The sequence below is a fragment of the Nelumbo nucifera genome, chromosome 8 (genome assembly GCF_055504915.1).
Source record: "Nelumbo nucifera cultivar China Antique chromosome 8, China Antique-T2T, whole genome shotgun sequence".
Taxonomy (NCBI): Eukaryota; Viridiplantae; Streptophyta; class Magnoliopsida; order Proteales; family Nelumbonaceae; genus Nelumbo; species Nelumbo nucifera.
The window spans coordinates 30,141,610-30,210,416 of NC_142656.1; the positions used below are offsets into that span (position 1 = coordinate 30,141,610).

Genomic DNA, 68,807 nt, shown 5'->3' on the forward strand with positions numbered 1-68,807 from the left:
TGAACAATACCCTTGAAGGATCTAGTATAGTCTGATGTGCTTGTGCATGAAACATTGATATACCAAAACTAGATTTTTATGGCTCAGGTTTGGGCTCTACTAGATGACCTAAGGCTCTGTAATGAATTGGCCCTAACCGGAATTTATATTGAGACGGATTCTGAGATGTTCATGAAGGTTTTGAAGGGTGTGCGGTAGTCTATGCCTTGGACCTTATTGTTAGATTGGGATGAACTTGGTTTTCTTTACAGAAGATGAATTACTCACACGTATAATCCCATATAGTTGGGATAAGGCATGGATGGTGATAATGATGATGATGATGGAGAATGTAATCAAAGCCATGGATACTCTTGCAAATCATGTATGTGACATGAGAATTAACAATTTCTTTGAGTGATACCTTACCTCTATTGTTTTGGTATATATATATATATATATATATATATATATATATATGTTTTCTAGAAGGGTTTAGAGTGGTTCATGGAAAGCCGGTTAATTGGGCAAGGCAAGTTATGTCCTTTCTTGTAAAATGTAATTTAATTTTTGAAAATGGTTAATAAAATTTTAAGATACCCGCCCCTCCGATTCGAGTAAAGTTTGGGTTTAAATAAAATATCTAGATTTTATGAACTTCTTATGAATTTGCTTTCTTAATGAGAAATATATACTTGCAACTTTATCTAATATAGCTACTGATCGAATAATAAATTTTCATTTAATTGCCATTATTTGTTATTAGAGGGTCAATGGTGTCGCCATCATCTATGATTCATCTTCTCTAATACAATTATTACATCTATGTTTAAAGTGGGAGAGCATCGACAATAACTCTGTCAAAGTGAAAAAGGAATAATCCATTTGGAACACAATTGATGTTTCCTCAGAATTTTAATTATGTTGGAGGTTGTGCACCGCTCATGGTAAATTTTATTTAATGAGATGTGAAGCTTAAGGAATTTGAGATAAGTATGTTCTAGAATTTCTTCAATTTTAGTTACATAGGTTGCGTAGGATTATAGATTTTGGTCTACTTTTTCTTGTGATTTGACTTTGTCTAAGAGAAAAAATAAAGTGACTTCCACTTTAAATGAAAGAGAATGGTGGTTGGAGGAGGGTTATCTATTTAGGAATAAGGTAGGATGCAAGATGATGTGGTCTCCATTTTATATGAGAAAGAATTGAGATAAGAGGATGGCCATAGAAATTTTGCATAAGTTGCTGGTATGTGAACAGTGAGTTCAAAAGAAGTAAACAGTACAAATTTTGTATTATATAGGAATGCAAATTCATGTAGGCACTCTCGGCAGGTCTCTGGCGTGTTGACACATGGCCAAGGGTGGGGCCAATTAGTGCGTCTGGCAGGGTGGAGGTTGATGCCTAGCACGGGATCAATGGCACGACCCCACACGGCGAGCTCGGATGACCGCCCTGTCAGGGCCGAATCGCATCCTGACTGTCCGCATGTTTTTGCCTACAGGTGACCTCAAGTATAAATAGGGCGTGCCACCCCTAAGGTAAGGGCTCTCTCTGGCCACCAGACTTTCACCTCTCCACGTTCTCTTGCTCTCTAGCTTTCTGGCGACCTCGTCCAAGCTATTCGGACCTTGTTTGCCCTTTTTGCTACGCCCTCACTAACTTGACTGTCGGAGTCCCTGCCTCGGGTTATCACCTGGGGCCTTTGATGTTCCCTTCCTCACAGGTACTCTGTTAGACAGTATATGCCCTTAGCTCCAATCAGATTGATGTACATTAGACATTTATTATAAATGAATAATAGTACATAATTGGTTCATGCTATAGTTGGTGTGTTTCTGTGTAATTACCCTTAAATTAGACACTTATGAGACTCATGTTAGTTTAGAATGTTTACAGCCATTGGATAGACCTGGGGAGGTTTATCCTGCCAAGGTTGACACTAATGTGCTGCTAAGTCGGTTGGGGTAGCTTGTCTCAGCTGCCAGGGTTAGACCCGAAGCACATGTAGTGTGTGTTTGCTTGAAACACTGAACCCGAACCACTTTCCAATTATGCCGTGGACCTTGGAGACTAGTGGGTAAAACTAGAAAGTTACACCTAACCCCTATACTCGATTATGGTACTGCACTAGGTGTTGAATTGGGCTGTCTTTGATATGCCAATCAGTGAGATCCTTAGCGGGGTCAAAACCTGGGTATGTTGGGGTAGTCTGAGAATTCACTCGAGTGGGTGATCATAGTGACAGGATCAACCCCTTTGTCGAACAAAGTGAATGATCGAGGACTGCACTCTCTCTGATGGAAACCAAAAATTGCCAGCAATCGATTTCTACCGCATTTGATATTTGTTTTGCAAAATATATTTATATGAATATATATATATATATATATGTTTTATGAAAATGTTTGCAAAAATGTTTTAATTCATAGGATCCATCCGAGCAGAAAGTGCAACACTGTACCTTGCAGCCGAGGGAGATGTCTTCTCTTGTCAGATAGTGTTTGATCATTATGGGCAGAGAGGTTAAGTGTAAGATCATTTAGGGCTTTTATACCTGATGGGCTAATCTCACTTAAGACCATAGTCCTTGTGCCTTCATAAGGTGGATGGCAATGACCATTTAGTGTAAATGATGGACTCAGGGGTTCACTGTGTTTAGTAGTGAATTCGGCGAGGCTATGTCACAGAAGATAGGCTGAACCCATTTGGCTTTTGTGAAGATCAATGTTAGGGTCCCATGCCATACAAAGAGAGCCAAGTTAGCCAGCAATCAAAAGGGGACATGAGCCTGCTTGCTTTATGGGCCTAAGGCCCATAAAAAACTGGATTGATTGGATTAATCTATATGGGCGAATTTGGATAGGGATATCGATATGGATCAGCAGATAAGGATAAGAAGATAAGTCTTATCCACTTAAAGAGTCCAGATCCAAATAAAGATTTGGATCAGGAAGCTCCTAATTGGATTAGGAGTGCAGCTCTTTAAGCTACATAAATAGAAGATGATGAACTACTCCAGGTTCACACATTGCTCTCAGTTCTCCCTCCCTCCTTCTACTCTTACCGCCCTAACCATAATTCGATCTCCATTCTTGAACTGATAGAGATCCGTTCTGATTCTGATTTTTGCAAGAAAAATCAGATCTGATTTAGTGTTCACCTGCCTTGCTTGATCCAAGCCGTTAGATTGCAGTTCTTGCTGAAGGATTGCATTGCTGAACTTGCTTCATCTCAAACTGCGCTATCTTCAATGGAAGCGGGTTTTAGTACCCTCTTTGGGCATGGACACCTACTTTGGGAGCTACACATGTTGATTCTGTATCAGGTATTGCTCTCAATTTCTTTGGTTTCAGATCTGGTCCGGTTTGGATCAAGAATGATCCTTGAAAAATGTAGTTTTTCTAAAACTGGGAATGCGATTCTTGGAAGGGAGAAAAGAAATTTTTGAAATTTCGCCCAGCCACCCTGCATGGTTCGACCATCCATATGATGGATCTCCCTTCCCTTCATACTCGACCTCAGTTGACCTCGGCCGACCTCGGGCACACTTCACCAGCCCTCGACTGTAACCCACTTCGGGTCCCATGGCGCTCGGCCACTGCACACCCCGAGCTCCTCTGGCCCTCGGCCTCGGCACCCCTTGGATCCTTCCACTAGCCATCTCGTATAGGAAGCAGAGCAAATTTATTGTGCTGTCCTCGTCTGATCTTAGCATCAACAATTGGCGTCGTCTGTGGGAACGACTGCTATGACTTCCCCCCAACGCTACAACTTAGCTTCTAACGGAATGGCTAGAAAGAAGAGAACTACCCAGAACTTGGTCACTAGGGACCAACTCCGGACGGTCCTCGATCGACTTGACCACTTCACGTAGAGGCTGGATGAAGTGGGGTGACCGACAGGAGGCCACCCGCAGGATGGCCGTCTTGTTGGAGACCTAGGGCATTGCCACGGATGCCCTTTGCGGACTCCGCCGGTTAAGCACCCTGTCGGACCTTACCGAGCCGACCCCTTAACGTCTGACAGAAGCAGCCAAAGTGTGAGTCAGCCACTAAGAACCCTTGAACCTCCTAGCCGAGGGGAGAACAAATCTGTATGGTCTTGTGACAACCACCGAAGTCAAGGACACTTTCGCCGACAAGAAGCACCACCTCCACCTTGCGCCTCAGACCTCCGAAACTACTTCAAAGACTGGTAGGCCAAAAGGAATTGAGAAGCATTCGTATCCTCTAACTCGGGAGGCGAGGCCGACCTGTCTTACTTTCGAGGAGACCTAGATGAGGCCGAGGTGCCCGTCAGCCAGAAGATCACCAATCTACAGGAGCATCGTCTCACTCATGGTTGTCCGACAGCGATACGGTGAGAGCTTATGGTCCTACCTCGACCGCTTCAAGAAATAAGAATTCGAGATCCGTGACCTCAACCCCATGGTCTCCATGCATGTAGCAATCCAAGGTCTCCTCCCCGGGTCGGCCCTTAAGTACTCTTTCGCCAAGACACCACCTAGAACCAAGGCGGAATTTTTGAAAAGGGCACAGAAGTACATTGACACCAAGGAAGACTCGGCCAACGAGAACCGAGGTGGAGGGGCCGACCATGACCATGATGACCACCGACACGAAGACATATATGACGAAGACAACAATAGGAAGCTGCCGGCCTCATCCTACGACCAGTACATGCCGCTCAACTCCACCCGAAAACACATCCTCATGCAAGTAGGAGGGGAGGAGTATATGATGCGGCCTAGGAAGAGAAAGAGGAACCCCAAGAGGGGTGATCCAACAAAACACTGCATGTTTTACCGGGCCGCCAGCCACAACACTAAGGACTGTTATGACCTCTAGGATGAGGTCGAGTCCCTCATTTGCCACGGATATCGGAAACAGTAAGATGACACCGACTTCATCACCTCACCCTAGTAGCAACAGTTGTAGTCAGTCATCAACACCTCGGCCTCGGGCTTGCCCGCGGGCCAGTCCATGTAATCATAAGAGCTTGGCCTTGGTCGACCATGTAAACACTTTTTGTATAAAAGTAAGCCCCTCTCACCTTGCCTCAAGCCCTCAGCGTATACGTTATCGTCTCGATAGAGTGACCTTCCGTAGCATACAACCTTCACCAAGGTTACGCACGCAGACTGTACCTCAGTCCAAGGCACATGACCCTTTGAGGTCATACACCTAGTCGCCAAGTCCCCCACCTCGATTGATCGTTTGGCCGTGGCACACAACTTTCTCCAAGGTTAAACGCTTGGACTGGATGTCAATCTAAGGCATATGACCCTCTTGCGGCCACACACCCTTGAATTTTTTAAAATTTTTTTAAAGGCAAACAAATCAACCACACGACCTAGGGGCTGACCTAGGGTATCCTAAACTAGTGGTTCAACCCATGTGAATCCTTTTAGGTCCACTTGGAATTACACCACTTCCTTTGGTTAGCCTAGTAAAAGGAGGGGATGTGGGTGGCTCCCCTTGCTCTCGCAAGGACCTAATTAAGTATTCACAAGACCCGCTTAGGCATAGCCATTTAACCTCTTTCCTTAGACACCAACCGCTAGTTATGGAAAGTAATTTCAAGCTTTCCTAAAATTCAACACACCTTTGAACCAAATGTGAGGCTTCCCTAAAGGATCTTGCTATCCAAATTTTAAATTAGGGTTAGGATGAACCGCACGTGAATGGTGGTGATTTTTGGGCCTAGGAAGGGTGATGAAATCCCCACCTTAACTTATTTAGGTTGTGTGCCCTTAAATGGATTAACGAAACAAAACAATCAAACAAAATGAATGCAACTAATTACAATGCATGAAAAATTATTTCTAAAATGAAATTCAGCAATATAAAATAAAAGAATAAAATAAACTAAGCAAGAGAAGCAATTAAAATAATAAGAAACCTAGCACAATCACAACTAGCAAAATAATTTCAGCAATTAAATAAACATATATGATGCATGCTATAAAATATGAAACCCTAAATGTTGGAATGCAAAAATTAAATTAATTTTTTTGATATTTATTTATTTACTTTTTTCAATATTTTTTATTTTTTTTTTGAAATTCAAAGTCTTAAATTTAAATTTCGAAATTTGAAATTGAAATTCAGATTTGAAATTTAAACTCAAATTCGAAAGTTTCAACCATTTCCTATTTAGCAATTAATTATTCAATTAAACAACTAAAAGAAAAGAAATTAAATACAACAACAAATAATAATTGCAAACAAAAAATAAAACAACAATTAATTGTGCTAAACAGAATTAACAACTACCAAAAATAAATGCTAACAAACTAATTGCTAATCTAAAAATTAAACTGAAAATAAAATGATCAAAAAGAAAATTATGCAAGAAATAGATAAAATAAAAGAAAAAAATACGAATCCAAAAAAAATAAAACCGAAAATAAAATAAACTAAAGAAAAAAAGCTGATTTTTTTATTTATATTTTCGTTTTTTTAATAAAAGAAAAAAAAACAAACCTAAAAATTAATACGAAAATAAAATTAACGAAAGAAAAATACACTACAAAAATAAGTAAAATAAATTAAACGAATCTAAAATTTAAACCAAAAAGAAAATAAAATAAAATAAATGAAAAGAATTTTTTTTTGTTTTTTTAATCTGAAATAAAAGAAAAAAAAACCTAATAAAGCAAAAAAATAGAACAAGAAATTAAAATAAATAAAAAAATATATCTAGAAACAAAATGGAAGAAAGATAATACTAAAAAAAATAAATCAGATCTAAAAAAATTAATAAAAAATTTTTGAAAATCACTATTCTACCAAAAAAAGGAGTTCAAAAATAAAAGTAAGAAAATGAAAAATAAAATGAAATGACTACACCTGAAACGCAATCCAATTTCTCTTCTTTTCTCTTCCATCTCGTAGTCTCGCAATGCTCCTATACCCCACCTTTCGCTATTCTGTCCTATAGAAGCAAGGAGAAACAAGAATTAATCTGAGATAATGGATTAAGTAATAAAATGAAAAAGATTAAAAAATAATGAAACAGGTCCAGAAAAAGTAAATAAAAATTTTTCTCCGTGCGTCCCTGGCAACGGTGCCAAAAACTTGGTGTGTCCGGAAGCGCATCGTTAAACACTTTGGAACACCAGTTTAAACATTTATAATTGTATTCTGATTCTCAAACAACTTCTAACGCGATAAAGTGATGAGAACGGGTCGTATCCATAGGGAAGCAAAGGAAAAATATTTACGTACTTAGATCCGGGAGAGAGAACACAAAGGGGAGTTTTAGAAATATAAAATTAATTAATTAAAAAAATATAATTCATTTAAAACAAATTCAAATAGTACTGAGAATAACAAGTACAAAAAATGAAATAAAAAAACAAATAAATAAAAGGAAGAAAATAAAAATATCTGAGAATCCGATCAGAGGTAGCTGTCTTCGGATCTCTCCTTCGACCCTCAAACTTCTCGAGCTAGGCCTTCCATTTTACCTGGTCGAATTTCAGATCTGTAGTAAAACACAAATTAACTCTAATAAAAATAAATTTGCAAGAAGGAAAATTAAACTAGAAATTAGAACAGAAAGTAATTCTAAAACTGAAGAAAAAATGGTTGGGATTCAAATCCAGAGGTGGCAGTAGTGGTGTCGGCGAACTGCAAGTAGGAACCCCTCCTCTTCTTCTACCCTTGAACTTTTCAAGATCAGCCTTCCTTCTTACCTGGGTGAATTGACCAACCCCTTCTACAGGGCCCCTGGGACCCTTTTTATAGAGAAGGGTGGACACAACTGGAAATAGAGAGAAAGATGGGGGGCGGCAGCTGAGATTTAGCAAAGTTAGGGATGCCCTAGGGTTTCTAATGGATGGCTAAGATGGTTTCAGGGTGATCCTATTGTTGAAAATGGAAAGAGAGGGCACCCAATATTATGTAGGGCTGAGGTTTGGGTGCCAAAAAATGGAGGGTGTAGATTAGAACATCTAGGGTTGAAGGGTTAAAATTAAAAGAATATGTGGTGCCCTAGATTGAATGTTTGGGATATAGGATGGAGGGAGTTAAAGGGATTTAATGGTGAGGATTAGCAGAATAGGTGGCACCCTAGGGTTTAGAAGCTACAAAGGAGAGCCCTAAAATGGATGGTGGAGATTAGGAGTGGATGATGGAGATTTCACATATGGGGTGGCTATGGTTAGCTAAGGAGGAAAAGATTATGTTAAAAAGGCTCCCTAGGATTTGCTAATGAGAGGGGAGCATGGTAATATAGTAGGATGGGCGCCAACTGGGTTTAGCAGATAGGAGGTGCCCTCCTGTTCTCAATTCTTTACAAAAACACCCCCTCTCTCAGCTGGACTTCACACCAACTTCCCAAAAATTGCATTTCAGCCATGAATACTTCCCAATTTTTTACATAATTTTCATAGAGACCCTCAGAGGTCACATAATTGATTTTAACTGGGAAAATGGTGCACTTTAACTATTCTAAGGCCAAAAATACCCCTGAATTGATGGCCTTAAGGCATTAAAATGCAGGGTTATCACACTCCAAACTTAAAAATTGCTAGTCCCTTAGCAATGCAGCCTTAAAATTACACTGGATATATAGATCTTTCCCATTACAAAGTCATCCCCAACAGAATTACTCAAGCATCCTGATTCCAACATTCTCAAACTCTATATAGATTGGTATTGGGCTTTAGGGGTAAAACTATTTTATTTTGAATATTACCGAAACATGGCTTAAAAATCTTATTTACCCTTCCATTTGCAAACTGTCTTGATAAGATGAGATTGATTTTAAAATCAAACAGGTATTCTTATTATTACTGATAGCGATTTTCTACCATTGAACTTATTTTTATTGTTACATTTCACCGTTTTACGCGAATCTCGACACTTGACTTATGTGAAGAGACCCGGTTACTAAGTGTTAGGTAAGTGCCTTTAGAATTCCCTTTTCCGTTTGACGCAAATCTCGACACTTGACTTAGGTGAAGAAACCCGGTTACTAAGTCTAGGGTGTCCATTGACCTTTTATTCTCTCTTTTTTTTTTTTGCAACACTGTTCAAGGTAGTCCACTATCTCTTAACAATTTGAAGAATTTTTTCTAATTCTTAATCTTTCCCTTCCTATCTTGACAGGGGCAAACTTGGGAGTATTTTCTAATTTCTAAACGGTTTCGACAATATTCAAACAAGACCAATCTTTCTCTTCCTATCTCAATTTCTACCAATGATGCAAAGAAGATTTGGGCCACAGGGATCAATGAGTAGGGTTTTCCTGAGGGGTTCAAGGAATGCCACCTGGTCTCCAATCAAGAAAATAAAAACTCTAATCCTAAAAGTAAAAAAAAAAAAATTACGTTGAGTTGCCTCTCAACCAGCACTAAGTTTAATGTCTTCAGCCAGATGCAACTATTCACTTCCCTCTGGATCACTTGAACCCATCTTCTCAACCTTTCCGCTCTCAGGGATTCCTTCTACATATGGTTTAAGACTTTGACCATTGACTTTGAATATGCTTCCATTCTTTGGATCAACGATTTTAACTGCACCATACGGAAACACTTTCTCTATAATAAATGGCCCGTCCCACCTAGACCTTAATTTACCAGGGAACAAACACAACTAGAATTAAGGAGCCAAACCTTTCAATTAGGTTCAAGAGCTTTTCTTGAGATGTTTTTATCATGGAAAGCTTTTGTTTTGGCTTTATAAATGTGCGAGATTTCTTAAGCATCATTGCGTAATTCCTCTAGTTCACTTAATTGCCAGGCTCGATGGGATCTAGCTTGACCTAAATCTAAATTGAACTTCTTGATGGCTCAATAATCCCGATGTTCTAATTCGACGGGAAGGTGACATGCTTTACTAAAAACCAGCCTATAAGGAGACATTCCAATGGGAGTTTTGTATGCAATCCGATAAGCCCAAAGTGCGTTATCCAGTCTGTTGGACCAATCTTTTCGGTCGGGACTAATGGACTTTTGCAGAATACTTTTTAATTTTCCTATTGGATACTTCTACTTGACCTTTTGTTTGGGGATGGTAGGGGGTGGCTATCTTGTGGGTGATTCCGTACATGCGGAGCAAAGCACGGAATTGTGCGTTAGTAAAGTGCGACCCCCCATCACTAATGATTGCTTGTGAACACCCCAACCTAGAGAAAATGTTATTTTGAACAAATTTCATTACAACTTTGTGATCATTGGTCCAAGTTGCTACCACCTCAATCCATTTTGACACATAATCAATGGCCACAAGGATGTATTCGTGACCGGATGATGGCGGAAAGGTCCCATGAAATCAATACCCCAGACATAAAAAATTTCTATAGCTAAAATAGGGTTAAGTGGCATCATGTCTCTTCGGGACATATTACTGACAGATTGACATCTCAGGAAATTTTGGCTAAAGACATGGGCATCCTTGAATAAACTCGGCCAGTAAAACTCACTCTGTAGAACTTTGGCCACAGTTTTCTTTCCCGAAAAGTGCCCCCCACTAGTTAGAGTGTGACAAAAGTTAAGAATGCTTTGGTGTTCAAACTCGGGGACACATCTTCGGATCACTTGATCCGAACAGATATGAAATAGCTTGGGATCTTCTCAGAAGTAGTATTTGAGTTGGGAAAAGAATCTGCCTTTCTCATTCTTAGACCACCCCTCGGGAATTTTAGCTACTGCTAAGTAATTGACAATATGAGCATACCATGGGGGAGCACAATGAGAGATAGCTAAAAGTGCTCATTTGGGAAGGAATAGTCATGGATGGGCTTGCTCTTTTCAATTTGAATTCGGGACAGATGATCAAGTACTACATTTTCAGAGCCCTTTTTATCCCGAATCTCAAGGTCAAATTTTTGCAACAGAAGAATCCATCTGATGAGCCTAGGTTTGGCCTCTTTCTTAGACAACAAATGTCTTAGGGCCGAGTGATTAGAGTAGACAACCACTTTGGTGCCTAATAAGTATGGGTGAAATTTTTCCAGAGCAAACACTACAACTAACAATTCTTTCTCTGTGGTGGTATAATTGAGTTAGGCTTCCGAGGGAGTACGACTTGCATAATAGATCACCATAGGATGTTTATCCACCCTTTGTCCCAAAACAGCTCCAATGGCGTGGTCGGAGGCATCACACATGATTTCAAAGGGCAAAGACCAGTAAGGAGGTTGCAGAATTGGAGCCTTGGCTAGTGCCCCTTTCAAGTACTCGAAGGCCTTAAGACATGCGTTATCAAAGCTAAATGGGACATCTTTTGCTAGGAGGTTGCACAATGGTCTGGAAATTTGTAGAAGTCCTTATAAATCGTTGGTAGAAGCCGACATGTCCAAGAAAAGAATGGATTTGTTTGAGAGAGAATTTTAAAAAATCAGTAGGTAGTTAGATTGTTTTTGCTTGAGTTTTGTCTTGCCCGAGGACGGGCAAGGTTTAAGTGTGGGGGGATTTGATGTGAATAAAAAATTATCATATTTTTATCCCCAGTTACTCATTCTTTTACAGTAAATTAGCACTTAATTGGACTCATTACTCTTGTATTTCGATTCAGGGCAAACAAGAAGGCAACTGGAGGAAAACAAGGCTAATCGGATGATTTTGCACAGTTTCGGCACCATTCAGTAATCGGGGCATAACTCTCAACTCCGGATTCTGATTCAGATGATTCAAGATGCACTGGAAAGAGAAGGGAGAACTCCACAACTCTCATGTTTTGGGTTTGGACAGATTCGGTCTACATCGAGGTCACAATCGGGTCTGAAGTTGGAGTAAATTCGCAATAAAACCCAGTTCGCAACTGAAGCCCAATTCCCAGGAAAGCCTTGTAGCGGCCCAAGTTATTAAAAAAGCTCAACTTGAATTCAAGAATGAAGAGTCCTATCAGATTTAAATTCCAATTGTAATCCTACGAAGATAAGAGATTAAGATTACAAGATAGGATAGGATAGGATAGGATTTGATCTAATTAGGACTTTCTAATTTTGAGGATAATCTCCTAATGGGAGTTGGAAAACAACCCTCCTCCTAAAGCTATAAAAAGGGAGGGGGGGGGGGACTAGCTTCCAGCACTCAATTCAATTTAGAAGAAATCAAGCAATCAATTCAGAAGATCCGTCCATCCATCTGGGAAGCAAAGCAAGAAGATCCGTCCATCCATCTGATTCAATTGTGTCATCGTGAGGTTATGTGTTTAATTTTAGTTCTTGCTTTTAATTCAAGTATTCATTGATTCTTGCGCATATTGTTTTTATGGAAGTTAATATTGATTAGTCTGACAAATTAATTAGTATTACTCTTTCTACTGCTATCCATGATTCGATGATCCGTAATTGTCACAAAAAGTGGTACAAGTAGCACTTAGGTTATTATCCTACATGGGTCAATTGTTCATGACAGCCTTTGACCATTGTATGGGTATCTTTTAACCTAAGGGGAATCAATGGAACAAGATTCAATAATTCCAACTATCTCAATTATTGTTATTTTGGTTTAACTGTTTTCACAAAGGTTATTGCTATCATTAATTGATATGGAATGCTATCGTACCCAGTCGGTTAATGATAAGTGTTGATCGAATGCTGGGTTTGGTCAACTAAATTAGGAAAACACGGGGTTTATTATGGCAATCCTAATGAATCCTAAGGTTAAATACTTGAATTGCAAGACTGCTGAAGTTTACCTATGATCAATGACCAATTGACTCAATCCGAACCCTTGGATAAGAATTCGGTAAGATTGAATTTTCCTTGTTAGTTGCTATTTGCTCTTTTGTTATTTTAGAATTTTAATTATTCAAATTTCCCACTCTTTAAATTGCGCATTCGGCTGAGAAATTAATTACTGGCTCCTTGTGGGATTCGACCTGGTACCACTGTTACTATAATTTTATAGTAAGGTGGGACTAGCATTAATTTTGAGGGCTTCGACAACCCGTCACCTGTCACTATGATCACCCACTCATATGAATTCTCGGACTGTCCCAACATACCCATGTTTTGACCCCCACTAAGGATCTCACTGATTGGCTTATCAAAGACAGCCCAATCCGACACGTAGTGCAGTATCATAATCGAGTCTAGGGGTCAGGTGCAACTTTCTAGTTTTGCCCACTAATCACCAAGGTCCATGGCAATACTGGAATTCTAGTCCGGTTCAGGGTTTCAAGTAAACCTACACTGCATGTACCTCGGGTTTCACCCTGGCAGCTAAGACAGGCCACCCCAACACTTAGCGGCACATTAGTGTCAGCCTTAGCAGGATAAATCTGCCCAGACTTATCCAACGGCTGTGAACATTCTAAAAGCACGAGTCTCATTAAGTGTCCAGTTTAAGGGTATTACACAGAAACATACCATAATAACATGAATCAAATATGTACTTTATTCATTTACAATAAATGTCATAAGTACATCATTCTGATTGGAGCTAAGGGCATACAACTGTCTAACAAATCCCACTTGCACTTAGGTCAAATTTGGTATAAACCAAAGTCCCATACTTTCCAAATGTTTCTCAAACACTTTCTGTGTCAGTGGCTTAGTCAATGGGTCTACTACATTCTCCGCTAATGCTACCCTTTGAATCAGGACGTCCCCTCTACCAACAATCTCCCGCAGTACATGGCACTCCTCTTGATGTGCTTCGACTTCGAGTGGGCTCGTGGCTCCTTAGCCTGAGCAATTGCCCCATTGTTGTCACACAACAACGGGATGGGTGATGTACTGGATGGAACTACTCCCAATTCATGAACGAACTTTTTCATCCACACGGCTTCCTTGGCAGCTTCACTTGCGACAATGTATTCGGCTTCGGTTGTGGAGTATGCTGTGGACCCCTGTTTGCTGCTTTTCCAGCAAACAGCAATACGATCCTATCGTGAAAACATACCCAGATGTAGACTTTCTATCATCTGGATCTGACTGGAAATCGGCATCAGTATACCCCTAGATCTATAGTGAGCTACCATCGAATACCAGACAAAACTCTTTTGTCCTTCGAAGGTACTTAAGTATATCTTTCACAGCGGTCCAGTGCTCCTCCCCTAGGTTGGCTGAAATCTGCTTACCACACTTACTGCCTGAGCAATGTCAGGACGAGTGCACAACGTGGCATACATGATGCTCCCTACGGATGAGGCATAGGGAATGTCCTTCATGCCCTCAATCTCCTCAGAAGTCTTGGGAGACATCTTCTTGGAGAGAGTGACTCCGTGCCTGAAAGGAACATTTCCCTTCTTAGAGTTCTCTATGCTGTATCTCTTGACAATTTTGTTAATGTAAGCAGATTGGGATAATCCTATTATCCACTTCGATCCATCTCTATAGAGTCGAAGACCTAGTATATAGGAGGCTTCTCCAAGATCTTTCATGGAGAATTGCTATGAAAGTCATACTTTCACCGTAGTCAACATTCCTACGTCATTCCCAATGAGTAGAATGTCGTCTACATACAGAACTAGGAACGTAACCTTATACCCACTGGACTTTCTGTAAACACAGGGCTCATCCGGATTCTGCTCAAAGTCAAACCTTTTGACGGTAGAGTCAAACCGGATGTTCCAACTCATAGAAGCTTGCTTAAGTCCATATATGGATCTATTTAACTTACATACCATGTGTTCCTGACCCGTAGCTATGAAACCTTGCGGTTGCTGCATATAGATATTTTCAGTAAGATCTCTATTCAGGAACGTAGTTTTGACATCCATTTGTCAAATCTCGTATTCATGGTATGCTGCTACAGCTAGCAGGATCCTAATGGATTTAAGCATGGCTACGGGCAAAAATGTTTCCTTATAATCGATGCCCTCTTTCTGAGTATACCCTTTCGCCACAAGATGAGCTTTGTAGATCTCAACCCTACCATCGTGGCCCTTCTTCCTCTTATAGATCCATTTGCAACCAATTGCTTTTAACCCAGGGGCGGATCTACTAGAGTCCAGACTTCATTGATCTCCATTGAGTCCATCTCAATTCTCATGGCATCTACCCACTTCAGGGAATCTATGTCTAACATAGCTTCCGCATAAGTCACGGGATCTTCCTCACTAGTCAAGGTTTCCACCAGGTAACTATACTGATCATAGCCAAAACGGACTGGTGGCCTGGATACCCGGGTAGATCTTCTTGGTTGGTCAATACCTGGAACTTGTGGGACCCCTCCCATTGGTTCTGAGCTCTCCTCATCAAAAACTATTTCCTGACGATGGAAGTCCAAGATATAATCATTCTCCAAGAATTGTGCATTTCAGCAGCAGAACACCTTTTGCTCACTTGGATCATAGAATAGGTAACCCACATAGCCTTTTGGGTAGCCTATGAATAGGCAACGACTGGATTTGGATTCTAACTTGTCCACACTTGTTCTTTTAACGTGCGCAGGATAACCCCAAATCTTCAAGTGTTTGACACTTGGTTCCTTTTCGGTCCAAAGTTTGTATGGAGTATTCGGAACCGATTTGGTCGGAACCGATTTGGTTGGAACCTGATTCAGCACGTATATCACAGTCTCTAATGCGTAACACCAAAAGGATGTGGGTAACTCTGAGTGTATGAGAAGTGACCGGACCATATCCAATAAGGTCCTATTCCTCCTCTCTGAAACACCGTTAAGTTGTGGTGTAGCAGGAGGAGCCAACTGTGATACTATCCCGTTGACCTTCAAGTAGTCCCTGAATTCATCAGCGAGATATTTGCCTCCTCGATCTAATCGAAGGGCCTTAATTTTTCTCTCTAATTGTTTCTCGACCTCTTGTCTGAACTTTTTGAACTTTTCAAAGGATTCAGACTTATGTCTCATTAGGTACACGTAAACATACCGAGAATAATCATCGGTGAATGTAATGAAATACACGTGCTAGTTACAAGTCCTAACGCTCAGGGGACCATAAACATCACTATGTATAAGGTCAAGCGTGCCCGTACATCTTTCGGGCTTACCGTTAAATGGCCGTTTCGTCATCTTACCCTAAAGGCAAGGCTCACAAGTGGGAAGATCTTCTACAGTTAGAAAATCCAAAAGACCATCTTTTACCAGCCTTGTGATACAGTCAACATCGATATGGCCAAGTCGGTAATGCCACAGGCATATGGGATTAACTGTATCACGGATTCTTTTCTTGGGGATATCAGCCGATGTAGTTTCGGCTATGTTAGTTTCTAGAGAAGGATGTAGTACATAGAGACCGTTCTCCAGTTCCCCGTATGCGATGAATCTGTTGTTTTTTCTAATAGTAATCGTATTATTAAAGAAGGCAGAATAACCATCCGCACACAGTTTTGAGACAGAAATCAAATTTCTTAAATTCTGTACATAAAGATAATTTTTAAGTACAATTATTCCTTCTCTAAAAATTAACTCTACGGTTCCTATGGCCGCAACTGCAACACTTACAGAAGTCCCCAAGTATAGTGTTACTTCTCCTTCACTCAGCCTTCTGCTTACCTTGAACCCCTGTAGTGAGTTACACGCATGAGTTGAAGCTCTGGAGTCAATACACCAGGATGCAGAAGCTACCAACAAATTGGTTTTTATGACACAAGATTCGAGATTACCTTTCTTGGATTCCAGGTATTGAGGACAATTCCTCTTCCAGTGGCCGGCTTGATGACAGAAATGGCAGGCATCCGATGCCTTGTCTTTCCTCTGTTTCTTGGGTTTGGTGGCCTTATTCTGGGGCTTTCTCTTTGCCCTCATCTTCTTGCCCTTCTTGCCAGCTTCAATAAGCATGGCAATGGGCTCATCCTTCTTAATCAATTCTTCGGCCCTTTGCAACATATTGTTGAGTTCCTGCAAGTTGACATTCAACTTGTTCATGTTGTAGTTCCTGATGAATGGATTGAAGGACGGAACCAAAGAGTTGAGAATGGCATCTATCTGGGTTACCGGATCCAGCTCGGATCCAAGAGCCTCCAGTTTGTTAATGTAGCCCATCATTTGAAGACAATGGTTGTGAACCTATTGGCCCTTGGACATTTGCGCGGTCATGAACTACTTCAAGACCTTCTGCCGAGTAGAACGGTTTTGCTCTTCGTACATTGTCTTGTGACTGTCTAATATGTCTTTGGAAAGTTCGATCTGATCGAACTGCCTCTGTATTGGATTATCCAATGAGGCAATGATATAGTAGTGGGCTAGGGAGTTTTTCTCCTCCCATTCTTGGTATTCCCTTCTCCGGGCCTCAGAAGCCCTATCTCCCAGACGATCCACGGTAGGATTCTTGGCCACCTTATCCAATTTTTCAGAGGTTAAGACCAGCATAAGGTTATGTTATCAGTCGGCATAATTTGGGCCCTTAAGCTTGTTGTCGTCAAGAAGCTTTGCAAATTGTCCGTTTGCCATTTTTTGATAAAAGAGCAAACATCAGTCCACAACCTAATTTGATTCATGTTATCTACATAGATATGGCTTTTAATCAATGTTCCATTCCCATTTGTTCATCTCTGAGATTTCCCTCCTATCTCAGTGACGGAGATAGCAACTTGTCTCGGGAAATGTGGGAAACCACATAGGGTGCATGGAGCCAACAGTTTCAGTTGCAAAACCCCACCACCTTTCTGTGAAGGATCATATCCACTCATCATATGAGCTTTCCCTTTGGCCTCTATCAAACAAGGTTCATAACCATTTTAGGTTAAACCTTTCTGTCCAATGAGTGCTCACCCATCATATTCGTGAACGCCAAGGTACTGTGAGAGATTTCCCATTTTCTAGTGAAGCCCCTCCCACATCGGTCTATGACGCCCCTATCATCTTATGAAATATTCTGACAGATCCGACAGCAAATGGATAGCCCAATTTTATGGTGTGTTTCCTCATTACTGAAGGACCCATCTTCATGCTAATGATGGAAGGCCTTTAGAGAGTTCATCATATGAATCTCCCTATCACATGCACTCATATTTCATGAGAGAACAAAAGTTACGCCCTAGTTTGATTTAGGTCACACCAAAGTGGCTCCCACTGACTTTCATAAAGCTAGATTTCGGTGGGCCCTAATCGGCTAGGGTTCCGCACGTATCCTCTTCAGGAGGTGTGGGGCCCACCAATGAGGGAGATCATCCAATGATCTTTAGGGTCACCATGGCAATGATGTGCATTCAGCCATGGTGTGCGCAAGAGCCACTGTCGAATCTGCATGAACCAAGTATTTATGGCCCATGTACGTAGCACATCACACATCCATACATCACATGCAGGGATAAATTGATCCAATCAATTAAATATCTATAAAATCCACAACTAATGCCCATTTTAATCCATAACATTAACAATCAACATTATCTAGGTATATGGGCCGAATAGGGTTAGGCAGTTTGGCCCATACAGCTTTCCTACAAATATGGGCTTTTAGCAGTTTTAACAATTTAAAATTGGGCTTTACAGGTTGGGATGAATTAAACTCTTAATTAATTATCAATCCTTAGGCCCATCAGTGGGAAATTAGGGCTGACAATCAGCCTCCATCAAACCCTAGATTCGGTCCAACCAGTTTGGACCAATCTGGTTCAAATGGGTCTAGGGTTTGATCTTTAGTTAAAGATTTAATCCAAGAAACTGATCTGAAATTTAATACTGATTAAAGAAAAAACAAGAATCAGTCAAAGAGGGCTATTCGCACATTCCATCCTGCAAAATAGAGGTTAGATCACAGTATGCAATTTCACAAACTGCAAATCGCAGATAGCGAATTTCCCAACTGCGAAATCTCCTTCCTGCGCCGCCATCTTCGATCCAAAAATAATAAAATAGAAACCCTTATTTTTCTATTAATATTACATCAGATCGGATCCTATACATTTAGTCTAAAAATAAAAAAATATTTTACAAACCAAATGTAATAAATAAATAGGAACTACAAAATCGCAGTTTTCTACGCCAATCAAGAATTCGATCTCCACTTGTACGAACAGCCCATAAATCAAGAAAAATATAAAGAACAATTCTAAATAAAATTCAGATTTATAAAATTTAATTTAAGATCAATCGCCCTTTAACTGGGAACCGTTTCCTAGAAAAACCCTAATCTGCGCAAATTGGGTAGAACGCCTTCTACCCTTTTTCGTAAGTTCAGATCTGGTTTAATTTGGTTCAAGACTTGAACCTGGCTCTGATACCACTGAAGGAATGAGAGATCCATCATATAGATGGCCGAACCCTGTAGGTAGGTTGGGCGAAATTTCAAAAATTTCCTCTCCCCTCACTTGGGAATCACATTCCTTGTTTTAGAAAACCTGCATTTTCAAGGATCAATCTTGAACCATAAACCGAACTAGATATGAAACCAGAAGCAGGAGAGGGATATACCTGATACGGAGAAACAATATCTCCCGATGGAGGTGTTCATGCCCATGGAAGGAACCAAAGATTGCTTCCACTGAAGATGGCGCAATGTAGGATGGAGCAGAATCAACAGTGTTCTTCCAAAGAACCAGATCCTTCGCAAGTAGACCTGTTCAAGGGCCGGGCTGGGCTTTCACTTGTCACTAATGAATACTAGGCCCGAGCTCGAGCCCGGCCTGACCAACGGGCCTATAACATGGGCCCGAGCCCGGCCTTGGTAAAAAGCCCGAAACCAAGCCCGAGCCCGAAGCTCGACCTAATTGAAAAAAAAAAAAAACTATTTTCCCTATTCAAATTAGAATTAAAAATTCAGATAGTATTTTTTTTTTCTATTTAAATGAACAATGGGCCTACAAGATGGTATTTTTCCATTTCTTTTATATTTTAAAACACAATTTTACACTCTTAAATAAAAAAAAATTATTCAAATGGACATAATCACATAACTAATTTTAAGTTTAATATTAGGTCGGGCCGGGTTGGGCTCGGGCCGGGCTATTTTGACAAAACCCGAGCCCAACTCGAATTTATTGCGGGCCGGGCTTTTTGGCCCGACTTTAAACCCGTGGGCCTATAAGCATGTTCAAGCCCGTCCGGGGGTCGGGCCACCCGGTCCATGAACATGACTATTCGCAAGAATCAGCCGGATGGCACGTGAGCACGACTTCCAATCAGCCCTTTCACAAAGGACTGCTATCAAGAACCGTTCTTGATCACTCCTATCGTGGAGATGCACTGGCAATGGCGGCGACGGTAGGAAGGAGGCGGCAGGGAGAAATCAACGCAGTCTTACTGGAAGCTGTTTTCTCTCTTCTATGATCTTTTCTCTGTAGGTGAGAATGTGATCTTCTAAAGGCTGCCGCCCCCTCCTCCTTTTATAACCTTAAAAGGATCAGCTCCTAATCCCATTAGGAGTTACTGATCCAAATCATATTTGGATTTGAATTCCCTTTAAGTGATAATGATAGACCCTTATCTTATCTGCAGATTAGATCAGCCCTCTCCTAATCTTATCAGAAGGTTTCCAGATCTGAATCTGTATTCAGATTTGGACTCTCTGAGTGGATAGGGTAAGACCCTATCCTATCTACTAATCTAATCTCAGATCCACCCCTTTATTTAACTGATCAAATTAGTCTAGTTCGAAATGAGCTTTAGGCCCAATAAGTATATGTGCTCACTTAGCCTTCCAAATTGCTGCCTAGTTAGGCTTCCTTGTATGGCGTGGGACCCAAGCATTGATCTACACATCAACCACAAGGGTTCGGTCCAGCCTTTGTTGCAAGGCCTAGCGGAATTCACTAGAAAGCCCAGTGAACCCCTTGAGCCCATCACATGGACTCTATGGGCTCAACACTTACACTAAGTGGTCCCTGGGCCAAGCCACCTTGTAACACCCAAGGACTGTGGGCAGATGCAAGATTAGCCCATCAGGTATTACCCTCAATGTTCTTACACTTAACCTCTCAGCCCATAATGATCAAACACTGCCCGACAAGAGAGGACCTTTCTCTCAAGGAACAGTGTTGCACTCTCTACTCAAATGGATCTCGGGAATTAAAACATTTTGCAAACATTTTGAAATCATAATATATATATTTATATCCGTATATAAAATATATTTGGCAAAACAAATTTCAACGATTGAAATCGGCTGCCAACAGTCTTGGTTTCCATCAGAGAGAGTGCATCCCCGATCATTACCTTTGTCCGACAAAGGGGCTGATCCTGTCTGTCACTATGATCACCCACTCATATGAATTCTCGGACTGTCCAAACATACCCACATTTTGATCCCCACTAAGGATCTCACTGATTGGCATATCAAAGATAGCCCAATCCGACACGTAGTGCAGTATCATAATCGAGTCTAGGGGTCAGGTGTAACTTTCTAGTTTTGCCCACTAATCACCAAGGTCCAGAGCAATACTGGAATTCTGGTCCGGTTGGGGGTTTCAAATAAACCTACACTGCATGTACCTCGGGTCTCACCCTGGCAGTTAAGACAGACTACCCCAACACTTGGTGGCACATTAATGTCAGCCTTATCAGGATAAATCTCCCTAGACTTATCCAGCTGTGAACATTCTAAAATCATGAGTCTCATTAAATGTCCAGTTTAAAGGTATTACACAGAAACATACCACAATAACATGAATAAAAAATATACTTTATTCATTTATAATAAATGTCATAAATACATCATTCTAATTGGAGCTAAGGGCATAAAATTATTTTAAAACCCAATATTATCCTCTCCGTCATCCTCAATTCATTTTCAGAGAACTAGAAAACACTGTTCATTGTCTCTTCCGATTCTCAGCACAGTGGCAGCAAACCGGCATTGACCATCTCCACCTCCGAATAGGTCCCTTCCCTGATTTCTCTCTCTCTCCTCTTCCCTCTCTCTTTCCCCCTCTTCATCTTCGTGAAAATTCTACTATTTTCACGAATTGTTTGTTTCTATCTTTAGTTAATCTGAATCTGAAATTTTCCCACGAATTTGCGAGAACAATCGAACCACATCCTTTTCCCGTTTCACAAGCAAAGGCCTTCTCTGCTCTCACTCTCACCTTCACTTACAACTAAAAAAGCACCCATGCCGCGAAAGAAAAGAAACCGAAACTACTCTCAAGCTATAACCAATACGCATTTAGAGGATTTCGTCTATGGCATCGACATTTCCAGGTGTTCAGATTCGTCTTCCGTCACTGTTGAAGAGTTACAGCAGAAGAACTCTTTTTGCTCAGCCTCAATTCTCACTGAGCTTAAATGTCAACCCTAGAGCTCTAAAAGCTTTGAAATCTTCGAGAGGTTTGAAGATGATGAATGTATTCATCTCTTCCGATTCTCGGTACAGCGGCAGCGAATCGGCGTTGACCCTCTCCACCTCTGACCAGATCCCTTCCCCGAACTGTCTCTTCTCTTCCCTCTTTCTTTCCCCCTCTTATTATTCTCTTTCTCCTTCTTCCTATTCTTCTCTTTCCTCCATCTTCATCTTTGTTCATCGTCTCACGGTAAACAGAGAACTACCACCGACGAAATCCTGTCGGTAGACCAGAGCTGTAGAATTCTTTCCCCTTTTTCCTATTTTAATTGATTGAAAATAGGTAGTGCGTAGAGTACAAAAATTAAGATGTCAGTGTTTTCTCCAATGAATTAAATGCTACCTATTTTAATATTTTAATGCTAGCTGTCTCTGATTCTTCCACCTTATTGACCAAAGCTTGGAGTGTCAGATGTTGCGTGCCTGAGAACAACACTACTCTCTGTCTCTTAGTCAATTAACGGGCAAAGTGTTAGGTAGTGTTAGTAATTTTTCAAACAGTAAGGGTACATTTAGTCAATTAATTAAGCATAAAGGTACTTTAAAAAATTTATCTAAAGTATAAGGGTAATTTAGTAATGTTTGACAAGTTTAGGGGTATTTTGGTAGTTTTGAGCATTTGGGGGTAGTTTGGTCAATTAGTCTAAGGGGGTTAAACCAAAATTCCTGATGGATGGCTGGGATTTTTGGTCAGAAATAAGAGCTGAGATGGGTATGGGTTTAAGTGCATGGGCTAGTAAGATTGGACAAAATGGAATTATTTTAGATGGGAAGGAAAACAAGGGTGTTTTTAGCTGAAATTTGATAAGGTAGAGTTTTTGGGCATCTTGGACCTTTTGGTAGAGCTAGATTGGCCCAACTGGGCCCAGATTGGATAGATTTAAAGGAGGCTTGGTTCGACTAATTTGGAGCTTTGAAACAGAATCTTCATATAATGAAGGGGCAATCAAGGGTATTTTGGGCTGAAATTTTTTGGGTAGGGCTTTTAGAATGTCTAAGACTCAATAGTATTGTTTGATTGTCTCAAGGGGTCAAGATCATAGGAATTTGGATTGACAAGAAGGTCCAGAGTGGAATCTCGCATTGATGAAGGGATAAATGAAGGAATTTTGGGTTAAAATTCTATGGACAGGTACTTTGATAAGTCTATTGTTCAATTGTATGGTCTGATTGGTTAAGAGGTGTTAGGATCAAAGGGATTTGGGTTGTGGGTGTTTAGGCCAATGGAAGGGCTTGAAATGAAAACTTGGTTTGATGAAGGGATAAACAAAGGAATCTTGAGTTGAAATTTCATGGGTAAGTGTTCTAGGGTGTCTTGGGTTTGGTGGTAGTGCTTGATCTAATGATCAAGGTGTAGATGGGGGATTATTGGGGCCATCGGATTGGTATCTAGTAGATTTAATGGTGGATTTAGGGTCTTTTGTGTTAAGATTTGTGTTTTTAGGGTTTTTAGTGTTTAAGGGGAATAAAAAAGGTCTAATCGGATGTTTGGGGTAAATTGGGGGTTTAGGCGTCAGAGCAAGTCAAAATTGGGTGCTAACAACACCTTATTTAGTGAGATCTTTCTCTTGTTTGTTGATTGAAATACTTCTTGGTTGATGACTCTTTTTGTTTATCCAAGACAGGTTCTTGTTTCTTTAAGTAGTTATCCTCTAGTTGGAATCATGGTTCAAAGTATCGATGCGTATTGGTCCGTATCAGCTGATACGTATTGTGCCATTGGCTTCTTGATACGCCCCTTCAGGGTTTGTATTGGATCAGGCCATGGTTCAGAGGGTAGCCGGGCTTTAAACCGACCCCTCTTAACCGATTTCAAAAAAAAAAAAAAAATTTAAAAAAAAGTACCGATACTAGCCCGTGTCAATACTTTGAACTTTAGTTGGAACTAGCTAGAGAAGTTGTAACCTTGTTATTTTGTTGATAGTGGAAGAATTTTGGGTTAGTGCCATGTAGTTTTTATACAGTGCACTCGTAGGTGACGCTCAAAACTGATTTCAGTTTGCTTCCAGGTATTTTGTTAATATTTATTGTGTTTTCAGGACCAACAAATTTTTAATTTGAGGGTCTTTAATTCGATGGTCTAGGAGAGCTATTTTTAACTTGGTGGACTATTGATACACTAAATCATGAAGAAGAGTGGGGATTATCTTTAAAGGCTGCATATATACATCCATCAATTAATTAATTATAATAGAGTGCACGTATATAATGAACTTGTTTTTGATGATATCCCTCTTAATCCTCTCAGTGTTATTTACTAAAGCTAATGCTTCCATTGAGCATGTTCTAGCTTCTTGTAGTCATCATCCGGAGACACACTACGGTATTATATATGAAGAGAATTACAGCTTGGAGTTCTCCACCAGTGACGTTGAAGCCAAAGCTTTTCTTGATGGTCTTGTATTTACTGAAGAATTACATTTTTCGGGTCACAATTGAAGGTGATGCTCAGTGTATTATTAAGCTGCTATTGGCAAATCATCACACTGATCAGTCATGGCGGCTTCAAGCCTCTATGGCTGAGTGCAAGATTTTACTTCAACACCATCCATCTTACTCGGTGTTCTATGCCCTTCGCCATGCTAATATATGGCTGCCCATGTTATAGCTAAACAAGGCCTATCCCTCTCTAGAACTTGCACTTTGTCGGTTGAACCAGATTTTTTATTTTCAATCAAGGTTTTTAAAACCGAATCGGTTAGGGGTTCGGTTTCTTGGTTGAACTGTCTGCGTGTTTGAATCGAATGAACAGCCCGTTGTAACAAAAAAATATTAAAAAATAAAAAAATAATAAAAAATGGCCAAAATCGTTAGACAGTTCAATCAGTCGGGTTAGCGGTTTGCTGACCAAATCAACGGCTTTTGGTGAAATAACGATTTTGGGGTAAAATGGAATTGATCACCTGACCAGTTCCCAGTTTTTCTAGTCCGATCATCTGGTCCGGTCCAGTTTTGTAAACTATATTTTCAACCATTATAAGCGTTTTCCCTCTGAGTTAACTTGAAAACTAAAACCAATTAAGAAAGAAAATTATCTTAGTCAGAAGAGGTAAAAGTTTTGATTCTAAGTCCCCCCTTTTGTTTTATGCAGGAGATTCTGGTTGTGTGAGAAGGGTCTTACACACAAACATTTAAAATTATGTTTGGTGCAAAATCAGGAATGTGAATGCGCTTTAATTCTGTCAGTAAATCAACTTTTCAAGGAAGTTACATATTTTTTTTTGTAACTTGTTGAACATGGCGCAGTCAACACTCAATACAGCTCAATCAAAAGCAGCTGAAATCATCCCAAAAGCACGGATTTTAAATTGTCGTGGAATATTCTGGACAATGTTTGTTCAGCTACATAAATACTAATTCAAAAGCTTAATTAATTTCCTGTTAAAAATACCAAAAAGTAAAAAATCTTACTCGATATGAGGAGCCTATGAAGGATACCAAAAAGAACGTTATGTTTGGAGAGAGACCGGATCTGCTCCTCACACAGGCATTTTACACTGACTTCACATGCACATCCTACTATGCATTGAGAATATCTCTTGTACTTATAAGCTATTATTCATAGAAGATGTTTCCAATGCACGGTGGATGTGCCTGTGAGGTGCTCATGTGTGAGGAGCAGATCCCATTCCATTTGGAGACTGGATTTCGTCCTCACAAAAATGCTACTCACACCATTCTTTGTGATTGTATGATGTTAGAAGAATAGACCAAAACAGAGTCTGTTGCATATATAGCTGTATCTTGCCACCTGTACTTTTATTACAACTGATTCAGTCTTGTCTATATATACGTGTCTCTTATAATTTGATGAATGCATATAAACTTTCATTTGACACTTGATATAGTGATATAGTGCATATACAGCGGGGGGACTTCACCATGCAGAGCCCCCGCTCGGGTTTTCAATGCAGCCCAATTTGTGTGTTTTTTTTTTTAGTCTTAGGGGGGTCTTATCAGTGTTGTGCTTCTTTATTCTTCTTAATATAAAAGATTTTTACTAAAAATAAAGAAAAAATAAGATCCCTCCTCCTCTTATGTTCTGAATTACCCCTCACGTCACATCTCCGCATTTTAAAATATTGCTTCTGATATGTTTCATTCATAACACTTTCATAGTTGTTTCTGACGAGTTTCACTTGTTCTCACATTCACCAGTTTTGGTCAACTTCTGGATAACCTGGGGCCCATGACACATTTATATTTAGAAAAAAAAAGTCTATATTTTGAATTTCTAGAACATGGAATGAGTAGTTATAAATGTGGCTCCTACCTTACTAGGAGATGAAATACAAGAAAATTCATTTTTATTAACCCACATATTAGGTATGGTTTAGGATGTGATTTGGGAGCTCCTACCTTACTAGGGCTCTGTTTGTTTGTGATATGAAAGCTGAATTGGGGTATTTAATTATGTACCTCAGTTCACATTTGCGAGTATTTGTTTGACATGTAACAAAGTAATGATTAAGAGATTAAAAATGTATTTTCTGACTTTTTGTACTATAAGAAAAAAGTATTACTGTACCTATTTTTTTTTGGCTTGATAATTCTGCTTTTTGACTAAAATTTAAGGAATTGGAGTATATGTAGTTTATCAAAATTAGGATGTGCCCAAATCATGGCCAAAATTTAAGCTTGAGTTTGGATAGGCTTTAATTTGTGCCCTGTTCATCTTACCCAAGTGGCAAACCAACATATTTTTGAAGAACCTATCCCTCTTAAGTTGCCATATGGCATCAAATTAACGATGTCACGAAATTATTTCCAAAATAGTGATCAAGGACATGAAATGAAATGAGACTGTCATGTGTTTTGCTTTCAAATTGTGCTTTTTTATTGCTATAGTGTTTTTTTTTTCTTATTTTTGATAAAACAGGAGGGAATTATACAAAATGGGAGTAGCACGTCTCAAACCTAAACTACTACACCAATGAGATTTATGAGCTAATAGTCAGCCAGCGGCCTGATCAGCTTCGTGTAATCATGTGTATAAGTAGTTCTCTTTTCAAAATAGTTGTTTTAAAGTCAGGTTGTGGGCTTTCCAAGCAGCCCAATCTTCAGTGATTGCCCTAGCTGTAACATCAATAACCATTCCAAGGTGGTTTCTAGAACAATTACCATTATTAGTGCAGGAAGCATCAAAATCGTCATTAAAGGTATGACTGATAGGACTTCCGTTCAATTGTTCTTCAAGAAGTAGTCTTCTCTTCCATGGAATCATCGTTCAAAATTTTAAAATTTTCCCAGTAACCATTCTTAGCTCGCTCAAGGATGAAAGGGGAGGGATATCAATATCCTTGAAAACTTTTTGGTTTCTTCTCCTCCATAGAAACCACAAAATATAAGATGTCTTATCCAATCTGTTGTCACACACAAACTCCTTATTTGTAGAAATTCTTTCCCACCACTCCATTAATGATGGGTCCCGCTCATCGGGACCCTTAAATTGGACTGTAACAAATTTAAAACTTGAAAATATGGTTAGAATCTTCTTCTTCACCACATTGATTGCAAGATCCATCAATATTTATTCCTCTATTCCCAAAAATATCTTTCATGGAAGTCTATTATTTAGAATGAGAAAAATAATAAAGACTTTAAGCTTCCTAGGATATATAAAGGTTCTAATAAACTTGGGAAATCCACTTAAAATTTCCAATAAGTCTTTTAGATCGAATTAACCTTGATATAATACGCTGATTTCGTCACATTAAGTACCCAAATCAATTTATCTTTTTTCCCCTCAAAGATCTGAGAGGGAAAGAAGATAGTTTTCATCTTATACTTATGGTTTTCAAAACCGGATTGGACGGGACGGTTGGATAGAAAAAATCAGGAACCGATTAGGTGACTGGTTCTGTTTTATCCCAGAACCATTATTTCACCTAAAAATATTGATTTGGTCAGCAAACTGTTAATCCGGGTGATTGAACCATTTGAACCGTCCAACAATTTTGACGAATTTTATTTTATTTTTATCAGAATAAGCCATCCATTCAGTTTGAACGATCGGACTGTTTGACCAAAAAATCAAACCTCTGTTTCATTGTTTTTGCTTCGGAAAAACCTAAGCGATAACAGATATTTTTTTTTGTTGCCCTCACATCAAAGTACTTCCAGAAAATGGCATTTATTAGGTGCAGACTTTTCCCGGATACCTTTATCTTACGGCAAAGACTATTAAATATAATTCACATTCACCAGGAAATTTCTATAGAAAAACAAAGCCTTAATATGCAAGTGGGACCACTTTAGGCTTTATACCAAAACAAAAAAACAAAGACCACTTTAGTCTTCTTGTGTCGGCCTTCTTGTATAAATTTAGTAATTAAAGCCTTAATATTTGCAGTAGAGATCTCTCAAACATTCACGAACTCAGCCTATGAAGAAGCTTTCTTGACGAGTTTCCTCATCAATCTTAATCTTCTTCATTTACAGATGAAGAATCCATCTTACCTTATCTTTCTTCTCTTATGCTCATCTCTGAGCTTCTATCCAAATACGGCCTGGGCTAAAGGCAGCAATGTCGTCAATGTCACATCCTTGTTTCATGTTGGCGTGGTTTTTGATTTGAATTCTTTAATTGGAAGTGCTGTTTGGAGGCGCATTGAAATGGCACTTTCCGACTGCTATGCTTTCCATCCAAGCCATGACTCGAGGATTATACTCCATTTAAGGGATCGGAAGGGTGATACCTGTTCCAACGCAGTATCTGTAGGTACAGAACCTGTCTCTGCTCTTTTCAGTTTCTTTTTGTTCACCGAAGGGATACGTGCATGCCACAAGATCGTCTACTTACTTTCTCCTACAGTAATTTTCTAATGTTCTAAACTTTCTACTTTTTACTTTTTCCCCTTTTTTTTTATGTCTTACCCCCGCCTCTCTCTCTTCAACTCCATGTCAAGTGGTCCTCTGTCCTCTTTTCTCTCCTACACCTCCTCTAAATTTATACCTTTTTTCCTCTCTCTCTCTCTCTCTCCCTCCCTCCCTCCAACCCCACACGCTAGAGGTAGGGATGGCAATTTCTATCCTACCCGGTGGATACCCGCTCCTACCCTTCCCAACGGGGCTGTTTTTTTACTTGAAGAACGGGTTTTGAGATTCTATAACCCGTACGAGTACGGGTAGGGTACAGTATTAGGCTAAACTCGACCCTCCTTGACCCACAAATTATTGGAAAGCATATAAACATTTTGTACTAGGTGTTGAATTTGATAATATTTTGAATTTTATGTGAAGGATAATTTATAGTTTGTGTTTCCTATATGTCTTAATCAAATAATTGGAAATTTTGTTGTATATTTGTGTTATTTTACTTATTTATTATTTATATATGATAAGAAATAATAGGAAATTAGATGTGATTTTAATCCCAACCCACCCCTACCCTTGAATGGGGGAGGGTTTTACATTTTCATGTGCAGGGAGAGTTTGGATTCTCAAAATCCAACCCGCTATAGGTTTTGGGGCAGGTATGGGCTGGGAGGGTTTAGGAAGGCAAGTAAGATCTAGAGTTTACAAAACCCTCCCCAAACCCATCCCATTGTAATCATGAGTACTTGGGTTCAAATTTTCACATCCTCAAAGTATTTTGGTATTTTTTTTTTCAAAGCAAGTTGGGTTTCAATACTGGTTCTACCAAGGTCAACCAAGGCTGGTTCTTTGGGTAAGTTCGAGTAGGGTAAACCCGTAGACCTTGGAACCAGCTTGGGTGGGGGTTGGTGTTAAGAATTTGAAATCAGGCCCAATCCAATAAAAGATTAGGTAAGGTCAATTCAAGCTTGGTTTTAGGTTGACTCCTTTCGTTTCTGGGTAAAGCATACCCATTTCATCCCTATCTATATGTGTCATGTAGGTACCATGTATTTTATTATATGATTGTAAGGATATAATGACATTAGTCTAGGTTCTGAAATTAAAAAGGTGAAAAATTGGAGAAATTAGGGCTTCAAAGAGACAAATTAAAATATCAATTAGAAGAAGAAGAAGGTGTATGAACTCAAGGGTTCCCCTATTAGGGCTTGCTCTCTTCTTTCATCTAGGCATTCTAGTTGTGTATATAATGCTTCATCCACAAATTCTAAATAGTGTTCTTTTCCCAGTTGTTGTGCTATGCGTGCAGATAATAACTACGTTTCTATAGGTAGGACTGCCTCTTGCCCATAGACCAGGTTGTATGGATTTGTGTCTGTTGCCTTTCTTTTGGGGGTTCTATAGGCCTAGAGTGTGTTTGACAATTGGTCTATCTAAATTTTCTGGTAATCATTTATTACCTTCTTCAACATTTTCTAGATTGTATTGTTGGTAGCCTCTGCCTAGCCATTTCCCTAAGGATAGTAGGTGGTAGATTGCCCTAACTTAGCCCCGTAGTAGTCCAATAAATCTGAGACCTCAGAATTCTTGAAGGACAGAGCATTATTTGCCAAAGTCCTCATAGATATCCCGAATCTGTGTATAATGTTCTTGCATATGAACTTGGCTACATTTGTTATGTTAACCTTTAGGAGTGGTACTGCTTCTAGTTATTTTGTAAAATAATTAGTGGCTACTAGGATCTAGCAATATCCGTGAGAGGGAGGTTTAATTTTTTCTATTAGGTCCATACCCCAAGTGTGAAAGGGCCATAGTGTGATGATGGGATTAAGGGATTGGGTTGGTTTATGTATCAACAGTGCATGGATCCGACACAATCTACAGGTTCGAACATGTACTATAGTGTCATGTAGAACGGTAGGCTAGTAAAGTCCTAGTTGGATAATGTGGTCACATAGTGTGTGTTGGTCTTAGTGGGTAGAAGGCTCTTTAGCTATGTGCTAAAATTAATGCCTCTTGGATTTCATCTCCTCCTAAACAACACTCCATGTACTAGGTAGTGTGTTTTAGCTTTTCTAACTAAGGCTACTACGGCTTTGGCAGTGGGAAGGGTTCCTTCACTCAATTAATCCCTGTAGGGCTGCCTCTAGTCTACTTATACTATGTTTAGGCACTATTGTCTATCCATCATTAGTAAGCATTCTGCATAATCTTTCTATCTCTCATTGTCTTGTCTTTTTATTTCAAGCCAATAATAACCTATGGGCCGTTTGGCAAGTCTTGTTGGGAAGATCTTTTGGTAGCTCTGATAGTCAACAGACGCATTGAGCTTTTACATGAAGATCTAAGTAGCCCAAAGCTACTTTAGCTACCGCGTGTCTTTCCTTGCATCTTTTTGTGTCTTTCCACACGAGAATAAAGTGAGGGAGACGCAAAAAGCTCCATTTTGAGCTTCCCGAAATCAGCCTAAATTGGGCTTCCTGTGTCTTTTTAGTGCACCCACTTTTGGCGGCTAGGTCTGTTACAAACCAAACGGAAAAAGATCATAGTGCGGTCTGTCCTGCTTGTAAACAACCGAAAGACCACAGAGAAAGACACGCCAAACAGGGCCCTAATCTTTGCAACTTTCTGTATAGGTTGGTTGTATGGTTTCCACAAACATATCTATGTACTTCCTCTAGGATTCTTTGACTTTCTTTGAGACCCAAACATCTTTCTAGTACTCCATTTGCCATCTTGTAGTACAATACATTACCTAGAATTTGAAACTTGGTGAGAAAGTGGTTGTCTTCTATTAAAGTTGTGGGATTTTGCAATTTTTGCACTACTCTGTGTCTTCAATCCTCTTTGGTTATGTTCTTTGGATGTTCCACAAAATGAGCTAACTTTTCTGGGGTAGATTGCACTCTGTTGTGGACTATCACTATTTCTTTTATCCCTTCAGACTGTGTATGTAAGCCTAGCATTGCTAGTGAGTCTCTGAACCTATTCTTTGCTATACTTATGTGCTGGAAGGTGACGGTTAAGTCCTAGCAGAGTTAGTTTATTAGAATCCCATAAGGTAGGAGTGTGATCTTTTCATCACCATATCTTTATTGGACTACCGAATCATTAAGAAAGAGTCTCCATATACTGCTACTTGGTTCCCATCTCTCGAGCTAGTAGGAGTCTTAGTATCATTGCCTCATATTCTGTGGCATTGTATGATCCTAGAAATTGAAGTTTGAAATCTCTAGCTATTTCCACATTGTTTAAGCATTGTAGCACTACTCCTACTACTTTTGTGGTTGTGGCTCCCTTGAAAAATAGGCTCTATTTCACTTCTTCTATGAATGCAACTATGGGTAGTTCTCTGGGTATGTCTTCATTTATTTCTAGGTTTTCAATGGTAGGGAACATTGGTAGGACATCCTTGAGTGTTTGGGATTTTATTGCTTTAGGTGTTATTAACCTTATTAAAAATTCACTAAGTTACATCAGCTGTTATGGACGCTTTTATTGGGAAGCAGTATCGCCGCCGACAACAGCAGTAAAGGGTGTTCTCATCTTATCTAATTCGGTGTTCTCATCTTATCTAACTAGATACAGTTCTATCTTATCTGTTTTCAGTAGTATGGATTAGTAGGGAGTCTTATCTGTTCAGTGTTCTTATCTAAATTCAGTAGTATAGATCAGTAGGGAGTCTTCCTAAAAGTAGGATTCTTATCTTCTTGTAATCTCCTATTTAAAGGAGCTAATGATATTCAATAAAGGCATCGAAATTCTCAGTCAAGACAGAGTAGAGGAGAGTTGGTGATCTCTTGAACAAATCACCATTAAGGCGCCAAGATAGGTTCCTCAATAAAAGGGAGGAACAAGGGGAAACAAGAGGTTTTCCCCGTTGACCGACCTGTGATGAGATCCTATTCGCGGGCCCTTAACAATTTGGTATCAGAGCAAGGCATCATGGGTGACCTTGAGTAGTTGACGACTAGGGTTCATGAACTGGAGCACAAGCTCGTGGAAAACAGCACGGAGGTGCGCGAGATCAAGGAAGACGTCTGAGAATTAAGGCGCTTGATGGAGTTCTATTTTTCTAGCAAGGAGAAGAATCCAGAAGGGGCTGCAACCACAAACGACCACTGACCAGACACGATAGAATCATCCAGCGAGCGGCAGTTACCCAGGGAGCCACGATCGTTCCCAAATACAGCAGGCTGGAGTTCCCTTCCTATAACAGCATTGGAGATCCGTTGGGATGGCTGTACAGGTGTGAGCAGTTCTTCCGCAACCAATGGACAGAGGACATAGACAAGGTAAGCTTAGCCGCATTCCACATGACGGGGGAGGTGCAACTTTGGTTTTATAGATTGGAGCAGGAGGAACCTGGGCTCAGTTGGACCCAATTCAAATCCTACTGCCTTCTCAGATTTGGGCCCCCATTAACAAGCAACCCATTAGGCGAACTAATTAACCTCAAACAGACGGGAACGATGGCTGAATACTAGCGTCAGTTTCAGACCCTCCTTGCAAGAGCATCATCGGTACGACCAGACCAGCAGGTTGAGATGTTCACTACAGGGTTAGTAGAAACCTTGAGGGTGGATGTGCAGATGCAAAATCCCCCAACCTGGTTATGACTATGAATTTGGCTCGCGCTTTTGAATGCAAGCTGCAACTCAGCCGCAGAACTTTCAGTATGGGGCAGCCTCCGTCAACATGGGCATCCTCGAAAACACTTGGAATGACCCCATCTTCTGCAGCCAGCCGAAACCAGAAGTCACATATGAGCAACGTTTCCAGATCGGCATCCAGTGTGGGAAGCAGCGTGGTGGCAGCCCCTATTAAGCGCTTGTCTAGGGCTGAGATGGCAGATCGCCGGGCGAGGGGATAGTGTTTCTACTGTGACAATCTTTATTCGGCGGAACACAGGTGCAAGAGACTTTTCTTCCTCCTGGTGGATGAGCAAGAGGAAGACGAGGATGTACCCTCTTCGTTAGAACCCGAGATTTCTCTCCACGCGATCACAGGAATAAAAACCTCTCAAACTGTGCAGTTGCAAGTGCATGTAGCAGGAAAACCAGTACTGATCCTCGTTGATTCAGGAAGCACACACAATTTTGTAAGCAAGCAAGCTGCCCTCCAGCTACGACTGCCAATGGAAATCAAACCACGACTGTAGGTAGCCATAGCAAACAGTGAAAGAGTACATAGCCCGGACATCTGTAAGGACGTCCAAATACAGGTCAATTCTGAATCCTTCTTTGCTGATTTGTTTGTGCTATCCTTGGATGGATTTGATATAGTTCTTGGGGTAAAGTGGTTGATCACCCTAGGCCCAATCCTATGGGATTTCAGCGCCCTATCAATGACATTCCGCTTAAACGGGAAGCAAGTCACTTGGTAGGGTAACGTGGTAAAAGCTAAAAATCTGCAGGTACATGTGCTCCAAGGTGAAATGACACAAGCAGCGGCCATGGAAAGGCTCCTCGCCAAATTTTTAGATGTGTTCCAAGAACCCAAGGGACTACCTCCTTCCCGAGCTTGCGATCACCGAATCCCTCTGGTGATGGGTTTCGAACCAGTCGTCCTTCGGCCTTATCGCTACCCACATCTGCAGAAGGATGAGATAGAGAAGCAATGTGCTGAAATGATGAAGCAAGGGATCATCCGCCTTAACCGTTCTCCTTTCTCCTCGCCAGTCCTATTGGTGGCAAAGCGGGATGGTACTTGGAGATTTTGTGTTGACTACAGAGAACTCAATAACCGGACTGTCAAGGATAAATTCCCTATTCCCATTGTGGACGAGTTGTTGGATGAACTTCATGGTGCCCAGTATTTCTCCAAACTAGACCTAAGGTCGGGGTACTTTCAGGTCCGAATGGCTTCCGAAGACATTGAGAAGACTGCCTTCAGAACTCATCATGGCCACTTTGAGTTTTAGTTATGCCATTCGGTCTCACAAACGCCCCATCCACATTCCAATCCTTAATGAATGAGGTATTTCAGTCCCACCTTCGCAAATTTGTTTTAGTGTTCTTTGATGACATTTTAGTCTACAGTAAAACATGGATAGAACATGTGCATCATCTGGGGATTGTTTTTGAGCTCCTGCGCCAACACAAGCTCTTCCTTAAACGGTCCAAGTGCTGCTTTGGGGAGCGCCAAGTTCTTTACTTGGGTCATGTCATTAACGGGTAAGGTGTAACGGTGGATAGTTCCAAAATTCAAGCAATCAAGGAATGGCCCTAGCCCAAATCCGCCAAGGCCCTCCGCGGGTTCCTCGGTTTGACGGGATATTACCGCAAATTTGTACAGAATTATGGTTTGTTGGCTGCCCCATTAACTAACCTACTGAAGAAGAATGCCTTTCATTGGGATGACACAACCGATGCGGCTTTTGCAAGTTTAAGGGATGCCCTCTCCACCACTCCAGTTCTGCAATTACCAAACTTTGATCTCGAATTTATAGTTGAGTGCGATGCATCCGAAATAGGGATTGGTGCCGTACTACAGCAACAAGGGCACTCGATTGCCTTCTTCAGCCGTAAACTTGCTGATCGTCATTTAAAGTTGCCAGCCTATGAGCACAAATTGATCGGGTTAGCTAGAGCAGTCCAACACTAGCGACCGTACTTGTGGGGAAGGTCACTCATCGTCAAAACTGATCACTATAGCCTCAAGTAATTGTTGGAGCAGCGACTTACCACTTCTCCCCAACAACATTGGATTAGCAAGCTGCTTGGGTTTGATTTTTGGGTCAATTACAAGGTGGGATCTTTAAATCGCGTCGCGGATGCATTGTCTAGGCGTGACGAGGACACTATCCTTCTTTGTGGGATTTAGTCCGAAACTGCTGACTCTGGTTGGTCTCTGCAAGACGGGCTTGTGATGTATAAAGGTCGGGTGCATCTTCCAGCCGATTCCCCTTTAATTCCCTCCATCATCTCCAGTATTCATAACTCCACCCATAAAGGCATTCAGAAGACACTGTATCACGTCCAAGCTGATTTCCATTGGCAAGGTATGAGGGCTTCAATTAGGGACTTTATCCAAAACTGCTCTACTTGTCAACAACACAAATGGGAAAATCTGCATCCAGCTGGCCTTCTTTAGCCTCTTTCGATCCCAACACAGATATGGGCTGATATCTCCATGGATTTCATAGAGGGACTACCCAAGGTTGGGGGAAAATCGGTTCTTTACGTGGTGGTGGATCGCTTCTCTAAGTATGCTCATTTCATTCCTCTGTCACATCTGTACAGTGCTACTTCTATCGCCCACGTCTTTTTCACTCACATTTTCCATTTACATGAGTTACCAGAATCTATTGTCTGCGATAGGGACCCGGTTTTACTAGTACCTTCTGGAGGGAATTGCTTCAATTACATGGTACCACCTTAGCTTTTTCTTCCACTTATCATCCTCAATCAGATGATCAAACTGAGGTGGTGAACTGAATGATCGAAATGTATCTCCGTTGTTTTGTTGGGGATCAACCGCGACAGTGGGTTGATTGGCTTCCTTGGGCCGAGTACTATTATAACACTGCCTATCATTCTTCCCTAGGAATGACACCTTTCCGGGTCGTCTATGGCCGTGAACCTCCTCGTTTGTTGTCCTATGAACATGGTTCTACTCGTTTGGAGGAGATTGATCATTCCCTACAAGAGCGAGATGCTCTTCTAGTTGAAGTTTCTCTTCGCTTACAACAGGCACAACTACGCATGAAGCAGACCTATGACAAGCATCATTGAGAACTGTCATTTGAACCTGGGCAATTTATTTGGTTAAAGCTTCAGCCTTATCGACAACGCTCCTTGGGTCACAGGGCTGCTCCAAAATTAGCTCCTAAGTTTTATGGACCTTTCAAGGTGTTGCGGCGAATTGGTACAGTTGCATACCATCTGGAACTGCCAGAGCACAGTAGGCTCCATGATGTCTTCCACATTTCCTTGCTCAAGCCGTTTCAGGGTGTTCCTCCTATCAGTGTTCCCCCCTTACCATCCTTGAAGGAGGGCAAACTCATTCCCCAACCCCGGACTATTGTTCACTCCAGAATTGATCGAGGTGTTCTTGAAGTCCTGGTGGAATGGGCCAGCTTACCATTAGCCGAAGCTACTTGGATTCCTTTGACTGAGTTTCAAGACACATTTCCGAGATTCGATCTTGAGGACAAGCTCTTAGTCCGGGAGGGGAGTAATGTTATGGACGCTTTTATTGGGAAGTAGTATCGCTGCCGACAGCAGTAGTAAAGGGTGTTCTCATCTTATCTAATTCAGTGTTCTCATCTTATCTAGTTAGATACAGTTCTATCTTATCTGTTTTCAGTAGTATGGATTAGTAGGGAGTCTTATCTGTTCAGTGTTCTTATCTAAATTTAGTAGTATAGATTAGTAGGGAGTCTTCCTAAAAGTAGGATTCTTATCTTCTTGTAATCTCCTATTTAAAGGAGCTAATGATATTCAATAAAGGCATCGAAATTCTCAGTCAAGACAGAGTGGAGGAGAGTTGGTGATCTCTTGAACAAATCACCATTAAGGCGCCAAGATAGGTTCCTCAATAAAAGAGAGGAACAAGGGAAACAAGAGGTTTTTCCCGTTGACTGACCTGTGACGAGATCCTATTCGCGGGCCCTTAACATCAACCAACAAACCAATCACCTTGGCAAGGGTGGTCTCTCCATTAAGTACTTCATTGGGCCACTTTTGCTTACTAGGAGAGCTTCATGCCCTACTATGTAGTGTTTGAACTTCTGAACTATGAAAAGTAAAGCTAAATGCTATTTCTCCATGTTTGAGTAGTTCAATTCAGCTCCCCTTAGTACTTTATTGGCGTACTATATTGTTTTTCTACTTGTTCCGCATTCTCTTGGGCCAGAACGCACCTTATGGCTTTGGGGTTGGTTGTTATGTACAAGAAGAATGGCTTTCCCTCTATGGGTGGACTCATTGTTTGTCATTGGTTAAGGCTTTTGTTTATTCTAGTGAAGGCTTTCTCATGATCCCCCTTCATTTTGAAGACTCTATTCTTCTTGGTCAAGTCCATTAATGTTTTTCTACTAGGGCTAAACTGGGGATGAATCTCCTAAATGTCTTCCCAATGAAAGTCTATAATTGCTACTTTGTGGTTGATGCTGGAATGTCTAAGATGGCCGTGCCTTTAGTTTCATGAGTGTTTGGTTGTATCCACTATAGACATCCCATTCCCCACGATGGAGTCTAATAACAACTCTATGTTCAGTAGTGGGAACTCATCTTTGAGGCATTCCTTATTGAGGTCTCTGAAATCAACCCAACACTTGAACCGTTCGCTTTTTATTTTCACTAGTACAATATTGGCTAACCATCACGAATGTGTTATAAGCTTGACAAACCCTACTTTCAATAGCTTCTCTATTTCTTCATTTATTTTAAGCTGCATGTTGGGGTGGAATTATCATCACAAATGTTGCTTTACTAGATGTCTTGTGGGTTCTTTGTGCAAGGAATGGACTACTAGCCCATGGTTGAATCCTGGCATCTCATTATAAGACCAAGTGAAAATGTCCTTAAACTCTCTTAATAGGTTGGTCAGTTCTAGCTTCTCTATCTCAGTTAGGTTTATGGAAATGAAAAGTGGTTTCTTCTCCTCGACTGGGTTTGAGACGTTGATCTCTTATAATTTTTCCTCAATAAATGTTCCTGCTATACAGGCTGAGTTGATTTGTAAGGTGCTCAGGAGTTGTTGAAGTGGACATTTGGACGTGCCAACGATGAATCTAGTCAAGTTTGCACCTTATGTGTATGTTAGATTGCCATTGTCGAATGTCGAAAACTAGAGAGGAAGAGAGTGAAGAGCGTTGTGATGGGCCATTTGAAATTTGGGAGGTGTTTAACATGTTGGTGGTTTGAGTCTCTGAGAATGAATATTAGCTTAGAGAATTTAGATTACATAGACTTATAATCTTCTAGTGTATTAATATATTGTGTGGAGTACAACTATTTTAGAGATAGATGATTGCTGGACTCTCTTGTGATAAGATTACCATATTGCAATAAAACAAAGTATAAAGTGTTACAACAAAGATTCAAAATAATTTAAAAAAAGCTTTCTCGCAATATAGTAAACAAAACACCTTGTAAACATTCCCAACCACCATCCCTTACATCTTGATTACGAGGCATCTACTAGTAGAAGTAAGAGATCTAAGATGTCTAAGAATCGATCCAAGCAAGCACAAGATGGGGTTGAGTCAATTTTTCAATCCAAGGAAGCTGAATCAAGGCCAAAACAATTCTAATGGTATCAATTCTTGTAATAGGAGATAATTGTTTTGAAAAATTAACATTGGGGATTTGTAGGTACCCTTTTCCAACTGATCGAGCCTTGTGCTTTAGAAGAGACCCATCAACATTAAATGTGGATTTTCAAACCTATTTGAATCAAATAATTTCCTTTCCAATGGGTAAATCAACCAAACTCCAAGTTTTGTTTCTTTTCTAATTGAACTTTATCTCTTCTTTCATTGTTTCAACCCATTCTTTACTTTTTGTTTCTTCTTCAAAATAGGTAGGTTTTGAAGCAAAACATGCAAAATCACAATGTTGATAGATATTAGCAAGACTTCTTGTCCATCTTGGAGATGATTCTAGAGATTCAATTGGTGAAGATGTAAGTGGGCTTGTTACGATGGTGCTCCTTGAGGCTCAACAACAACATCTTCCTCTTCAATAAGAGGATTCCCTACTTTCTTCCTAACCCAAAGCCTCATCTTCATTAAAAGTTACATATCGACTCACAATTTTTTTTTTCTTATTTTCAGGACTGTACGATCTATAACCTTTTTTTCATCACTATAACCAATAAAAATGCATTTAGTGCTTTTCCCATCTATTTTTCTCCTCACTTTTGACGACACATTTGCATAGGCTATGCAACCATATAGCTTCAAATAGATTACACTTGGCTTCCTTCCATACCACATTTCATATGGTATTTTTCCTTTCACTACTTTTGTAGGAAACTAATTAAGTAGGTACACCATTGTTGCTACTACTCTGCCCAAAAATTCTTTGGAAGACCTTTTTCTTTTAGCATATACCTTGCACCTTCAATTATAGTCCAGTTCTTCTACTCTTCAACTCTATTTTGTTGTGGGGTGGACCTTGCCATGAACTCTTTGTTAGGAACCTGCCTAACTCAGGGCTCTTCGAGGGGCCAACCTCCTGAATTCTTGGATGAAGAGAGAGGAAAAGAGAGAAAGAGAGAGAGAGAGAGAGAGAGAGAGAGAGCGAGAGAGAGAGAGTTTAATGCTGAAAGAATCAATGCCCTATTCCTTTTCTGCTCTACTACTTATAGTTTTATAATCTTGATTGTCTTTCTGTTACAGTTTCTGTTACAGTTGTTACAAGTGGATGGTTAGTTGTGCTGACGTGGCCTCCTCTTGTTAACTGATTAACAACCTTCTGTTGGTCTGTTCCAGCAGTCTTGATAATCTCCCATTCCTTTAGAGCGACCTTGCCCTCAAGGTCTAATGTAGGAAAATTTTATTGAAGATCTAAGTAGGATTCCCAGGTTGCATCCTCTTCTGGAAGGTTAGACCAAACAACTAATGCCTCTGGTATGATTCTGCCTCCCCTGTGCACCCATCTGAAATCAATGATGCGGGTTGGCTCAGTCTGCACTTGTCTTTCTTCTGAAAATATGGGAAGGGTCACACTTGTAATGACTCCTAACTTCGGCCCCTTCTTTAGTAAAGAGATATGGAATACATGGTACAGTTTGGATGTTTCCAGAAGGTCCAGTTTATAGGCCACTGATCCTATTCTCTCCAGGATTTTAAATGGGCCAAAATAGCGCGGGCTAAGTTTGTTCCACTGTCGGCTTGCAACTGAAATCTGCCTGAAAGTTGTAATTTGAGAAACACCCAATCACCTTCTTCATATTGGACATTCTTGTGGTGTTTATCATAGGTGTGCTTCATCCATTGTTGTGCCTGTAAGAGATGATGTCTCAGTTCCCTTAGCACCTCATCCCGTTGCGTTAGCTATTCTTCAATGACCGCTACTGAGGTGGTTCCTTTTTCATAAGGAAATAGAGGGGGAGGGTCCCGACCATATAAAACTCTGAAGGGTGTCATCCCCGCGACGCTATGGAAAGTGGTGTTGTACCACCATTCGGCCAAGTGGATCCATTTCACCCATTGTCTTGGTCGATCTCCTGCGAAGAATCTTAGATATGTTTCGAGACTCTTGTTAATTGCCTCTGTCTATCCATCAGATTGGGGGTGGTAGCTAGTTGATTTGAATAGTTTAACCCCATGTAGGCGGAAAAGCTCAACCCAGAAATGACTCATAAAGATAGGGTCCCTGTCTGTTGTAAATGGGTGTGATAGAGGTAGGAAATGACTGTATTTTGTTAGTCTATCTACTACCACAAGGATAACTGTTTTGCCGACAAAAATGGGCAATCCCGTGATGAAATCCATTGATATATCATCCCAGACTTGGGTTGGTATTGGGAGTGGTTGCAAGAGGTCTGCTGGTGTTGTAGTGGCTGACTTGTTTTGTTGGCATACTACACACCCGACTATGAAGTTCTGGATAGATGTACCCATGCCTTTCCAATGAAATTGTGTGGCGATGTGCTTTTGTGTTCGTAGGATGTCGGAGTGGCCACCCGTGGGTGAGGCATGAAATAATTCTAGGAGATTCTTAAGATGAGCAAAGGCTGTCGGGATTTCCAGGCGTCCTTTGAAGAAGAGTAGATCATTCTTAATTGTGTACCCGGGGTGCACTGAGGGATTTGCCAATACTTGGGCCTTCAACTGCTGTAACTCCTTATGGGATTGGGCTTCTTTTCGCAGTAGCTCTAGGAGTGGAGAAGTTAGGGAAGATACTAGTAACTGAAATGACTGTGGGTGTCGTGAGAGGGCGTCTGCCACTTGGTTAGTAGCCCCTGCTTTGTATTCAATTCTGTAGTCATACCCCAGTAGCTTGGATATCCAGTGTTGCTGTTCCGGGGATAGAACTGATTGATCCAATAAGAACTTCAGACTTTGATGGTCGATCGGAATTGTGAACCGTCTACCGATCAAGTAGGATCACCATCGTTGGACTGCTAAGACTATTGCTATTAATTCTCGCTTATAAACTGATTTGGCCAACTTTTGTGATGTTAAGGCCTTGCTGAAAAAGGCTAGTGGTCGCCCCTCTTGCATGAGAACAGCCCCAACGCCTTGACCGGAGGCATCACACTCAATGATGAAATCTTTTGTGAAATCGGGCAGTGCTAATGTTGGAGGGCTCACAACTGCCTATTTTAATTGCTCAAAAGCTTGTTGGGCCTGGTTTGACCAGTGAAAAGCGTCTTGTTTCAGCAATTGGGTCAATGGTGTAACTATTAGGCTGTAGTTTTTGATGAAGCAGCGGTAGTACCCGGACAGTCCTTAGAAGGCCATCAATTCTTTCACACATTTGGGTTGCAGCCAACCCACTATACTGGAGATTTTATCTGGGTCAGCCGCTATAGTCACCTTTTCTACAACATGTCCCAAGTAGTGAACTTGGTTTTGTCCAAAGGAGCACTTGGACTCTTTAGCAAACAGCTGGTGGGCCTCAAGTGTTGCAAGGGTGACTTGCAGATGGTTAAGATGTTCCTCCCAATTAGGGCTGTAGACCAATATGTCATCAAAGAAAACAAGGATGAACTTACATAAATATGGCCGGAATATGTTATTCATCAATGCTTGAAATGTGGCTGGAGCATTGGTCAGCCCAAATGGCATGACCCAGAACTCATAGTAGCCATCATGTGTCCTGAAAGCTGTTTTGTGAACATCCTCCCTATGTACCCTTATTTGATGATACCCAGCTCGTAAATCCAGTTTTGAGAATATGGTGGCTTGATTGAGTTCATCAAGAAGCTCATCAATGACTGGTATCGGGAATCGGTTTTTAATGGTGATGCTGTTAAGGGCTCTGTAATCAATACAAGACTGCCACGTCCCATCCTTTTTCTTGACTAATAGTACCAATGAAGAGAATGGGCTGTGATTGGGCTATATTATCCCTTGCTTAAGCATATCTTGAACTTGCTTCTCGATTTAAGATTTCTGAAAGTAAGGGTATTGGTAGGGTCTTAATTGGTCGGGGCTGATCCTGGCATGAGGGGGATGCGGTGGTCATGCTCCCAGTGTGGTGGCAGTCCTTGGGGTTCTTTGAACACATGGCCATAGTGTTGAAGGAGTTGTTGTAGGCGGCTTTGGAAGTCTCTCGGCCCATCTGGGCTGTTGTTAGCTACTGATCCAATTTGAGTCCATGTGCATGAATATGGGCTGATCTGGATCTCCTCTTTGCTTTGTCAGTGTTGCAAGACTGATGGGCCTTGGTCCCTTGCATGCTTGCCTTTGTAGATGGACTATAGAGTTTCCTGATGTGAAGTCCATGGTGAGACGGGCTTAGTCACAGACCACGAGTCCTAACTGTCTTAACCATTGAATGCTTAGCATCACGTCCGCTCCACTGAGATGGAGAGGATATAGGTCCACTGCAAACTGATGACCCTGAATCTTCAGTGGTAGGCCCATGCAAATGCTATTGCAAGACAGACTGTTACCATTGGCCACATAAATTGTAAAGGCCGTTGTTGGTTGAACCGAAAGTCCCATTTTATCCACCAAGACTTGAGTTATGAAGTTAAGGGAATTTCCATTGTCTATGAGGATTGACACTTGGCGTCCTAGGATCAGCCCTGCAACTCTCATTGTCTGAGGGGACGCAAGTCCCATAAGGGCTTGTAAGGATATTTCAGGCGTGCCATTGGATTGTATTTCCCACGCTGGGTTAGATTCTTTGCAACCGGTGATGTCGTCTTCCTCTTCGACATCTGTTTGGAGGAGAAATTCTTGTTGTTTCTTGCAGCGATGGCCCGACCCAAATTTCTCTTCGCCGTTGTAACAGAGACCTTTGTCTCTACAGGCTTGCATCTCTGCCCAGGTCAGCCATTTGAAAGGAACCAGTGGGCCTGGGCCCAGTACTCCTTCCTACTTGTCTAGTGCTGTCGTCCTTTCTTGCTCCCTTCTTGGTCCTGGACCCCATGGTCACTACATCTTTCTTGCTCGGCTGAACTTGTCCTCATACAATCTGGCTAGTGTTGCTGCATTGATGATCGAAGTGGGCTGCATCGCTTTCACTTCCAGTCGCAGTTCTTCTTTTAGGCCACCGACAAAGCTTCCCACCAACTCCTTCTCCGTCCACCCTTGGACTCTCACGGCCAACCTTTCGAACTCCATCTGGTATTCCTTTACTGATCCCACTTGCCGCAGCTTTGCCAAGTTTTCATCAAGATCTTCGAACCTAGATGATTCAAAACGGACAGTCCGTGATGTCTGCCCAGGTTTGACGAGGGTGCCCCCTTCAGTACCGTTGAAACTAGAGGATAGCTTCCCCTTCAAGATGCATGGAAGCCAGAGCTACCCTATCTTGCCCTGATGTTTCATGGTAATCGAAATACCTTTCGACTCTGAAAATCTAGGGAGTTAGGTCGCCGCCTGAGAAGATGGAGAAGTCGATTTTGGCTATTCTTGTTGCCGCCCTTGTTCTGCGGCTGTTTTCATTGCTGCGCTCTTCTTGGCTTCCTCTGTCGATGTTCGTTGCCTCCTGCTCCAGTCAAAGGAGGAGAGCAATGAAGCCTTCCTTCATTTCTTTGAGATCTGAAGACATTCGATGGATCTCTACCTTCATCTGATCCACTAGGGTATCTACTGACGTGTTTCTTGTGTTGGTCATACTGGCTCTGATACCAAATTGTTAGGAACCTACCTAACTCAAGGCTCATCGAGGGGCCAACCTCCTGAATTCTTGGAAGAAGAGAGAGGAAAAAGAGAGAGAGAGAGAGAGAGTTTAGTGCTGAAAGAATCAATGTCCTATTCCTTTTCTGCTCTATTTCTTATAGTTTTACAATATTGATTGTCTTTCTGTTACTGTTTCTGTTACAGTTGTTACAAGTGGATGGTTAGTTGTGCTGACGTGGCCTCCTCTTGTAAAACTGATTAACTGCCTTCTGTTGGTCTGTTCCTTGACACTCTCTATGATTCCTGACTTTTTGTATGACTTAATAAATTCATTGTAGTGAATTCACCACCTCTATCAGTACACTATTTTAAGTGAATATCAAGCCAATTTGATTCTCAACAAAAGCTTTAAATTGGTAAAAAACATGTAAAGTATCAAATTTTTCTAAAAGAAGATACACCAAAGTCATCTTAGTGAAGTCATCAGCAAATAGTAGAAAGTGTCTACTTCCACCCAGAGAGGCGGTACACATGGAACTATACAAATCTACTTGCACAAGCTGTAATGGCTTATTTGCCTTCCAAGATTTACCTAATTGATAGAGTGATCTATGATGTTTGCCATAAGTACAAGGTTCATAATATTTTATTGGATTTGTGATATAGAATAAAAACCTATTCATGATCCTCACCTAAGAACTTAATCTTTTAATTTGAATGGTTCCTTGATATCATGTTGTCTATTGTTTGATCCTCATCACCCCCATTATAATTAATTAAAATTTAGCACAAGGTATTGATGGGCCTATGCCTCACATAACAACTTAAGATTATAGGTTGTATGGTTGTTTGTTAATTTGCAATATTTCTATTTTTAGATTTGATTAATGGGCAAACCAACCCAGTAGAAATACATTTCACAATACGAATGAATACATAGGGATATAAATTCTGCATATCTAAAGTTGTAATGTTGCACTGAATGCTACTAGATAGTTTGGCATCAGATGATGAGCAGAATTTACTGACCAAATGATCGAAATTTCTATTCTCAATGCAGCTGTGGATTTAATAGAAGATGTCAAAGTGCAAGGCATTATTGGGCCAGAAGATTTCTTGGTTGCCATGGGAAACAAAGTTCGTATTACCGATAATTTCCTTTTCTTCACACAATTTTAGCCTCTCACCTATCCATTTTCCTTACTTTGTGCGAATTGCTAAAAGGAACTCATCCTACATTAAAGAAATTGCTAGCATTGTTGAAGCATTTCAACATAGAGAAGTGTCAATCATCCATGATGACACTAAAAGTGGAGATGTAGCAATTAGGTATCTCACTGATACCCTTCGTGACATAGATGTCCAAGTACGCCAAAGAATTATCTTGCCTTGTGCCACAAAAACCGAAGTAATTATAGATACTTTGCACATGATAGCAGGAACCGGCACAAGAGTCTTCATCATCCATCTCTCTCATTCTCTTGGCTTTTCTTTCTTCTTGCAGGTCGAGAAGTTGGGAATGATGAAACTTGGGTACTTATGGATTGCTACTAGTATTGGACTTACTGATCTTATGGTCCATAAGGACACTTCTTTCTTCCGTTCTAGTGAAGGAGTTGTAGGAATGAAGTCTCAACAAAGAACACAAGTTCAAAAGGAAGAAATAGACTTGGAGAAAATGAAGCTCAACATCTATGCAACACTTTGGGCAAATAATACATTATTTGTCATGGCAAATGCAGTAGATAGAGGTGATTATGATTCAAGAAAGAACATTTGGTCTACTATGGATTCATCCAAAATGCATGTCACCAAATTTAAGATAGTTAATTGGACAAAAAGTACAAGTTATAAAGCTAGGTATTCATCCCCAAGGTCTGTAATTTCACGGAGCTTGAGATCAGAAGATGCAACAAAGAATCATGTAAACAACTTTCCTGCAACATTTAGGAAAGGAGCTACAGTAAGTCCTAGTGATGATAAAATTTTGAAGATCGCGGTCCCTTGTAATACCTCGTTTGCTGAATTCGTTAATGTGACTTGCAAAGAGAATGGTAGTGTCACAGGATTCTCAATAGAAGTTTTTGATGCTGTTATGCAGAAGCTAAGCTATCGTTACAAGTATGTCCCATTTGAATTTGGAAACTCATACAACACTATGATAGATCAGGTATTCAACAAGGTAATCCCATACCCTTGATGCATTGATTTAAATTAGACTTATGTTTGACGATTAGATAAAGAGCTTACAAGGGAAAACCCTCCATCTTTCCCATCTTAGAATCTCTAACTAATTAGTCAACTTTATAATCAACTACTCTATGGTAATTGATCTACAAATATCTTATCATATAAACCCAAGTCTCTCTCTCTCTCTCTCTCTCTCACTTACTCTCTTCTCTTCTACTTGCCATGTTGGAAATAGACAAGGTATATAAGCCATCAAATTCTGAACATTAGCAAGATTACTGAATATGACTTCAATATAGTTCTACTGCTTCAGTAGATTTATTAATGTGTTAACAACACCAAATTGTTAATTTGCTTCTTTGGGTTCTTTCATGGGAGCGAGAGAGCAGGCTTACGATGCAGCAGTAGGAGACATAACAATTAGAGCGAATAGATCAAAATTTGTGGGGTTCACTCAACCATACGCTGGTTCTGGAGTTCGCATGATTGTACCGGTAGAACATGAGAGTGATACAAATGGTTTATGGTGGTTCTTAAAGCCATTTACAGCACAACTATGGTTAACTACACTTGTTTTCTTCCTCTTGAAAGGAGTATTAGTATGGATCTTTGAGCATCAACAGAATCCGGAGTTTCAGGGCTCTAAATATCAACAATTGGGAAAAGTTCTTTACTTCTCCTTCTCCTTGTTAGTTTTTGCACAAAGTAAGTAAAAGCCTTTGAATTTTCCAAGTGTTGAATCCTATGATAAGTACTTTACATTTTAAGGATGCTTGTGGATGATTCATATTTAGTTGTTTTATAATTAAAGGGTTTTTATTAAATGGAAAATTATACAAACTTACTAGTTTGTTTTATTTCTTTTATTTTTAAATTTAATGAACTCCATTCTTGCATAATGCATTACAACATTTTGATGTAAAATGAATTGTTGAATATCATACTACTATATTTGTTTGTCTTTAACTACTTTATATAAATATAATTTCTTCAGAAAGAAATACAATGGGGATGTGACAAAGTTTTTTTGTCAATATATGTCTAGATTCTTTCTGTACTTTAATGGATTTCCTTTATCTTTTCTTTGGAACCCTCAACTAGTTTTACACCATATGAATGTTTTTTATGTCCATATTGCAATTGCTTCATTTTTATTTTCCTTATATGAAGATCTTCATTTTTGTGGTCCTTTTGTCAGCCTACCTGACCCATCCCAACCATCCACCTGAAACCTAATCAAGCACATCCATATTGCAATTGCCTTTCCTCTCTTTCTACTTCAAATCTCTCTTCCCTATTCCATCTTTTCTCTTTCCCCTCTCCCTCCTCACATTTTTATCTCTTCCAATTTTCTCTCCTATTTTGAATGGATTAGGTTGAGTTATGCATGGGCATCCATATGGTCAATTATAGAAGTTATGTATATTGTATATTTTTACTTTTTATTATCTCTCCTCTTTTTTCTATTTCCAATTTTCTCTCCTCCCTACTTTCGAAAAAAAGAAATATCTCCTATCTATTCCATATTTTCTCTCTCCTCTCTCCCTCGCATTTTTATCTTTTATGATTTTCTCTCCTTTTTCTTTCTTGTTTCTTTTTACTCTAATGGATTCTCTCTCATCTTGCTCTCCTCCCTATACCTTCTTTGGGTTCGACTATGATGCTAGAAAGCCATGATACCAGAAGAGATTATAACCATATAGTACTAACCAATTGGGTGGGTTTTCATAAAAATCCATTGGGGGGCTTTGATTGTTCAAAGCCTTTCCGGTACCATGCCTTCTGTGCATATAGATTTTTCCTCCGTTTGCACTGTCTCTCCCCCTACCTCCACTTATTCTTTCTTAGTCATCAATTCTTTTTGGCTCCATGGAACTAAACAATGAGGAGTAGCCCATCCTCTAATCCATAACCCCCAACCGTGGTGTAGGCGGGATTTGATCCCAAGTCTCTTCTATAACCAACTGGAGACCTCACCAACTAGTTGGCACCTTGATCCCACCAATTCTCTTTCTCTCATCTCTTGCAAACTCTCTCTTTCTCTTTCTCTCCTATCCCTCACTCTCCCATCCCCCTCCTAGTCTCTCTCTCTCTCTCTCTCTCTCTCTTTCCTTTTTAGTCTTCATGGGGCTACACATCAAGGGTGGGGGTGGGGGGGGGATAGCCCATCCCCCATCCCCTTAACCCTAACCATAGTGGCTGCAGGATTTTCTTTTTTCACCATTTGTTTTTCTCATTCCTCTCTCATCTATTTCACTCTTTCCTCCTATTTTCTTTCTTACTCGAACTTTTTAATGAATATCAGCTTTTGTCTATCACAAACCAAATAAAGGCATGGGGAAACATAAGAAAAACTAAATATTTTTTCCTCAATAAAGATTTATTTACATAAACTTAATTATTCAAATGGGTGGGTGGTTGGGTTGCAACCCATGTACATAAAAATGTATTGTTCATCAATGGATGTGGGTCATTGATGGATGGGTTGTTTTTCAACCTGCACCCAATCCATCCATTTGCTACTCCTATTATCATCTTTTATTTCATCCAATCCACTCTAAAATACTTTGTATGTATGTTGTGAAAAGTTTCCTTTTGTTAATACTTATGCCTTGTAGAGATTATACTATTTAATAAATTTGCTTATTATTTTACAGAAGAAAATCTTCAAACCAATTATTCTAGATTCGTAACATACTTGTGGATGTTCTCATTGTTCATCATTGTGGCAAGCTATAATGCAAATCTAACATCCATCTTAACGGTTGACAATCTACGACCAACCGTTACAAGTCTTGATACATTGCTCAAGGAAGGAAGTTATGTTGGATATCAAAAGGGGTCTTATGTGGGTGATCTTTTGAAGGAGAAGGGATTCTCAGTTGAAAAGCTTAAAATGCTTTCAACAACTACTGAATATGCGCAAGCTTTATCAAACAAAAGTGTTGCTGCAATTGTGGATGATATTCCAGTTATTAATGTATTTCTAAAGAAGTACTGCAACCAATTCACTATAGCTGGACCAACTATTCAAACAGGAGGGTTTGGCTTTGTAAGTTTCTTGTTCTTACATTTTCTTAAGCTAACATGTTTAAAGTAGTTTATATGTTTTTGTTTAATTTGTGAATTCAATCTAATCTAACCAACATAAATAATCTAAAATAATTGTTTCAGTAATGACTACGAATAATTCATTCTACTTCATAAATGATAGGGTGTAAAAACTTGAACCTCCCTTGTCATTTTTCACAAATACTAAAATTTCATCTCTCAATTCAAATTGGACTAAGACCTCCCTTGTTAGAGTTATGTCTAACCAAATCATCAAAAAGTATCCTGCCATGATAATTCTTTAAAATTTTGAATTACTATAACCTCTTTCACTGGAGCACAGGGTGATACTAAATCTTAATCTCAAGCTTGTCCCTTTCGAATTAAATCAGTTGTTTTTCTACCATGACTTAGAAAAACCCAGTGGAAATTAAAAAACTAAGTGCACAATGGAGCAAAGATGTAGAGTCTGATAGTTTGGGTAGGTCAACATTTTCTTGTTTGCAATGAGTAGAAATTGCAAAATAAGATAAGAACGAGATGCTTCAATGACTATAGTTGGTGTGACACCCTACAAAAATGTACTATCTCCAATTGCACGGAATCTCACATATGTTCGAACAGTGCCTAATTAAACCATGTAAGAATTCAGGTCCAACTTCGTTCAATATTATTCTTCCAAGATGCCCCAATTGTTTGTACATCATGCGATCATTTCTTGGCAAGCCAAAATCTGATGGGAGATCTTGCTTGCATTTTCCTTTACCTAAGACTATAAACTTGAAAGTAATAGCCCATATTAGAGTTTTTCTTAGTAGAGATCATTTATTTTTGAAGGAGGTGGATGAAGAAGGGTGAAGGTGATGTCTATCTTTCAAATTTTTGGGGACCCAAAGAAAGAATAAAGGGATGTCTTCATGGTTAATTATTATTATTTTTTTTTTGGTTTATTACTTCATGAATTTTGAATTCTTTTCCCTTGAGCAAACATTGTAAATGATGTAGAAAGAAATGTGAATATGGAGGAAATTTGTCCCTAGAAAATTAGAAAAATTTTACATATAAAAAGAATATTTTATACTTATTATCATGCCTAAAATACTAATGAAATAATGGGATGAATCTTAAAATTATTCAATCACACTTAAATTAGAAGAAGAAAAGAAAAATATGAGAAGTTGAAGAAGAAGGATTGAAAGAAAAAGAGCTAAAAGAAAATTTAATTGCCACCCAACTCTCTTTTCTATTATAATTAATCTAAAATTACAATACTGCCCCTAACTTAATAGAATAAAGGAAAAATAGATAGAAAGCAAAGAAAACAGAACAATCACCAATTAGACCCTAATACCTAACAATACATTTAAAACTCCTCCTTAAGTTGGAGCCTATATATCATAAAGCTCCAACTTGTTGGAAATGTATTTCATTGGTTCATGACTTAATCCTTTGGTGAAAATGTTGGCTAACAAATCTTCAAATTTCACATAAGGTGTAACAAATTCTCCTTTAACAACTTTTTTCTTCAGAAAGTGAGTCCACTTCTATGTATTTGGTTCTTTCATGAAACACTAGATCCGGAGAGATATGAGTGGTAGCCTAGCTATCACAAAACAACTTAGTGGAAGTTGAAATTGCCACTCCTATTTATTTTAATAACCGCTTTACCACATCAACTCACAATGGGCATGGGCCATGGCTCTATACTAAGTTGTAGTATTAATCCTAGCCACTACACTCCTTACTTTTTCAAGTAATAAAGTTCCCTACCAGAAACGTGCATGTAGTCAGTTATGGACTTTTTCATTTGTAACTAATCTTGCCTAGTCTACATTTGTATATCCTTCTAAGGAAAAGTTCTACTTTCTTATATAGTAGTCCTTGACCTAGGGGGGCACCTTTTAAATACTATAGCACTCTAAGAATGCCTTTGTAATGGACTCACCTTGGGTTCTACATAAACTAGCTCAATAATCCAACATTGAAGAAAATGTGTAGCCATGCAATGGTTAGATAAATTTCCTTCCCTACTAGTTTCTTGTACCATTTACGGTTAGCTAGAAGCTCTTCCTCATTATCAAACATTTTCACATTCAAATCTGTAGGAGTGTTTATTGGTTTTGATTCTAATAAATAGGTTTCTTTCAATAAATCAAGAACATACTTCCTTTGTGTGTGAGAGAGAGAGACTTCATACTTTGACCTTGCTATTTCTATACACAAAAAAAATGCCTCAAATGCCCTAAGTCTCTTGTACCATCTAGTGTTAGTTAGAAACTCCCCTCACTGTCAAACATCTTTACATTAAGATCTATAAGAGTGTCTATTAGTTTTTCTTCTAATAGATTGGTTTCTTCTAACAAATCAAGCACATACTTCATTTGTAAGAGAGAGAGAGATTTCATACTTCAACCTTGCTATTTTTATGCCCAAAGGATACCTCAAGTTCCCTAAGTCCTTAGTTTGAAAGTGATTCTATAAAATTTGATTAAACTCTCTAATACCATGTTCATCACTTCTTGTGATAATAATTCTATCAACATAAACTACTAAGACAATCTTCCTGGACACAATATCCTTACTAAACTTAGAGTGATCAACAATGCATTGTTTCATCCTAAACTATTGCACATAACTACTAAATCTCCCAAACCATGCTCTTTGGAGATTGTTTCAATCCATAAATCAATTTTTTTAACTAACACACTTTTCCTTCCTACCCATACCCAAGAGGTTACCCCATATACATATCCTCTTCTAGGGCACAATGGAGGAAAGTATTTTTCACATCCAATTGAAGCAACTGCCAATCAAAGTGAGCAGCCAAAGAAATAATCACATGAATTGAACCTATTGTATTCACTAATGAAAAGGTACTAGTATAATCAACACCGTAGGTCTGTGTATATTGCCACCAAATGAGCCTTATAATTTTCTACACTACCATCTGTGTGTGATTAATCTTATAAACACATTGACAAACAACTACTTTCTTTTCAAGAGAAATAGGAGTAAGATCCTAAGTGTAATTATATTAAAGAGTACGAAATTCATTATCCATCTCTCTCTTCCATTTAGGAGAAAGAATAATGTCATGAACTGACCTAGGAATAATCATAGATGAAAGAAGAGACAAAAAGTTCTGATATGAAGAGATAAATGGGCAGTGGAAACATAACAAAAAATAAGATGTCTAATATAAGCATGTACACCTGTATGAAGAGCAATGGAAAGGTTTAGCTTTGAATGATAGTTGAGGAGATGCTAGAGTAGGCTGAAATATGATTCCATCAATACTGTATACACTATTTGAAAGAATGGTAGGATCCATGAAGGTTGCGGAATGGGTGGGCAAATTTCAAAAGTTTTCCTACCTTCTTCCAACTGGGAATCATATTCCCTAAATTTAGAATACAATATTCAAGGATCCTACTTGAACCATAATCGAACTAGATCTGAACCAAAAGGAAATTGAGGAATTATACCTGATCCATAGAAGCAGTATCTCTCAAAGTTGGTGTTCACGCCCAAAGAGGACACCAAGATCCACTCCTGCTGAAGATGACACAACTGTAAGTGCAACGGAACCAGCAGAGTGCGTCCTACACACTGGATCCTTCGCAAGAATCCTCTGAAAACTCTGAGCACCAAATCTTTTTCAGTCTTTTCTGCAAAGCTGATGTCAAGAAACAGTTTCTTGATTTCTTTCTTCTTCAAAGATCGAATCTTGTAAGAAAGGATGGCGGCGGCTGGAGGAGAACTCTTGGGATGAAGATGGTTGAATAGCTTCTCTTCTCTCTGGAGTCTATATGAGATCCAATCTCAATTTGCAGGATGCTCTCTTGCTTGCACAAAAACCCCTGTTCGAAATATGATATTGATCTCTCTTAGAGTTTCTCTTCTTTTCTTCTTGATTAAGAAACCTCCTAATTAGGAGTTATCACATTCCAAATCAGTATTTAGATAGGGGATGATCTTAATCCTATCTTTAGATTAAGTTAGCTTACTCTTGATCTTATCAGGAGGTTACCAGATTCAAATCTGATTTGAATTTGGTCTCCCATAGTGGATCAGGTCAAAGGCCCAATCATTTTGCTAACTTTAATCCCAGATTCGCCCCATAGATGGGCGATCATATCAGCCCAACTCAAAATGGGCTTTTGGCCCATTAAGTGTTCAGTGCTTAACTAGTTTCCAATCTGCTGCCCAGTTGGGCTTCTTTGTATGGCGTGAGAACCAAGCATTGATCTACACACCAGCCACATGGGTTCGGCTCAGCCTTTATTATAAGGCCCAACCAAATTCACTGAAAGGCTCAGTGAACCCCTGAGCCCATCACATGGACCCTATGGGCCCAGTACTTACATTAAGTGGTCCTTAGGCCAAGCCATCTTATAAAAACCCAGGGACTGTGGGCAGGTGCAAGATTAGCCCATCAGGTACTATCCTAAATGGTCTTACACTTAACCTCTCAGCCCTTAATGATCAAGCACTGCCCGACAAGAGAAGACCTCTCCCTCGGCTACAAGGAACAGTGCCGCACTCTCCACTCACATGGATCCCAGGAATTAAAACCATTTGCAAACATTTTGAAACCGTACAAATATATATATATATATATATATATATATATATATATGTATATTAATTATGCAAAACAAAATTCCAACGATTGAAATCAACTACCGGTAGTTTGGTTTCCATCAGAGAGAGTGCATTCCCGATCATTACCTTTGTCCGACAAAGGGGCTGATCCTGTCACTATGATCACCCACTCAGATGAATTCTCAAACTGTCCCAGCATACCCAGGTTTTGATCCCCGCTAAGGATCTCACTGATTGGCATATCAAAGACAGCCCGATCCGACACCTAGTGAAGTGTCATAATCGAGTCTAGGGGTCAGGTGTAATTTTCCAATTTTGCCCATCTGTCTCCAAGGTCCAGGGCAATACTGGAAATCTGGTCCGGTTCAAGGATTCAAGTAATCCCATACTGCATATGCCTTGGGTCTTACCCTGGTGGCCGAGATAGGCCATCCCTACACTTGGTGGCACACTAGTATCAGCCTTGGCAAGATAAATCTCCCCAGACTTATCCAATGGCTATGAACATTTAAAACTAACACGAGCCTCAATAAGTGTCCAGTTTTAGGGTCTTACACAGAATTATACCAAACAATATGAATCAAACATGCACTTTATTTATTTACACTAAATATCAAAAGTACATCAAATCGGATTGAAACTAAGGGCATACAAAACTGTCTAACACTATTAACCGGTGATCACACAAACACTTCAATAGTAGGAGATGGTAAAGACACCTTTGCCACTGGAAGATGAAGCAAAGGAGGTAGATTACAAGTAAAAGATGAATTTGTAAAGGAAAAAAATAAGAGGCAACACATTTGGAAGAAAAAAGGAGTAGTGTGGAGAATGACTATAACACTTTTACCCCTTGAGTGTTAAAGTACCCCATGATACACATTTGAGAGCATGGAAATCCAATTTGTCCAAACTCGAACCCAAGCGATGAACAAAATAGACACATGCAAAGACATAAGGGAAGCAAGGGAAATGGAAATTTAGAAGGAAAAGCAAGAAAAAAATAGGGTATCACCACTTAGAACTGACGGGGCATTCAATTAATGAGGAAACAAGAGGTGAGAACAACATCACTCCAATATTTCTTAGGAACTAACATTTGAATCCCATGTAGCATCTAGTAAATGCCTTTTCTTCCACTTAGCTACCCCATTTTGTTGTAGAGCAGAAGATCAAGAAGAATGATGCATAATTCCATGTAACATTATGTATGAAACAAACATTAGAAATGTTCTTTGAATTGTCATAACAGAAATATTTAATTGAAACACCATATTAATTCTTGATTTCAGCATAAAAGAAAAAAAAAAAAGATATCAAATACTTCTATATGAGATTTCATTAAGTAAATCTAAATTATCCTTAAAAAAATCATCAACAAATGAGACAAAATATTTGAAACCATTATAAGACTCAATTGGAGATGGACTCTAATCACTAGAATGAGCAAGTTCAAAAAGATTCAAGGCTCTATTTTTTTCCGTTACAGCAAACAACACATAGAGATGTATATACTAAACTATCGAACTTCACGTAACAACTCACAAATAGACACTACATCTAGGACTAGACTCTTGAAAGTAGGAAGTGATGGATGCCCCAATTAATATTGCCACCGTAAATGTATAGTAGAAGAATGGAGGGCTTTCTATGAACCACCACTATCCAGATGGTACAATCTTTCAGCTTCATGCCCACTACCAATCATCATTCCCATCTCGAGGTCTTGAATAACATATTAAGAAGGAAGAATGGGATAGAGCAATTCAAAGATTTTGTTAACTTACTAATTGACATAAGGCTAAAAGGAAATTTAAGAATTATAAAATAGAAGGTAAAGTCAAATTTGAGTCAATAACTAGTACGTGAAACTATAGATGTAGTATCATCAAGTATGGTAACAAATTAGGAGGTTAAGGGTGGGGGGATAAGGATATAAATAAATCTAGAGACATGGCCATGTGATCTGATGCTCCAAAATCAATAATCTAGGACTTATATGATGGGACAAGACATGTTGTACTTGATTTTGCAAGAGTCACTATATTACAAGTGGAAGAAAAAGATTGATGAAGCTTTTCATACTCTTACCTAGTGATGGAGACCATGTTCTTATCCTTCCTAGTACTTAGAGTAGTGAGTCATCACCTGTAACACAACCATGTTCTCTTACTATAGCAGGATTGGCCCAAGTAGATGGGGGGCCATGGAGATTGAAGCATAAATTAATCACGTGTCCCTGTCACTCATAGTAACTACATTCCTACACTACACCATGACCACCAGTACTACGGCCTCTAATGTTCTCCTCTCTAACTACCACCACCTTGACCTCCTCTCACTGTATGGACACCTCTGGTAGATCCACCCCTACCATTCATTGCACCACTACCACCTATAGTTGTGACTAATGTAGATCTCTCCTAAACATGTGAACCATCCATTTGTAGGCTATTAGCTTTCTTGACTCTAGAAATGACCTCCAATAATGTGGGTATGTCATAACTACCTAAAATCAGTGCACGGATTACATCAAAATCTGATCTCAGTCCATAAAGGAATCTAGATGCATCCAAATGATCTCTTTGTCATTGTTGAACTTTGAAATCAGTTAACAATAGCTTATAAGAATCTAGCTCATTACACAAAATCTTTAGGAGAGTATAATAGTCTTCCACACTCTTATCACCGTGCTATAACTAAAAATACTCCTAATATAATTGATAAATCCTTGTTATGTTATCTTGGCTAGAATATAATTGTTAGCCATACTCCAAGGTATCTTTAGTGGTGTCAATGAACATAAAATTTATACTAATATGTGGCTCCATATCATTGCGATGACATGCCATAATCTGTTCTTTTTCTTGTACTCAATCATTATACCCAACAACTCCTGAATCTAGTTTATTCTCCTTAATAAATGTTAATTTACCCCAAGTAGTCAAATTTACAACACATGATTTTTCCCAATGTATATAATTTTGTAGCACCCAAAGTCATTTGAACAGCCATGAAATCTGGATGTATCATTATACTTGACTTAGTTTCACTACCTGAGACTACAATAATCATAATAATAATAATGCTGAAGAATGTAGCACTTAAGCAGTAAAAAATAAGAACCAATTCACTTCAAGGAAAGAACCACCAAAAAATTGATTTTGTACTGGTTTAAAAGCACTAGTTGGAAAGTCATACTCTATGAAAAACACAAAATACATTCTAACTAAGGTTTTAAAAGGCTAAAGGTGAAGGTGGGGCTGTTAAGTCTTGGAGAGGCGAGGCGTAAGCCTCAAGGTGGTTTGAGGAATAAGCAACTAGTATACTCCAATAATGGGATAAGGATCGTTTTCTTAAATGGTTCACTTACGTAACCGTTAAAAGTATTATTAGGCTTGAATAATGTGTAGCATGGGACCCACAAAGGTTTCATATCTGTCCATATGGATTCAGCCCGTGTCTGGGAACACATGGGCTGAATTCATTGCACATAGGTAGTGAACCCCTGAGCCAATCAAATTGGGTTCAATATAGGCCCAATAAATAAAGCCTAAGGATAATGAATTCCTATAAAATAAAGTGTATTAGGCTTCAGTCCTATAATGGTCTATTGCCTTTAACTTCGCAACCTTAAATAATTAAAACACTATTTACAAGGATGGACCTCTTCTTTAACTACAAAATGTAGTGTTATACCCTCTGATTAGATGAATCTTAGGATTAAATCCTTTTGCAAATCATTTTCATAAAATAATATAATATAAATATAAATGCATTTTGCAAAGAGATTTCAATACAATTAAAATTCATTGCTGGTAGTTTTAGATTTCCATCGAAGAGAGTGTAAACCTTGATATTCACTTTGTCTAATAAAGGGGCTAATGTCATCACAATGATCATGTCATCACAATGATCACCCACTTAGGTAATATCTTAAACTACTCCAACATACTCATATATCATAAACAACACTTTTTTTTTTTGAGAATGGCAAAAGAAAAAAATTTATTAAAAGAAGAAAGAGTGATATACAATAAAGCTTTCATAGCTTCTCGATAGAGAAAGATATGAACATAAGACTTTGATGCTGTATTTAATCACAAGGATCTATGTTTCAATAAACATGACAAATGATTCCATTGCTGCAATTTATTTACTTGTTTTTGGATGTGTTTTTCTTTACTAAAACTCATCTCCCTTGATTCTTTTTATAGGTATTTCCCAAAAACTCCCCTATGATACCTATTGTGTCTGAGCAAATTTTGGTTGTCAGAGAAAACCAAGAGATGGACAAAATTGAAAATAAATATTTTGGACATGAAACATGTTTGGAACCTTCTACAAATGTGACATCAATTAGATTGCGCCTTTACAGCCTTCGTAGCATATACCTTATCACTGGAGTAGGTTCTGCTTCAGCTCTCTTTGTTTTCTTTATTTCTTCAATATTATTTTCACATAAAGTTGAGGCCCTTGAGGGCAAGGAACAAGAACAAGATGGACTACCCCAGGTGACTGTACTTCAGGATGGAAATACACGCGAAGTCTCCATAAAATGGTCATGCCATTGTCCTAATCGTCGCAATATAAGAAATATGCCCCTTACAACATTGGAAGAGAATGTTGTATGACATGTGAAAACTGTACTTTAAGGTGGTTTTTAGTTATTGTTTGTTATTTTCATTATTAAAGATAGTGATGATTTGTAATTGACACATTCAGTTTATCATAGAATTTCTTTAATGTTTTAAAAAACTAAAGGTCGATTTGATTTATAGTCGGAATTGGAATTAGAATCGAAATCAAAATCAATTAATTCATAATCTGTTTGTTTTCGGCAGGAACCGAAATGGGTATTGGAATAAGATGGAATGAAATTTTATTCCCAAGAGAAGAGGGGGGAATAAACACTCCCTCAAATGGGGGAATGCCATTCCACCCGAAATGAGAGTGGAATTCGAATTCCACCTAATCAAAAACAGTTGGAATCAGAATGACCGATTCTGATTCCAGACCTCTGTTCCCATGAATCGTGTCCTAAATATTTGTCCATGTCAACTCAAAGTTGTGGGTTAAGTGTTGGACTAAAAACTTTTAATAATTTTAGAGAAGGCAGGCTGATAAACCTGCTTGTTTTTGCAAATTAAGAGAAAATATTTAATAGCTATAGTTGGTATTTAATAGCTTTAATTGATGTAGTGAACGGTGAGAGTAGAGTTTTAATTAGTAAGGGGGCAAGGTGTGGAGGGATCTTGGTTGTTGGAAAGTTGGATAGTGGCTGTTCGGTCATGGTTGAGCTGGTCCAGAGAGACACGTGGCTGCCCAGTCAGTCTGGCCACATCAGCATAGCTCAGCCAGCCCCGTAGTATACATTGACCCCGCGGTCTAAGCCGGGCTACACTATTACTTTGGCCCCCCATCTTATCCTCTCAGCCATGCCAGGTACACGTCACGCGGATAAATGTAACTACAGATAAAGAGGAGTAAGGAAGACAACTCCACCGGGAATTAGGACTTTATCCCGAATACCTCAGCGACTAACCTCATCCCGACAACCCCAAAAGCCCAGTCCGATCAGGAAATGGATCTTTGGCTATAAAAAGGTAATCCATGCTCAAGGTAAGGGATCCAACTTCTAACACCCGTACTTTCTCTTTGCTCAGCCCATCTCTTCGGCTATAAAAAGGTATTCCATGATCAAGGTAAGGGATCCAACTTATAACACTTGTACTTTCTCTTTGCTCAGCCCATCACTCTCGTTGCTCGGCCTGACCTTCTACTACCTCCTACTGACTTGAGCATCGGAGTGCCTACCCGGGGATAACTCCTCAGGCCTCTGACATCTTTCTTGATCACATGTCTTGAAGCGTGGCTCTGTCCTTCCACCTTGGCTCCACCCTACTGGCAAGGACTATCTGGTTGCTCTCCTCAGTTCGTGGACCACCTTGGATTGAGCAGCATCAGATTGGCAGTTCGGTATTCCGCAGGTTCTCATTACAGACAATGGGATGCAGTTCACTGATCAAAAGTTCAAGGCCTTCTGCACCATCCTGAATATTGACCACTGAACCACCATTGTACATCGACCTCAGAGCAATGGGCAGACTGAGGTGACCAACCGAACCTTATTGCATGGCCTAAAAACCCGGCTAGACTAGGCCAAGGAGAGGTGGGTCGAGGAATTTCCGAGCATACTCTAGGCATACAAGACTACTCTGTGGATGGCCACCGAAGAGACACCCTTCAGTCTAACCTACGGGGCCGAAGCCATAGTGCCCGTAGAGATTGGCTCCCTAACTCTTTGGACCAAGCTCTTCAATGAAGACTAGAACAACGAAGACCTCCGTGTAGAGTCAGACATGGTAGAAGAAGTCTGGGATCGAGCACATGTTAGGATGGTAGCATAGTAGTAAAGGATGGTGAAATACTATGACTCCAAAGTTAGAAGACGCGAGTTCAAAATAGGTAACCTTGTCCTCCGCAAAGTTATTGTGCCCGCGCCTGGAGAAAGAAAGCTAGAACCAAATTGGGAAGGTGTTTGACAGTTATGCCCTTAGCTCCAATCAGATTGATGTATCTTTTGACATTTATTGTAAATGAATAAAGTACATAATTGATTCATGTCATTGTGGTATGTTTTTGTGTAATACCCTTAAACTGAACACTTATGAGACTCGTGTTAGTTTAGAATCTTCACAACCGTTGGATAAATTTGGGGAGATTTATCCTGCCAAGGCTGATAATGATTTGCCGCCAAGTTGGTTGGGGTGGCTTATTTCAGCTACCAGAGTGAGACATAAGGTGCATGCAGTGTGGGATTTTTTGAAACCCTGAACCGGACTGAAATTCCAGTATTGCCCTATACCTTAGAGATAGATGGGAAAAACTGGAATGTAACACTTAACCCCTAGACTCGATTATGGTACTGCACTAGGTGCCAGATTGGGTTGTCTTTGATATGCCAATCAGTGAGATCCTTAGAAGGGGTCAAAACTTGGGTATGTTGGGATAGTCCAAGAATTGATCTGAGTGGGTGATCATAGTGACAGGATCAGCCCCTTTGTCGGACAAAGTGAATGATCGGGGATGCACTCTCTCTAATGGAAACCTAAACTACTGGTAGTTGATTTCAATCGTTAAAATTTGTTTTACAAAATATATTTATATAGAAATATACATATATATATTATGGTTTAAAAATGTTTGCAAAAGGTTTTTATTCCTAGGATCCATGTGAGTAGAGAGTGCAACACTATTCCTTGCAGCCAAGGGAGAAGTCTTCTCTTGTCGAGCAGTGTTTGATCATTATGGGCTAAGAGGTTAAATGTAAGACCATTGAGGGTAATACTTGATAGGCTAATCTTGCATCTGCCCACAGTCCTTGGGTTTTTAGGCTGAACACAAGGACCATTTAGTGTAAATGTTGGGCCCATTAAGAGCCCATGGAGATGGACTCAGGGGTTCACTGTCTTCTATATTGAATTCGGCTAGGCCTTGTAACAAAGGCTGGGCTGAACCCATGTGGCTGATGTGTAGATCAATGTTTGGGTCCCACACCATACAAAGAGAGCCAACTGGGCAGCAGGTTAAGGGGTAAGTGAGCACATAAGCTTAATGGGCCTAAAACCCAATTCGAACTGGGCTTAAGTTAGTTAATTAAAAGGGGCAAGATATGATTTATAATCTTATTAGGATTAGCTGAAGGATAAGATAAGTCTTATCCATTCAAGTGTCCAGAACCAAATATCAGATTTGGATCAAGAAACTCTCTCCTAATTAGATTAGGAGGCTGATCCTGAGAAGACTATAAATAGGGGGCAATTTCCTCAATTTCAACACAAAGTAATCTGTTGAATTCTCCCCTTGTTCTTGCTATCGCTACCCAGTTCGATCTCCACCTATGGAACTGATCATGAAGAGTTCTTGATATTGTTTCTTGGCTGAAGAAACAATCTGAAGTTGTGCCCACCAGTCCTTTACTCCATTCTTGCTGAAGAATTCGGTTCTTACTAAAGAGCCATCCTGCTGATCCTGCTTCACTATGCACTGTGTCATCTTCAGTGGAAGCGGGTTTTGGTTTTCTCCTTGGGCGTGAACACCTTCATTGGGAGTTACTGCTACTTCGTATCAAGTATATCCCTCTCCTCCCTTTGGTTTCAGATCTGATCCAATTTTGTTTCAAGAATGATCATTGAAATTGCAGTTTTCTAAAATAAGGAATGCGATTCCTAGACGGGAGAGAGAGAAATTTTTGAAATTTCGCCCAACCTTCCTATAGGGTTCGGCCATCCATATGATGGATCTCTCATCCCTTCAGTGGTATCAAAGCCAGGTTTACATTCTTCAACCAAAATCATATCTGATCTAAACCTGCACAATTCGACAGAATCGGTTCTACCCGATTTGCGCATATTAATTTTTTCTGAGAATTTGGTTCTCAGACAAGGGTGATTGATCTGAAATTAAATTCTTTATTTTCTGTAATATATTTAGAAATGTTCTTTTTATATTTCTTGAAATTTGGGCTGTTCGTATGGTGGAGATTGAATTCTTTTATTGGCGCAAGAAATCCGTGCACCTGCTGATTTATTCTATTCTTTCTTGGTCTGTAAATATATATATATTTTTTAGACGAGATATATAGGATTTGCTTCTGATGTAATATTAATAGAAAAATTAAATTTTTTCTATTTTATTTCATTGAAGACGAAGCTGGTTCACATGGAAGAGAAGACTTGTGTAGAGAAGATGGGTCTTTCATTATTTGTTCCCTCCTGAAAGTCAATGGGAGCCACTTTGGTTTGACCTAAATAAAACTAGGGCTTAATTATTTGTTCCCTCCTGAAAAATATAAGTGCATGTGATATGATGAACTCTCTTAAGGCCTTCCATCATTAGCATGAAGATGGGTCCTTCAGTAATGAGGAGATGCACCTTAAAATTGGGTTATCCATTTGCTGTTGGATCTGTTGGATTGTTTAATAAGATGATAGGGGCATATCCTAAAATGGAAGACTCTCTCACAATACCTTAGCATTCACGAATATGATGGGTAAGCACTTATTGGACAAAAAAGGTTGAACCTAAAATGACAATGAACCTTATCTGACAGAGGCTAAAGGGAAAACACATGAGATGAGTGGATGTGATCCTTCATAGAAGGTGGTGGGGTTATGCAGCTGAAACAGTTGGCTCCATGGATTGTATGTGGTTTCCCACATTTCCAAAGACATAGTTCATAGTCTCCGTCATTGAGATAGGAGAGAAATCTCAGAGATGAATAAGTGGAAATGAAACATGGATTAAAAGTCATATCTATGTAGAAAACATGAATCAATTTAGGTTGTGGACTGATAATCTGCCTTGCCTTTTATCAGTAATGGCAAATGGACAATTCGCCAACGATAACAATCTTAAGGGCTCAAATTATATTGACTGGTACCATAACCTTATGCTAGTATTAACGTCCAAGAAATTGGACAAGGTTGCTAAGAACCCTGCTCTGGATCGTCCGGGTGATAGGGCTTCTGAGGCACATAGGAAGGAATATCAAGAATGGGAATATAAGAATTCTCTTGCCCAGTGCTACATCATAGCCTCCCTCGACAATCCGATACAGAGACAATTCGATCAGATCAAAGTGTCTAAGGATATCTTGGATAGTCTGAGGACAATGTATGAAGAGCAGAATCGTTCTACTCGTTAGAAGGTCTTGAAGTTGTTCATGACCGCAAAAATGACCAAAAGCCAGATGGTTCATGACCATTGTCTCAAGATGATGGGTTACATTAATGAACTAGAGGCACTTGGGTCAGGGCTAGATCATGTCACCAAGGTTGATGCCATCCTAAATTCCTTGCTTCCCTCCTTCAATCAGTTTATCATGAATTACAACATGAATAAGCTAAATGTTAGCCTTCAGGAACTCAACAATATGTTGCAGAGGGCCAAAGAATTGATAAAGAAGGATAAACTGATAGCCATGCTTGTTGAAGGTGGAAATTCGGGTAAGAAGAAGAGGAGGGCAAAGAAAAAGCCTTAGAAGAAGACTAGCAAACCAAAGAAGCAAAAGAAACAAAGCATCGGATGCCTGTCACTTTTGCAAACAGACCGCAACTGGAAGAGGAATTGTCCTCAATATCTGGAGACTAAGAAGCAAGGTAATTTCGAATCTTTTATCATAGAGACTAATATGTTGGTCACTTTTACTTCCTGGTGTATTGACTCTGGGGCTTCAATTCATGCGTGTAACTCACTGTAGGGAATCAAGATAAGTAGAAAATTGAGTGACGGAGAACTGACACTCTACTTGGGAACTTCTGCAACAGTTGTAGCTACAGCCATAGGAACTTTAGAACTAGTTTTCAGAGAAGGAACAATTATACTTAAAGATTGTCTTTTCATACCCAATTTAAGAAAAATTTGATTTTTGTCTCAAAATTGTGTTTGGATGGTTATTCTTTCTTATTTATTAATGTGATTACTATTAAATGGAATAACAAATTCCTCGCATACGGAGAACTTGAGAATGATCTCTACATTCTCCATCCTTCTCTACAAACCAACATTACCGGAACTATGTCGGAAATAATCCCCAAGAAGAGGACTTGTGATACAGTTAATCCCACGTGCCTGTGGCTTACCAACTTGGTCACTTTAATATAGATTGTATCACAAGGTTGGTAAATGATGGTCCTTTGAATTTTCTAACTGTAGAAGATCTTCGAACCTGTGAAGCTTGCCTTCAGGGTAAGATGACGAAGTGACCATTTACCAATAAGCCTAAAAGATCTACAAGCACAGTTGACCTTATACATATTGATGTATGTGGTCCCATGAATGTTAGGACACGTAACCAGCATGTTTATTTCATAACATTTACCCATGTCTATTCTCGATATGGTTACGTGTACCTAATAAGACATAAGTTTGAATATTTTGAAAAGTTCAAGGAGTTCAGAAAAGAAGTCGAAAAATAGTTAGGGAGAGAAATTAAGACCCTTCGATCAGATCGAGGCGGTGAGTATCTCTCTAACAAATTCAGGGACTACTTAAAGGAAAATGAGATTGTATCACAATTGGCTCCTCCTATTACACCACAATTAAACGGTGTGTCAGAGAGGAGAAATCGGACTCTATTATATATGGTCTGATCACTTATCGTCCACTCAGTGTTACCCACATCCTTTTGAGGTTTCGCGTTAGAGACTGGATTTACGTGCTGAACCAGGTTCCAACCAAATCCGTTCCTAAGACTCCATATGAGCTATGGACCGGTAAGAAACCAAGTGTAAGACACTTGAAGATTTGGAGTTGTCCAGCACATGTTAAAAGAACAAGTGCTGACAAATTGGAATCCAGGACCAGTCGTTGCCTATTTGTAGGTTACCCCAAAGGCTCTATAGGTTACTTGTTCTATGATCCAAAATAGTAAAAGGTGCTTTGTAGTCGAAATGCCCACTTCCAAGAGGAAGATTACATCTTGGATAATCATCATCAGGAAGTTGTTCTTGATGAGGAGAGCCCAGGGGTAGTGGGAGATGTCCCACCAGCTCTAGAAAATAACTAACCTAGAAGTTGGAACATATATGGACTTAAGCATGTTTCTAGGAGTTGGAACATCCGGTTTGACTCTACCATCAAACAGTTTGACTTTCAGCAAAATCCGGGTGAGTCCTGTGTTTATAGGAAAACAGTGGGAGATAAGGTTACATTCTTGGTTCTGTATGTAGATGACAATCTACTCATTGGGAATGGTGTATGAATGTTAATAGGATTATCACAGTCTATAGAGATAGATCGAAGAGGATAATAGGATTGGGTCTTCGACTCTATAGAGATAGATCAAAGAGGACAATAGGATTATCCCAGTCTGCTTACATTGACAAAGATATGCTTTCCAAGATACAGCATAAAGAACTCCAATAAAAGAAATGTTCCTTTCAAACACGGGGTCACTCTCTCCAAGGGTATGCTTTCCAAGACTCTCAAAGAGATTGAGGGCATGAAAGAGATTCCCTATGCCTCAACAGTAGGGAGCATCATGTATGCCATGTTGTGCACTCGTCCTGACATTGCTCAGACAGTGAGTGTGATAAGTAGATACCAGTCTAACCCAGGACAAGAACACTGGACAACTTTGAAGAACATATTGAAATACCTTCGAAGGACAAAAGAGTTTTGTTTGATATTCGATGGTAGTTCACTACAGATCCAAGGGTATACTGATACCGACTACCGGACTATTTGGTTGCTCTCCTCAGTTTGTGCACCACCTCGGATTGAACTACATCAGGGGCCATGTTGATTCAAATCTGATCGAGGAGTGGATAGCTAGAATAAGCTGGAACTACAGTCTGAGAGCAGGTGTTAAGCTACATTCATGGCTAGAGGGGTGATTGTTGTTCATACTAGAGTCTAAAATGGAAGCAGAGAGATTTAGGTGTGCAAACACATGAGATCGTGATCCAACCTAAATTTGAATCCAATCTGATTTTATTGGATTAATGTACACCTTACCCTTATTGGAGTTCACATCTGTACCCCACAAAGCATGCCTCACAAATGCCCCACATGCACATCACAACGTGCATTGGGAACATCTCTCATACTAATAGTCAGTGGAAGATGTTCCTAATACACAGTTGGGATATGCTGTGGAGTGTTTGTGGGGCACATATACGAATTCCCCTTATTGAATTTTCAAATCAGATCAAACCACACAATAGAATCCATATATTGATTTGAATTTGAATTTGAACCCATCATATTCTCCAAAACCCTTGATTAGAATTGTCATTTTGTCATATATTAGATAAGGATCCAATTCAAATTTTTGCACAAACTTCTCGGTATTTTTGTTTCTCAGTGAGGTCGCACCTATTTGGTGAGACCCTAGATCCCTAAGTTTGTGATATGGTTTCTCGTCGCATCTCACTATTTCACCCAAAACAAATGCAAGAAAGGAAACATCTTTAGGGAACATTCTTCTTTTTTCGTCCCAGTCGTGGCAACTAGTCACGGCAACCAAGTCTAGTTTGAGCTTACCACCTATGATTATGGATATAGCTCAATACCAAGCCCTACTTGGCCTAGACCCCGAGCCTAAAATATATGCCTAAGCCTGGTTGTCTATATGGGCTTGGTCAGGCCAACATAGGATTTGAGCCTATGACTTTATATAATTACTTAAAGTACTCTTGAATTATCTAATAATTACTGAAAGTACCCATAAGGTTTTAGAACCAACTTAATACCTCTAATGTATATGGCATAATAAGACAAATATTACCCTTCTGTTAGTTGGCCACTGATGTTGCGCGATCTAGAAGTTCCTAGCTGGAGGACAGATCGGATGTCAGTTGCTTAGCTGGTTGGTCGAACTACAAGACAGATGGATCAAAGAACTCGGGGTGGCTAACCCGGTGAGGTCGCTCTGATGCTTAAGTCAGTACTATATGTAAGTTGTGACCTGAAATTTTGTATGCTAGTAAGCTAGTGAGCAAATAATCACATATACCTTGTGTCACTAGGGCTGGTGCCTTTATATAGCTAGGCTGCTGTGGGTCTCTCGAAATGCTCTCGGGATCTTTAAACCGAGCCATAGGGGCCCATTCCACTCTGGAAGGTGGAAATTGCACGCTAAGTGAAAAGGCTTATTGTTTCCCTCTGATTTGGGTGGATGAGAATAAGACCTATGGTTATGCAGTGTGATCTTTAAACCGAGACATCTTGCAAGCTTCTAGAGATTTGCTACAACTTTGGCAGGTTTGGTCATCCCGAAATACCCGGGCTTCGGTGCTATCTGAGGTGACCGAGGTACTTGAGGTGACCCGACCTGCTGAGGTGGTCGAGGATGTTGGTACCTTTATATAGGCATGGTTTGGTGTGGGCATCACACATCGTGTTTGAGGTCTCCGGGAAGACGTGCCTAACCGGTCTGAAATCCGCAGAGGTAGCCGTGCACATAGACCAATCTTCGCGCCTTGTTTAGTTTCCTCTAGAACATTCGGGGCGTGGGCCAAATTCCAAGAAACCCGGGAGTGACGGGATATGCATGCAAAATTGGTTGGCGAGCACATCTCGTAGGTCTTCACCTGGACCTCAATTAGGTCGGCAAGCCCTCGAGGGCGGTGACTCCTCATCGAGGTCACTTCGAGCGTATTGACGAGGTACCACAGATCGGCCCTGGATGAGTTTCTACAAGCCACCTTGAGTTGTGGACGAGGTCGCCAGATAGGTTTTTGCCAGGTCGGTGGCATAGG

General features: G+C 39.8%; 1 protein-coding gene across 5 annotated transcripts; it reads left to right on the forward strand.

Moving 5' to 3' along the window:
- The first annotated feature begins 28,450 nt into the window (after positions 1-28,450).
- Positions 28,451-59,320, forward strand: LOC104586684 (glutamate receptor 2.9-like). Of its 5 annotated transcripts, none has more exons than XM_010243987.3 (7): positions 28,451-28,845; positions 45,755-45,831; positions 46,199-46,657; positions 46,796-46,876; positions 47,274-47,589; positions 49,542-49,936; positions 58,758-59,320. In XM_010243987.3, exons 1-7 carry the CDS (start codon positions 28,566-28,568, stop codon positions 59,172-59,174), a joined length of 2,025 nt encoding a protein of 674 aa, XP_010242289.1. In that variant the 5' UTR covers positions 28,451-28,565; the 3' UTR covers positions 59,175-59,320. The 5 variants fall into 5 exon arrangements, with proteins under 5 accessions (XP_010242289.1, XP_088750144.1, XP_010242288.1 ...); XM_088894018.1 differs by having other exon boundaries at positions 46,796-46,864; XM_010243986.3 differs by having other exon boundaries at positions 46,199-46,864.
- Positions 59,321-68,807: the final 9,487 nt, after the last annotated feature.

Coding starts and splice junctions, on each gene's coding strand:
- LOC104586684 (XM_010243985.3), top strand. CDS start 28,566: ATGAAGAATCCATCTTACCTTATCTTTCTTCTCTTATGCTCATCTCTG. Junction 28,846..45,754: donor TTCCAACGCAGTATCTGTAG/GTACAGAACCTG, acceptor TTCTCAATGCAG/CTGTGGATTTAATAGAAGAT. Junction 49,937..58,757: donor AAACAGGAGGGTTTGGCTTT/GTAAGTTTCTTG, acceptor TTCTTTTTATAG/GTATTTCCCAAAAACTCCCC.